This window comes from Fundulus heteroclitus, chromosome 18, assembly GCF_011125445.2.
Source record: "Fundulus heteroclitus isolate FHET01 chromosome 18, MU-UCD_Fhet_4.1, whole genome shotgun sequence".
In the NCBI taxonomy this organism is placed as follows: Eukaryota; Metazoa; Chordata; class Actinopteri; order Cyprinodontiformes; family Fundulidae; genus Fundulus; species Fundulus heteroclitus.
The window spans coordinates 9,334,886-9,387,970 of NC_046378.1; the positions used below are offsets into that span (position 1 = coordinate 9,334,886).

General features: G+C 40.1%; 1 protein-coding gene across 1 annotated transcript; it reads left to right on the forward strand.

The window, feature by feature from the left end:
* Positions 1-20,184: 20,184 nt before the first annotated feature.
* LOC105929159 (CMP-N-acetylneuraminate-beta-galactosamide-alpha-2,3-sialyltransferase 4) lies at positions 20,185-50,831 on the forward strand (the record flags this gene model as incomplete). Its single annotated transcript, XM_036150166.1, is given in 10 exon segments — positions 20,185-20,466; positions 38,879-38,944; positions 40,525-40,596; positions 41,445-41,526; positions 41,782-41,871; positions 44,065-44,162; positions 45,941-46,004; positions 46,647-46,742; positions 50,052-50,241; positions 50,705-50,831. Coding segments are annotated over 8 exon segments (769 nt in total), but the record flags the coding sequence as incomplete, so codon positions are not given.
* Between the last annotated feature and the right edge of the window lie 2,254 nt (positions 50,832-53,085).

Sequence of the window (53,085 nt, forward strand, 5' to 3'; positions counted from 1 at the left end):
TAGGCTAAGGAACCTGGTTGTTAGACTGCTAAATCACCATCTGTGTGATAGGAGGCATCCAAAGGATGTTGTGGGAGCAACGTTTACATTTGACAGGTTTAGTTCTTTGGACTCTTGGACTGGTTATCGGTTCTCCAACTTGGATTGTTACTGCGTGTGCAGGATTTCTGTTTGACAAAGTTTGTCTGTATATATTTGTTGGATTTATTGTAAATAGTTATTCTACTTTTATTATGTTTCACTTATAATATCTCATTGCCTATACAACATTATATTACTTATTATTACTGAAGTGTTATTTCTCCTTGTATACTGATGAGTCAGAGCACAGGCATGCAAAGGTTGCTGAATAAGATGTTTGGTGTTTAAACCTAACATTACATGGTCCTTCGAGCCGGATTTCAACATACCTAACGATCCCAGCAGGTAAGTGAGGTTCCAGCAAGTCTGTGGCCACAGCACTAAGACCCTTTCCGGGACTGGTCCCTCCCTTGCGGGCTGGGATCCGAAGGTTGAAGAATTCCAGGGACACAGAGAATTGTGAGTAGAATTTCGTTAAAAAGGAATGAGTGAACATTTCTGAGAAACACGATAAAACCCTGACAATCCTAGGCACTATCAGGTAGCAGATAAAAAAGGAAATCTAAACAGTTAAAGGCCGCAGGAGGACAGACTCCTCTAGTTTAAACTAACTAGTTAAATTCTGTGAAGGACGGCGGCGTCCTCTGTGTTAGATTAAAAGTAAGAGCTCAAAAGTGTGACTGTGTGTGTGTGAGGAAATACAAATACCATTAGGTATTTTATTTCATACCAAAACAGGCAAGAACAAATATGACGAGCTTTTGTGTATGCATGTAGGCAAGAAAACTCCACCTTGAAGGTTGAAGTGAGTTTTACCACAAACAGTTATTGATCGTTATCTTGTCTAAATAAACCCAGTGTTAGAACACAGCAGCTGTTGCAACCCACTGGGTCCAAACATTCACCAAAATGGGAAAGGGACAAAGTAAACAAAAACGCGAGCTGCTTGAAGAACTTACATGTAAACATTGGAAAGTTGTTGAGAAAGAAGATAAAGCAGCAATTGTGCCCTTATGTTATTGGATAAAAAAGTACAACTTCAATGGCAAACTATCCACTTCTGGCATAAACGAACTACAGGAAAAAATTAAGTATAAATCACTTTCTGCACAATCTTACTGTCTCCAGTGTGTTAAATCCAACCCCGATTCCTCTGAGTCAAATCTTTAGGTCTTCTGGTAATTAGCCCTTACTGTAAATAATTATTTCCTTATTGTACCATAATTTCAGTATCATAAATGCTACAATCTTGTGGCAAGCTAGCTAGGAGGATCATTTGGTTGTGTTTAATCGCTTTTGGTCAGATTATTTGATTCTGATTAAAATGGATGTGTTTTTGAAGTATGGTATTAAAATACCAAATGCTGTCTTGGTGGAAGGCATATCAGTCAGTCCCAGTAATGATGAGATTTTTTAGTTATTAAACCAGTATGGTAAGATCAATAGATCTGATAGCCATGATTTGTACCCAGTCTGGAGTTCAATGGGCAGTCATTGAACATCCATCTTTAGCTCTGCCTGGGGGACTGTGTGTCCAGAGTTGCCTGATCACTCTTCCTCGCCACTCACCACATAAAGTTCCTGTAGTCCTTAAAAATTAGTCTGGGCAAGATGTTTGGATTCCACCCTTGTCTGTTATTGCTGACATCTGTGAAACACCTACCATTTTGTCACAGCAAGCTGTTGGGTCAGCTGCCAAAGCCAACAAACAACTACCATTTTGTCACAGCAAGCTGTTGGGTCTGCTGCCAAAGCCAACAAGAAAACCACTCTGGAGTTTAACTTTGGTGATTCCCCTATTTCACCTGAATGGAAGGAGCGCATAACAACAAAATTTAACAACATGCCTGAAGTGTTTGCACATCACAAAATGGACTTCGGCTGTACAAACAAGGTGAAACATCACATTAAGCTCAAAGATGATACACCATTTAAACATCAAGCACGACCCATCCATCCACAAGACCTTGAAGCTGTTCGTCAACACCTGCGGGAACTGCTTGAAGCAGGGATTATAGGAGAGTCTGAATCACCATTCTCTGCCCCAATTGTAGTGGTCCGTAAGCAGAATGGCGATGTAAGCCTGTGCATTGACTATCGGAAGTTAAACCTACAAACTATCAAGGATGCATATGCCCTTCAAAACTTGGAAGAGTCCTTTTCGGCATTGACTGGATCCAAGTGGTTTACAGTGTTGGATTTGAAGTCTGGGTATTACCAGATGGAGATGAGCGAGGAGGATAAGCCAAAAACTGCATTTGTTACTCCACTTGGCTTTTGGGAGTGGAACCGGATACCACAAGTGTCTGGGAGACTTGCATCTTAATAAAGTTTTTGTTTTTATCAACAACCTTATTATCTTCTCTGCCTCTTTTGAGGAATACGAAAAAGGCTGCTACAAGTACTAAACAGACTGAAAGAGTTTGGCTGAAAATTATCACCTGAAAAATGTAAATTCTTCCAGACCAGTGTGAGGTATTTGGGTCACATTGTGTCTGAAAAGGGTGTAGAAACAGATCCAGAGAAGATATCCACATTAAAATCCTGGCCACTTCCCCAAAACCTCAAAGAGTTAAGATCTTTTCTGGGATTTGCTGGTTACCATAGACGGTTTATTAAGGATTATGCTAACCATGTCAAGCCGCTCAACCTCCTCACCCATGGCTATGCACCTGTTTGTAAGTCTACTAAGAGAACTCGTCCTTTATGTCAGTACCTTGATTCCAAACTTAGGTAAAAGGAACTATTAAACACATGTTCTTATGTGTTTAATAGTTCTGTGGTTTTAACATGAGAGTTTGAGATTTGGGCTTGTTTTTTTTTCTTTTAAGTTGGGCAGGTTTTATGCTGGCTGTGATTGGCTAGCATGTTGCCTTCAGTCGTTGATTTGATTGGTTGAATTGTATGATTGACACATCAAACATAGTACTAATTGAAAGATGGCCACTCCGAGGTTAAAAAACAAACATCCACTTTCAGTTCCATTGGGCACGCTGATGCCTCGCTTTTTTTATAACTAATCCAAACATTGAAAATGTTCGGATTAAAAGTATGCAATTAAGTTCGGAAATATAGTGAAGTAAAAGTAATCAAAAAATGTTATACTCAAGAAAAGTATAAAGTACTCCAAAATATACTTAAGTACAGTAGTGAAATATTTGTTCTTCGTTACTATTCTACACTGGTCCAGAGCTCCTGTTACTGGTGTGTATGGGCTTATGTCAAAAAGAAAAAGGGTGTCTGTAGTGCAATCATGACAAAGTGATACTGATACAGCTTGTGGTTTTGAGTTGTTTAACCCACATGCAGAATACACTCGAGAGACGCAGAGCAGTTTAAGATGTTTATTGTAACACAAGGTTTAACAGAATGTAATTGTGGTTAACCCACGACAAGCAGCGCTGGAGGAAGACGCGAGAACTGGCTCAAGCGATTTGCGGATAAGAGGCAGAGAGTTAGGTTTTACACAGAGAGCGGGGAAATATGAATAAAGGTTCTTAGGCTTACCGCCGAACACTGCGACCCAGCCGGGGGGGGTGGTTGGGGGGGTAGTGGGGTGGGTGGAGTGGAGAGACAGACCCAGTGAGTGATCTCTCGAGATGGCAGCAGGTGGCAGAGCGACCGGTGGACGGTCAGGTGGAATCCGTGAGGGGCCCGAGCAGCGGTGGCGTGAGAGGTGGTCCGGTCAAAGCTGGAGGAACCAGGGTAATCCAGTGAGAATCCTCAGCCCTGCTTGGTTAACACCAAGAGAGCGTTGGAGAGGCACGGGAAAACGTCTGGAGCAGGATCCAGAGGGAAGCGAGCCGGGCAGCTCGTCTTAAGACATAAGAGCACAAGGGGAGGCTTGGAACAGGGTCCAGAGTGAGAGGCGACCTGAGAGACAGGAGACAAGGATTAGCACAGGAAGAAGGTAAGCTTCACGAGACAGGGGCCACTGAGATGTACCAAACAAGGTTAACACTCTGGCGTCCTCCAGCTGTCTGAGCGCAGTTCTTATAGCGCAGCCACACGCTGCCGAACGAGCCACAGGTGTGTACCATGCCCACCTGTCAACTCCAGCCACCTGCGGAAAAAGGAGAGAGCAAAAAAGGCACCGCCGGCAGAAAACTGCACAGCGCTGGCTGCTGGGCCCTGACACATCTATTGTAAATGTATTTACTTTGGATGTTGTATATGTAACTTCTGACATAAATGGAATGTTTCGTGAAGGAAAGTTGGAAGTACATCATTATGCCCCCCCCCCCCTCACCCCCCCATCTATATTGTGTGAACGTTTTTGCTCCGCGGAGACTACACCAATCTCTTTGAGCCCATTGTTATTGATGATGACGATGAGATTGAAGATTTTACAGAAGACAAAAAGCAGGACCTGCCCCCAGAAGATCGCGTTAGTAATTTCAATATTTTGTGTTAAATTAACCAGTATCCTGGTCCTGCACGTAATTACATAATGCTAAGTGTGTTCAATCAACTGTTTTAAAATAAGTTTTTTTTTTCTAGAGAAACAATGTGCATACGATATTATTGCTGAACTGTTCAATATATGTCGTTCAATATAGGTTCAATATTGTTAGGATACTTTTCTGGGATGAACCCGGACACAGCACGCACACACAGAGTCAGTTCTTATGAGTGAGTTTTATTGAATGGTGTGAAAGATGGATGATGAGACCAGAGTCTTTCAACAGACGGAGGTGTAGGGTGTAGAAGCTGGCCGGCAGGAGGCGTGTGGAGAGACTGACCGGGAGGAACTCTGGAGCCGAACACTGGAGAGCAGAACATCTGAGCCGAGCACTGGAGAGCAGAACATCTGAGCCAAGTACTGGAGAGCAGAACGTCTGAGCCGTGCAGTGGAGAGCAGAACGTCTGAGCCATGCAGTGGAGAGCTGAACATCGGAGCCGTGCACTGGAAAGCTGAACGTCTGAGCCGTGCACCGGAGAGCTGAACGTCTGAGCCGTGTTCTGGAGAAAACAAACTGACGGAAAGTCTATGGGCTGACTGTAACAAAAACCAGGTTGAAAGGAGTCTTCAGGCTGACGGTAACAAAACGGAGCTGACAAGAATACTGGCAGAGAACTGAGCGGGAGTGAACGCTATGGACCGGCGACGGGAACAGAAAGAGGTGAGTCTTGTAAAGCGGTGGAAACAGGTGATGGCAGATCAGGGTTAATTGCTGCCAGACAGGTGACGGGGAGTTAAGGCTAATTAGTGTATGGAGCAGAGCGAGGGAGGGATGAGTGAATTGCACACTAAAGGCAGACAAAACCTAAACCATGACAGTACCCCCCCCTCAAGGCCGGACACCGGACGGCCCAGAACCTCCCACCCAGGGTGGGTGGAGGGGGTTCTAGGATGGTGGGCAAGAGTCGAACAACCTCAGAACACAAGGAAAACAAAAGCCTAGGAGAAACACAGGGAGTACTAAGGCTAGAGACCACGGGGAACCAAGGAGCTAAAGAACACGGCGGAACCAAGGAGCTAGAGAACACTGATGTGCCAAAGCACAACCAGGGCGCGGCACATCAGGGAAAGGCACGAACGCTTGACTGCGCCGGGGGAAAGAGCGAGCGCTTAACAGCGCCGGGGGAAAGAGCGAGAGCAACACAGCGCCAAAGGGAAGGGACGGGCGCAACACAGCGCCAAAGGGAAAGAACGGGCGCAACACAGTGCCAAAGGGAAAGAACGGGCGCAACACAGCGCCAAAGGGAAAGAACGGGCGCAACACAGCGCCAAAGGGAAAGAACGGGCGTACACAATGCCAAAGGGAAGGATCGGGCGTACACAACGCCAAAAGGGAAGGATTGGGCGTATGGAAACGCCAAAAGGGAAGGATCGGGCGTATGGAAACGCCAAAAGGGAAGGAACGGGCGTACACAACGCCAAGGAACGGGCGTAGGAAATGCCAAGGAACGGGCGTATGGAAACGCCAAGGAACGGGCGTATGGAAACGCCAAGGAACGGGCGTATGGAAACGCCAAGGGGAAGGAACGGGCGTATGGAAACGCCAAAGGGAAGGAATGGGCGTATGGAAACGCCAAAGGGAAGGAACGGGCGTATGGAAACGCCAAGGGGAAGGAACGGGCGTACTTAACGCCAAAGGGAAGGAACGGGCGTACTCAACGCCAAAGGGAAGGAACGGGCGTACTCAACGCCAAAGGGAAGGAACGGGCGTACTCAACGCCAAAGGGAAGGAACGGGCGTAGTCAACGCCAAAGGGAAGGAACGGGCGTAGTCAACGCCAAAGGGAAGGAACGGGCGTACGACAACGCCAGAGGGAAGAACAGGCATACGACAACGCCAGAGGGGAGAACAGGTGACGACAACGCCAGAGGGAAGAACAGGCGTACGACAACGCCAGAGGGAAGAACAGGCGTACGACAACGCCAGAGGGAAGAACAGGCGTACGACAACGCCAGAGGGAAGAACAGGCGTACGACAACGCCAGAGGGACACCCGCCGGGGCGTGAAGGAAAACACCGGGGCTTGGGGAAAAGAACGCCGGGGCGTGGGGAGAACACCGGGGCGCGAGGAAAGAGAACACCGGGACGGGAGGAAAAACGCCGGGGCGCAAGGAAGGAGATTGCCGGGGCGCAAAGGGAACGCCGGGGCACAAGGAAGAAGATTGCCGGGGCGCAAAGGGAACGCCGGGGCACAAGGGAAACAGGAATATCTAAAACACCAGGGAACAAGAACGGAGGGCGTACTAACACGCCGGGGAACCGAGAAAAGAGGGCGTCCTAACACGCCGGGGAACCACGAATCAGAGGGCGTCCTAACACGCCGGGGAACCACGAATCAGAGGGCGTCCTAACACGCCGGGGAACCGAGAATCAGAGAACGTCCTAACACGCCGGGGAACCGAGAATCAGAGGGCGTCCTAACACGCCGGGGAACCGAGAATCAGAGGGCGTCCTAACACGCCGGGAACCTAGAAACCCAAGACAGAAGGCGTTCTAACACGCCAGAGGACCAAGAAGTCTAAACGCCAGGGACTAGAGGGTGTTCTAACACGGCAGGGAACCGAGAACAGAAGGCGTCCTAATACGCCGGGGAACCGAGAACAAAGGGCGTCTAAACACGCCGGGGAACACTAAATCTAAACGCCAGGAAACCAAGACCTAAACACCAGGGAACTAGAGGGTGAGCTAGGCAGCAACAGGCCAAGCGCGCCAGAGGGCACAGACAGCGACTTAAGCACCGGAGGGCTCTGGCGGCGACCTGCGTGCACTGGGCAGTGACAGGTCGGTGCACCAGAGGGCTCAGCCGGCGACATGGGAGCGCCGGAGGGCTCTGGCGGCACCTAAACAAGGGAACAACAAGAACAAAGAGGGCTAGGGGGAACAGAACAGAGACACTAGGGCAAGACAGAACAAAACAACTACGGAAGGGAACTAAACTAACCTAAACAGGGCAAAAACATACAAAGAAAACAGGAGAAGGGTGTAGGGACCTAGAAAGCGCAGGGACCTTAGAGAGCGCAGGGACCTTTAAGAGCGCTGGACTCCATCCAACGCAGGAACCCATACAGCGCAGGAACCCAGATGGCGCAGGAACCCAGACACATAAATACTAAGGGGGAGGGGGGGAATAAAGACAAACAAAACTAAATTAAAAAAAACAAATACAGAACAAGACTAGAACTACAGGGCTAGGACAGAAACTACAGGGGCTAGACTGGGACTACAGGTGCTAGACGAAACTACAGGGCTACGAAACTAGAACTAGGACAGGAACTACAGGGTCTAAAACTGAAAAATCAAAACAGGAAGTCTAAGGTAAAAACTGCAACTCAAAAACAAAAACTCAGAAAACTAATCTAAAAAATAGAACCAAACTGGATAAACAAAAGCTAAATAAAACTCAAATACTCAAAAGCAACATAAATCCCAAAAAAATCCTAAGTAAACCAAAAACTAAGGTTGAGCCTAAACAAAAGAACAGAAGGTGGAAATAATTCTTCTAAAACAGTAAAAATATACAAAAAGACTAGAAACTAAAGCAGAACTAGAACACAACAAACCAAACCTAAGAACTCTAAGAAATCAAAGAAAACACTGAAGAACTAAGGAACGTTAGGTAACTCAAAACACAACACCAAAAAATAACTAAACAAAAACCAGAAGGCGCTGGGCAGCAAAGTCTGAATATGCTGGGCAGCAGCAAAAGTTAACGCTGGGCAGCGACGGCGAGGAGCGCCGTCTTTTAATTGCTGCGCAGCGTGGGAGGCGGACCTCGTGAAAGGCGATCCAGGAATCAGAGTCAGAGGCGGGGCGTCGCGGATGCGACCCCGGCAGACAAACCGGAAGCGTGACGTCGCAACTCCGCGACCATGCGAGACGAAACAGAGGCGAGGCGTCGCCGTACGGCGACCCAGACTAGATGAACCGGAGGCGAGGCAGATCCTACCAGCTTCTACACCAGGCTCTGTGCGTGCTCGGGTTCATCCCTGGGCCGGTCCATAATGTTAGGATACTTTTCTGGGATGAACCCGGACACAGCACGCACACACAGAGTCAGTTCTTATGAGTGAGTTTTATTGAATGGTGTGAAAGATGGATGATGAGACCAGAGTCTTTCAACAGACGGAGGTGTAGGGTGTAGAAGCTGGCCGGCAGGAGGCGTGTGGAGAGACTGACCGGGAGGAACTCTGGAGCCGAACACTGGAGAGCAGAACATCTGAGCCGAGCACTGGAGAGCAGAACATCTGAGCCGAGCACTGGAGAGCAGAGCATCAGAGCCGAGCACTGGAGAGCAAAACATCTGAGCCGAGTACTGGAGAGCAGAACGTCTGAGCCGTGCAGTGGAGAGCAGAACGTCTGAGCCGTGCAGTGGAGAGCTGAACATCGGAGCCGTGCACTGGAAAGCTGAACGTCTGAGCCGTGCACCGGAGAGCTGAACGTCTGAGCCGTGTTCTGGAGAAAACAAACTGACGGAAAGTCTATGGGCTGACTGTAACAAAAACCAGGTTGAAAGGAGTCTTCAGGCTGACGGTAACAAAACGGAGCTGACAAGAATACTGACAGAGAACTGAGCGGGAGTGAACGCTATGGACCGGCGACGGGAACAGAAAGAGGTGAGTCTTATAAAGCGGTGGAAACAGGTGATGGCAGATCAGGGTTAATTGCTGCCTGACAGGTGACGGGGAGTTAAGGCTAATTAGTGTATGGAGCAGAGCGAGGGAGGGATGAGTGAATTGCACACTAAAGGCAGACAAAACCTAAACCATGACAAATATATGTCGGACTGATGTGTGGGATGGAGCTGTTCGGGGCTTTCAGCGAAGCACATAGTCTGACAAGAATGACATGTTCATCAAATTTAACGATGATGCTGGCGGTTTGGAGGAAGGGTTGGATACAGGTGGCCCAAGGCACGAGTTTCTCACGCTTCTTATGGCCATTCTGAGAAATCACCCTATCTTTGATGGACCCCCCGAAAGCCGTTACACTGTGTGCAATTCAAGAGGTGAGTCATTTTTAGGTAAGTGAAGTGGTAGTACTTCTAAAATCAAAATTTGCAGAAACATCTGCTTATGTTTCTGTCACAAACAAGCTAAGATTTAATTACCCACAGTAATTCTGTGCTCTGTACAACAGCTGCCAGGGAAGATGAGTATTATTTTAGCAGGAAAGTTGATTGCTGTATTGATTGTACATAGCGGACCGGCACCACATTTTCTCGCAAAAAACCTGGTCAACTACATGCTCGGGAATCCAAGTTTCAGCGCCACTGTTGAAGATGTTAAAGATGAGGAGATAGGGAAAGTTCTAAAACAGGTAGGAGAGGACCTAGATTTAGGGAATAGATTTATTGTATGCCCACTGAAGATCATTTTCCCATTCAGATTAAGAATACGACATTATTATAACATAATAATAATTTCGTTTTCTCAAAGCTTGACAAATTCTGTCTTTTTGAAAGGGCCAATTTCAGCCTGTCTCAACAGATGTGAAATCACAAATGCACAAAATGTTTATACTATTTTTGTATTCATAACAATGAAGTTGTCATTGATAGTTCTGTACTTCTGATAATAAACTTCTTGTTTTATAGGTCCTGGAAGCTGAATCAGATGAATCTCTGCTAAATGTAATTTTGCAAAACAGCAGGATCTTTCAAACTGCTGGCTGCTTCAGAGATGTGAAGACTTCTGAGAAGAAAGCTTTTGTAGAGGCGTATCTCAGATGGTACATCCTTGACCACAGTGCCATTCAACGGTAATTGATAAACGGTGAGCTATTAATGGTTATAAATATTTAAAAACTATTCTAAAGTTCAATGCTCAAAACTTAAGATCAATGACATATTTCCAGTTGTTTACACCTGACACTGTAATTTACTATGAAAAACGAATTAGGTATAAAAAAATTGTGATCAAATTAGAGATATGAAATTACTTGATCAGATATCAAATTTAACCAGCTTCTTTCCTTAATTGTTTTTGTCTTCTGAAAAATTGTGTGAAATGTTGGAATATATTGAGCAATACTTGCCAAATTCTGAGTTTCACCACTTTTATCATCCACTCAGAATTTTATCTACAATAGGTATTGTCTTCTTTTGTCATCATAAATATAAAATTTGTTTTGAATCATTATTCACCATTATACAGATTAATCACAAGCATGGCACATGAATAATTTTTCAAAGTGATTTATAAAAATATACTGTTGGATGACACAATTTTGTTTTTTTGCACAGTGAAAACTTTTTTCACTGTGTAAACAATTTAAACTAAATAATTTTATTTTATTTAGTTTAAATTCCATATTGTGTTACTTTTAATGATTTTTGAGCTTTACGTTGTATATTTAGTTTTTTTCTCTTTTTTTTTTTACACAATGTGGTTCACATTTACACAGGACTTAGAATATTTCATATCTATGCTTATGTTTCTATCCTTAACAGATTCATAGATGGACTGGCAAATCTTGGTTTCTTCGCTGCACTGCAGCAGCATTCCAGTGTCCTGTCCCCAGTCCTATGTTTCTCTGCGAAGGCTGTGACTGCTTCAGACTTGGAGACCATGTTCAAACCAGATCTCAGCCCGGTAGGAAGCAATAGGCAGCAAAAGGAGGGCAAAAGAATCGTGTTCTGGGCAGATTATTTGCTTGATTGCGAAGGTTAGTGAGGACAGATTGTGTTTTATTCTAAAAAATGTTTTTTGTTAGTTTTTTTGGGAGGAAAGCAGAAATAAAAAGAAATCATTTGTGCAATGCATTATTAACTACATTGTTTATCATCTCTCAGAGAAAACAACTGGAGTATCTCTAGAGGAAGTCCTGATGTTTGCTACAGGTCTCACAGCAATTCCACCTGCGGGCATGATGCCATCCCCGCATCTTGAGTTTTTGAGTGATTCACCCAAAGCCTTAGAGAAGTTAGGGCAAAGCCTTGCCCTGACTTCTGAAAAGATTAGATAATATGATTTCCCTTCTAAAATTATAGTTTTGAAATTGCTATCAGCTTATGAAGTCAACAATCCCTTTGGGCAAACTCTGTTTTTTTGAGAATAGCGTATGTGCGGTTTAGGCTCACGGTCTGTGCAATTCAGGGGACACACTTCATCTTAAAGGGGACACACTCGGCTTTCTTTCAAGCCAAGTTTTCAATCTGACCAACTCAGAGGTCACCAGAGCTTGTTAAACCGAAATAACATGAACCCTTTTTGCCTAACCCGAGATACATTGTTTTAAGTGCAGTGGTATCCAGGGACATCAGGGACAGGAGTTAACTGAAATACTCTGAAAGACTAAGAAATCAGGAAATGTATACCAAATCTATACTAGCCCACCATGGAGTCATGTTTTGATGTGGTTATTGTGGGTGACATAATGGTAGCTTAATCTATAAAACTGCATATGGTATACATTTCTGGATTTCTTAGTCTGAGTATTTCAGTTGTCATTTCTTGTGTCCCTGATGTCCCTGGATACCACTGGACTAAAAACAATGTATCTCAGTTAGGCGAAAACAGTTCATGCTATTTTCGTTTCACATGCTCTGGTTGGTCAGATTCAAAACTTGGCTTAAAAGAAAGCCGAGTGTGTCCCCTTTTTAACATGATACAAAAAACTATATAATAGACATTACAAATGCCTGTATCGTGAGCCTAAACCAGACATACACCAGTCTCAAATAACAGAATTTGCCCAAAGGGATTGTTGACTTCATGAGCTGATAACTATGAATAAACTGTCACTTTAGAAGGGCTATCATATGAAAATATTATCTAAAAATAGATAATTTGATATGATGTTCTTACCAAATTACAGCAAGGCTTTGCCACCTAGACATAGCTATAAGTAATTTAAAACAAATATTTAAAATTTTGTTAAAGTTGTATTAAGAGTGTAATGTGTGGAAATTTCATCTAAGCTCAGACTGAATGCACACTTTGGTGTATAAAAAAAGTTTAATCCACTTGTTGCTGTTCTGAATAACAATAAGGTTTCATTTGAGCAAAGTGAACAGGAGACAAAATATTAAAAGATTTCATTCTGGCTGTTTTTGTTTACAGCCTCGCTATGTGTTTGAGCAATAAATACAGTTCCATAGCTGACTCCTAGTTATGTGACTGCTGTTGTCCATGTTGTTGCATGGCTTGCTGTAGATATTCCTCAATGTCTTTATCACCACAAAACTCTATCACCTGACTTGCTTCTGGGAAAACATCCAGATCGCTGTCCTCAACAGGAAATCCACAATCTCTTGAACCATATCTGCAAAGTCAGAATATAATTAATAATAGAATTATGACGGATATTTTCTATATTTAGTACAAGTAATTGGAATTGTCTGATTTTTTTTGCTGGCTATATGACTCAGTATAAGTAAGCAGTAATCAGTGACAGCTTATCCATCCATCCATCCATCCATCCATCCATCCATCCATCCATCCATCCATCCATCCATCCATCCATCCATCCATCCATCCATCCATCCATCCATCGTCTTCCGCTTATCTGGGGTCGGGTCGCGGGGTTAGCAGCTTCAGTAGGGAGGCCCAGACGTCCCTCTCCCCAGCCACTTGTGCCAGCTCCTTCGGGGGAATCACAGTGTATCACAAATGTGAGTACACCCCTCACATTTCTGCAGATCTTTAAGTATATCTTTTCATGGGATAACACCGACAAAATTAAACTTTGACACAATGAAAAGTAGTCTGAGTGCAGCTTACCTGTAAATGTATTCTTCCCGCAACTATGTACAGCCATTAATGTCTAAACTACTGGCAATTAAAGTGAGTACACCCCTAAGAGACTACACCCCTAAATGTTCAAATTGAGCACTGCTTGTCATTTTCCCTCCAAAATATTATTGTTATATATATTGTTATTGTTATGTGTAAGGTGTGCATAGGGAGCAGGTGTGTTAGATTTTGTAGTACAGCTCTCACACTTGAATACCTGCAGAAATGTGAGGGGCAGGGGCAGTTCTAGACAGGGGCCAACAGGGGCCAGTGCCCCTGTACTAAAGACATGATATTAAATTTCTTAGGATGATAAATGCTGACAAAGATACCATGACTGATTGGTCACTTGGACCAGTTGTATTTTTTACGTTTAGGGCTTTACTCTAACAATGATTTAAAAAATGAAAGTGCAGGTCTGCAACCTGCAGTTCCAGAGCCACAATTGACTCTATGCTTACTTAATAGATTAAACAATGAAATATTGACCTGTTTAGGTTTTTTCTCAATCATTTGTTCTGTGCCCCCATGAAAAAACACTGGTCCTCCTGATAATTTTGGTCTAGAACCACCACTGGTGAGGGATGAACTTACTTTTGTGATACACTGTACATTAACAGCTATAGGTTACTTGTACATAGATCATAGATGTCCTAACTTGTGCTAACAGCACTTCTGCATTATTGTGCAATGTTAAGTACTATTTCTATTTGTGAAGATGTCAATTTCCTGTGAGGCAAGAGATAGAGTTCGTTTGGAATCCCACCAGGACATGATGCAAGTCTGCTTGGTCAGATCCTGTGGTTATTCCAGAGATCTTTACATTCATCTAGGTCTTTTTGCAGAACTCTGGTGAAGCAGAATCAGAGCAAGCACTGGTGCTCATGGCTTCCGTTGAAGTTTCCGGAGTCTCTTAAATCTCCAAACAGGTCCATCCAAAACTGAGATCTGAAGATACATTGAATTAGAAACGGATCTGTTCTTTTTCATATTAAAATGATTAAAAGATTGTCTGTCCTTCTCCATGTCCATAACATTGAAAGCATGCTATAAATGTATGTCAAACAATGCCGCGTCCTACTTTTCCACGTACAAAATAAAACTTTGTATTGGATCTGTTACCAAACAATGAAAAATTCTAATTTGGAAACAAAATATTTGCTAAAGCCCTATGAAAATAAATGTTTGAGAAAAATTCAATATGGCATGTTAACTGGCAAAACGACAGCCATGTGACTGCCAACTCCATAGGCACTTCCTATGGAAGTGGCATGACAACAACAAACAAACCACAAGCTTAGAACTAGCTTTCACCTCATCCCTAATTTCTAAACAGTAAAAGTATGTTACATCTATTACTCCATTACGATTTTTAAGTACTCTACCCACCTCTGTGAAATACTAAAATTAATATCACAGATATGTATTGTAGTACTTAGAGCCGAACCAGCAAAAGTTGCTTAACTAACATATAGCTTAGGTGTACGTTACAAAAGTCAACAGAACCTTGTTTTTCACTCGAAGAGTGTGGACGTACGTACTTTATGTCCACACTCTTCGTACTTTTAGCTTTCGCTGTACTTCACATTTGAAAAACACAGATATGTACCCACCTTCCTCTTCTGAAAAAAGACCACCATGACTCGATGCGTTGATTCCCTGTGGATGATCCGTAACTGTGACTTTGTGACCCAGCATAATAATCCGTATGAGCATGGCGGAGGGTACACTGTATTGCTGCCACATTCCCGTTCTCTGTGCCGAGGTCTGTTGGTAGTCTCATTGGTATCACTCCAAGACTGTTGACACAGTTTATATAATGCTGGGCAATGACAGCATTGCCCAGCATTATATATTATATGAAAGGATTGTCAAACAAGCCACATCATTCTTCTCGAAAAACCATCAATGCATCCTGAGACGGAATCCAAGCCGAATGGCTTGAATTTGTTGTAGCCGTCTACATGCCATATGTAATTGGGCCCCATAGAGTGATACATGCGTCTTGTGAATCTCAGAGCGATGCCTTGAGGATTCAGCTGCCATAGCAGTCTCATTACAACATCACGTTTGACACGCAGGTTGTGTTTTTGTTTGAGAACTTGCCACATGATCCGATAGCCAATTAATTGCCCTGGTCCTCTCAGCTCGGTCATAATGGCACGCCTCTCTTCAGGAAGTAGTTGCCTCTTCTATGCAGCCCTGCTTCTTTCAAATAAGTCTTTAGTGAACGCATACTAACTGACACTCCGTGGTTGGTCCGGAGCATGTCCAGTATCACGTCATATGTATGTCCTGACTCAAAATACTCTTGAATAGTAGTAGAAAGGTTTGGATCACCAAGAATGTTCATGTTTTTAAAAAAACACAGGAAAGCCAGAATAACTTCCGGTTCAAAAGTAAAACAAGCTGTAGTCCAATCAGCGATATCTTAGGTCTCCTCCTGGGACATACCTCTTCCGTTTTGTTATTGTTGTAGTGCTTTCATTAATGTTGTAGCGCTTTTGTTGATGTTGTAGTGCTTTTGTAATTTGTAATTGTGCTTCTTTAAAGTTTGTTGTGCTTTTGTTAATGTTGTAGTGGTTTGCACCTCAGGGGCACCATACAACTCCCTCCAATTATTTAAATTTCCACATTCCCAGATCTACGGGAAGATGAGGAGGAATGGCAACCATCTTTAAGTCTGATTTATTAATTAGTCCCAGGCCAATTAATAACTACAATTCTTTTGAACACTTAACCCTTAGTTTCCCTCATCCAAACTGCAAATCAATAAAACCTCTTTTGTTTTGTATCGTCCACCAGGCCCTTACTTTCAGTTTTTAGATAATATCTCAGACTTCTTATCTGATTTGGTGTTAAACACTGACAAGGTTATTATAGTGGGGGATTCTAACATTCATGTTGACACTGAATGTGTTAACCTTAATGTAGCCTTTAAAACTATCCTAAATTTAATTGGTTTTGCTTAAACATGCAATAACTGGTGCATTCCTGCCATCATACTTTGGACCTTGTGCTGACATATGGCACTGATTACGAATAATTAACAGTATTTCCTTCAAACATCTCCAATGTGACCATTTTTAATAATGTTTGAGTTCAATTTAACTGTGTTCTCCACGCCCAAAAGAAGGTTTCATTATAGTAGATCTTTATCAGATAATGCCGTGTCAAACTTTAAAGAGTCTGTTTCCCTTATAATTTCCTCAGTACAGAAATACCCAGCAGCTTTTGTTGATAGTGACTTCTTCGTTGCGATTTGCATTAGACAACATAGCACTCTTCAATAGGAAGGTAATTGTTCACAGGAAGCTGGCTCCCTGGTTTAATCCAGAGCTGCTTTGTTTGAAGCACAATGTTAGGAAATTGGAGAGAAATGGCGCTCTACACATCAAGCGCTCTACCTAATCTGGTTTGGTCTACTGTTGTATAAAAAGGCCCTTCGCAGAGTTAGAGCAGCATATTGTTCATCATTAATGGAGATTAAAAACAATCCAAGGTTTCTCTTTAGTACAGTTGCCAAATTTACATAAAGTCAGAGCTCTGTTGATCCGTCCATTCCCTCAGCTCTCAACAGTAATAACTTTATGGGATTCTTCATAAATAAAATTGATTCTATTAAAAATAAAACCATTGGTATCCTCCCAAACATGATTACCTCGTCCTCAGTAAGTGAGGCAGCGTTGGATGAATCTTTAGAACCTGATCAGTATTTGAACTGTTTAGAAGCAGTAGAGCTTTCTGAGCTATCTAAAAGTTTAGCTTCATCTAAACCTTCTACCTGTATGTTAGACCCAATCCCAACCAAGTTGTTTAAGGAGATATTCACATTGATCAGTGGCCCAAACGTGATTAATCTATCCTTAGTAAATGGATATGTACCACAGGCTTTTAAAGTAGCTGTTATTAAACCTTTACTTAAGAAACCCCCTCTTGATCAAGATGAGTTAGTAAACTACAGACCTATATCTAATCTTCTTTTCTTATCTAAAATTCATGAGAAAGTAGTTGCTAATCAACTATGTGATTATTTATAAAGTAATGGCCTATTTGAAGAGTTTCAATTATCTAGATAGATAGATAGATAGATAGATAGATAGATAGATAGATAGATAGATAGATAGATAGATAGATAGATAGATAGATAGATAGATAGATATTCTTCTGACTGGTAAAATTATTAGACAGCATGGGATTAATTTCCACTGTTATGCTGATGACACTCAGCTATATGTATCCATAAATTCTGCAGATCATCTGCCATTACCCTCTAACATGGAAAGGATACCTGGATCAATCTGTGCTTTTGTGTCTCTCTGCTCTGTCTTCTCTAACTGAGCCTGGTTCTGCTGGAGGTTTTCCTTCCTGTTAAAGGGAAGTTTTTCTTTCCACTGTCGCTTCATGCAAGCTCAGTATGCGGGATTGCCGCAAAGTCATTGCCAATGCAGATGATTGTCCACTGTGGCACTAAACCCTTCCAGGAGGAGTGAATGCTGCTTGTCAAGGATCAATGCAATCTTCTGGGTTTCCTTAGACAGGAAACTTTTTGACCAATTTGTCTGTATGATTTGCTTTTAAGTTAATATTGTAAAGGGCCTTAAGATTACAAGTCTTGTGAATTTGTGCTATATAAATAAAATTGAATTCAATTGGAAATGAACAGTAATACAAAATTTATTTCTGTTTATTTCCAAAATAACTTAGCAATAGGAATATTTTGAAAATAGTTGAAGTAAGTAATAGGAGAAATTAAAACGTTGATAAAACAATTTTGCATCAAGAAGGCATTGTTTACGGTAGCTACTGTATTATCAGGTAATTTTTGTATAAGTTTTAATTTTAATTCTTGATATAGTTTTAACATATGTTCAATGTATGTATGTTTTGTGTTGTACTGGATACTTGAATTTCCTTTGGGATAAAGTGACTGTCTGTGTGACTGACTGACTGATTGACATTCCATATACTTCCACACAAGTTAACTGTGTTTGACCTGTCATTAGATTTTAGGTGGGATTGATACAAAGAAACAAATAAAGTACAATGAATAAGATACAACAATGGGGAGTGTATTAAAGAACAGAAGTCCTGTTTACACGACAACATTTTCGTGTGAAAACGGAACAGTTTGGTTGTGTTTGTACTGTTTAGTTAGATGACAACACTGAATGTTTTTTCTTGTGTGAATGGGCTTTGAGTGATCCTTTCACTGCTCTGTCCGTTCAGAGTTCAGTCTAAGCGCTGCCTTCTCCTGAGCTGTTTTAGCCTTTTTTTCACAGCTTGGTGAGCATCTGTAGCTCCTACCGCTCTTAGGTGCAGCAGAGTAAAGCCGATCTTTCCTGAACAGAGGATTGTTGCTGGAGGGCATGGCTGTCAGCTGTAGACCTCGCACTGGTCTGCAATCTCCTTACCTGGATGTTGGAGTAGTCCTTGGACTGGCTTCACCTGATGCTGAACTCGGCAGAGTCGCGCCCAAAACAATCTTCCTGAGTGTTTTTTTTTATTTTTCAACCTTCTGAGCTTTGTGTTCTTGTTAGTCTCCCTACCCTCTTCGAGCTCATCTTTCGTCTTCTATATGCCGGTAAGGTTGAAGTCCTGTTGTTGGTTTCCATGCTAACCCTGGACCACTTCTGCAAACTCCCCTAAAATAGATCTCTGCTAGAAATCCCGCCATGGTCGTCCACTGCAGCTCCTTTATCTCCAGATATTTCCTGACTGCCCACTTTTCAAGCCCTTCTCTTTAGTCCCCACATGGAACCCTAAACCTTCGCCTGCCCCGCTCATATAGGGATTCCTCTGTGGAACTCTCTCTCTCCCACCAGGATCCTCTGTTCCTCTCCGTCTCTTCTACCCACCCCTGCACAGGGCTACAGAACATCTCTACAGAAGCCACCTTAATCACACAATCTATCACTGTACTGCTTTGATTCTGCATGTGGGTCAAGAAAATCTCCAGAAACATGACAAAGATCTCGTCCTTGCTTTTTACATATGGTAGGATTTTCTTGAGGCCACAACCTTCAGTCTGCTTTTAAGCAGTTGTTTGAGGCCTTCGTTTCAAATCAGGAAAACATAAATTGCTTCATCTGGGGAGGGGAGAGTATCCGTTCTTGATCAAAAGCTACCCTGTAGAGTCTCCCCTCACAACAGTCCACTTTCTTTCAAGAAAAATATGTGACATTCAGGGTAGTGTGGACTTCGGAAGCTGCTGACAGCAGTTGTGAAATTATGCTTCGATGGCAATATTAAAGGGTTTAGTTAAAAAAACAAAAAAAAACATTACCAGTGTGTAAGAAAAAACAGATATATTGAGATGACATCTGTTGTGAATTTGGACATTATGAATAAACTGAGATGAATTCATAATCTGTGTCGAAATCTTTTTGAAGGTGCTCTGTTGTTGCTCTTTTGTTTCCTATTTCCTTCTAAATAGCTCGGTTCTGTGCGTCTTTTGACATCATCTTCAGAAATGCTGAATCAATGAAATAGCTATTTTTTCTCTTCTTCAAGCGGCCCTTTAAAAAACAAAAAACAATAGCGTTTTGTGAAACACTGCAGTGAAAAAAACAAAATACACCTCAATTCCCAGGAACGTTCTTACGTAATTTAAAAAAAGAAAAGAAAAAAAAATAGAAGGCTTTTATAGTATCCTGAAATCTTTGAACCCGCGACATAAAAACAAAACAAAAACAACGATGTATTATGTTAGGTGTTGCGCTTATTTCCATTTCTCTGGCGAGAAAACGGTTTCGATGATGTAATTAGAGGTTTTAATGACTAGCAGCAAAATTTCCAACCGTGCACGTTTTAGAAATGCCACATTTCTGGGGTGCGTATGCAGGTGCGCATGCGTCCTTCGGTCAGCGAGAAGAGGAACTCGCTCTTAAAGAGAGAGAGAGAGAGAGAGAGAGAGAGAGAGGGGAAGAGGTTTACAGTTAACCGGTATTTGCGGCCAGCGTCGTTCACATCAGAGACTCAGAGGGGAGTGGGCCAGCAAGAGGCTTGCGTGGATAAGCGTTTCCTCTCCGTGCCATCGCCGCATCACTGCTTCTGCCACACGCGCGGTCCCTTGTTGTTTTTTTTTGTTGTTGTTTTTTTTTTCCACCAAGGTGGACCGTGAACTTGGTCGCAACATCAGCCGCTGCGGATCGGCGTGGATTGGGTCGCATCTGTCCGGCAGCTTTTTCTGGTAAGTGGGGCCGATTTTGAAGCGCCCCGAGTCGGGCAGGGAGGAGCCCTCTCTTTCTGTCTCTCTCTGTGTGCTCGGGGAGTGCTGGATCTTGTAGTGAGCGATAAAGCAAAGATGATCTTCTACTGATCAGAACTTGAGAGTTGCATGTTTTGTGCCTCGCTGTGATAAACGGACTGCATGCGTGCTGGAATGAGCGGTGGAGTTTTGCACACTAAAATGACTTATCCTTGAACGCACCCACAAGGCATTCACGGCAACCTGATTTGTTCAAATTTCCTCTTTTTTTTTCAATAGACATTGAAATGTTTTTGTTCCCTCTTAATTGTTGCTACGCTGTGAACGTCATTTATATAATTGCCTGTCCGAACGAATCTACCTAGTATGTTCTTCTATATATGAGCAACTCAGCCAGGAATGTAATTTAAAAAAAAAAATCAGACTCTGTTCATATAGCTCCAGTTAATTAGGCATTAGCTCTCAGATGGAAATTCACAACAATGAGGCTCAATGTGTAAATATTGCTAAAATAAAACAAGTCTTCAGTGTCACCTGAGTAACATTTTCTTCCCCACCCGTTTTAACAAGAGGCAGGATGTGTGATTCAGGCTGCTTCCTTGTTCAAGGGCACCACTGCAATAACAGGCACTAAGAGGAGGAAGGACGCACGTGGCTTTTAGATGAAGTAGCTTTTTAAAATCCGATCCATTCCAAGGATGTCTAATTAGAAATGTAACTCAGACTGATGTCTCTCTGCTGTAAACCAGTCTTGCAATAATGGCCTCCTAAGTGATCTTATTCCTCCCCCCTCTACCGGGACTTGTGCCAACAATCTTTAAAGCCGAATATAAGTTGGATTGTTTATTTGACAGGAGGACAGCTCAACATGCCAATGTTACAAAGTTTGATACAAAATGTGAGTGAACCCTTGGTGGAAATGGGGTTATTGACATCTTGTGGACATAGGGTTACTGACATCCGCTGCCCCAGCAGAGCATGCCAAAACTCAGACTAGAAGATAACCCTGGTGGAAAAGTGGTTTTTGTCGGAGCTTGTTCCCTAAGGTATTTAGGAACCGATCCAAAGATTTACAACTCGATACCCATGCTCTGAAAAACTGATCAAATGTTGACACTGCAAAAATATATACCTTTTTTGAAGAAAGTTTTTTCTTTTTCTTTCTTTCTAATAATGTTCTGAAATGTATAGCAACAGTGTGACGGTATTTCCATTGAAATGAGCAGAAAGTTCAGCAAAAAACTAGAGACTTAAAAACGAGTGCAGCCAAACAACAGACAAGATGACGCTTGCTAGAAGTGTTAACATTGCCGAAAGTATGTACCTCAGGTTTAGTTGAACAAGTTATTGGAAAAACTGTTTTCTTGACGCAGTTGGAGATAATCCGGTCCATGCAAACGTCTTCAGCTACAGCCCAGGTTAGCGTTTTTTTTTTTTTTTTTGTTTTGTTTCTGGTAATTTAACATATTTTCTTCGGCTGTCTGATGGGATGATCGGGGTGGTTTATAAACTGTTTCTGGACAACTCCCCAGCTCTGCGTGCTGGATGTTCAAAAACATAAATATGAATACGATTACCTCACTTGTAATGTTAAGAAGTGAAACACGTATAATGTGCTCCTTCATGGTATATTTTTAGCCTTGCTAATTCCTTTTATTGGAAAAAAAAAACAGTAAATGTCTTACTGTTCTCTTTACCCCATCACCATTTTGTATCTTTTTGGTTGTTTCACCCGTAAAAGTTGTCTTCCTCTGGACATTTCATAACACAATTGCATCTATTTGTACCTGATTGAGCCATAGTGAGGCTATTAAGGCGGCACCATCTAACCATGGCTTAGAGTATTATCTCTGCTGGCATGCAACCATTCATTTTTGTGCCTTTTTTAATCTGATGCGTTTCTTTTGAAAAGCGTGGCATTTCAGACTGTTTGACATTTTTTGACTGATAAGAATTAGTCCTCATTGCTTTGTTTTCTTTAAAAAGGGGATGTTCATGTTGGTGGGGGCATTTGGAAAAGAAAGACTTTGTTTCTCAGACGTTGCGTTATTGCAACTTGCAGCAAAATCGGCTGAATCACATGATCTGCCCCGGGCGACAGTGACTCATTCCTGCCTGAATCAATTAATGTGGCTTGAAAAATCTGGCCTGAAAATGTTCATCTTAGGAATATGTAATGCTGTCCCGCTTTGCATTCCATTAGGCAGCCACTGGTGTTCGTGAGTCGCTCAGAGGGTTTTTAGACATTTCTTCAAAACAAATTACACTCATTTAATTGGATTGATTTATGCCCCGGAATCCGGCCGAATGATTTTAGCTTGAGACGAGGGCCGCTGATGTTGAAGAGCACAGTGTTATCAGTTCGTCTCCTTTGACCTTTACACTGAAGATTTCTAATAGTAATTACAGATATAGACAGATCAAAGCTCAATGGACACATTAGATCTATTGCACTCTCCAAAGATTGAGGAAGATGCAAATGATGAGATAGGAAAAACAAACACGACCTGCGATCGAACCTTCTTGACATACTTACAAGTCAACAGAGTTGACTTTTGGTTTGATTTACCAATACAATATCTTTATACATTTAGGTTTTGCAATAGCTAAGTAGCTCTTTGATTTTTTTTTTTTTTTTTTTTTTTTCAAAACGTATTGCTCAACCTTCTAAATCAAAACACACCTAGAACCAAATTTACCCTGCCTTTTTTTTGTTTGTTAGCAACCATTTGCAGAGCAGCCCACAAGAAGAGATAATGTCTGAGATAAATTGCATGCCAATGTGTTACAGTTGTGTTACAGCAAATCCCAAGGACGGTTATACTTTTCTGGGCATGTTTGAGTGTGCAGTGCTAAACCGCCAGAAAAAGAGTTAGCAAATTGTAACACTAACAACTTGTAAACTTGAGTGACTTTTCTCTCATGCAGATGCAACAAAGATCAGTTTAAGTTTCAAAGCAGTGACTGGAATTGACTTACTGAGTCTCTAAAAGTGTTTTTCCCAGTTTCAACAAGATACACTCACACAGAGTCACATTTTATTGGACTAGATAGCTGCCTCTGAGAGCCCCGCGTCTGCTTGCTGAGTCACTGTAAAGGGTTTGGATGTTTTATTAGTGTTTTTTCAAATTTCCACTTCTGATGCTTAAAATCAAAACTTCATGAGATCATGTTAATTGTTCAACATTTGAAATCCCTGAGCCTGGTGATAACTAGTCGGTTTTGATTTACTAGTACCCTATAAGATAAGGGTTTTCAAAACATGTTAAAAGCTAGTACATGTGACATATTAAATTTAAAACAATTACATCTTGAGTTGGGGAAAAATAATCCTGTTGCACTCAGAGAACATTACCTTGACCAGAAGGTAGCCATTTGTAAAGTCTTCCCTTAAAATGACAAAATACTTATTCAAATTTAGGATATCATATTAAAAGAAACACAAATCAATATTCTATTGTGCTTTAACAATATTTGGAAAACGAACTGAATTGAAAATAAATGTAAGAAAATATATAAAAATATAATTTTTTTTTTTTTTTTTTTTTCTTTTTTTTTTCTTCTTCTTCATATTTGACCTGCAGATCACCAGTCAGAGCAAAACAAGGGTAATTTGGACGGTTTTGATCTGTGACTGACTGGCTGTTAAATCTCTTGAAGAATAGCTTTTAGATTTAAAGTAATAAAATAAAAATAAAACTCAATCAAACCAGTCAAACATGTTTATTTAATATACACAATTAGAAGTTCCAATAAAACCAGATTCACCTTTGGTATTTAAAATATTTATATTCTGCTGGATATCAGGAAGAGCAGTGGTCTAAATTCTAAGACCTAGACTCTAGGTCCCAGAGTTTACTAGAACGATGTTTGTTTATTCAGCACACCCAGTTGACACAAAGTCTTCACCTTTCTGTAACTAGGTTCAAAGTATGCGATATTAAAGGATATATATATATATATATATATATATATATATATATATATATATATATATATATATATATATATATATATATATATATATATATATATATATATATATATATATATATATATATATATATATATATCGCGGTGCTCAAAATGTCAGGGGTGGTCACCAGATTAAGTGTATTTGACTGGATTAAAATCAGGGATTATAAATCCTCTAGGTATTTAGATTTCTATTCTGAAACAATGCACATGGGTTTTTTATTATTCTGTGTGTCTGTGGTTTAATGGTAGCAGCTGGCAGATGAAAAAAGGTTTTAGCAGAGAAGGTCTCTCACTGAAGGTCGTAATTTATGTTAATCCTAAGTGTTTTGCCAGAAGTTCGCTTCCTTTAGAGTCAGTCTAATAAATTACACAAAAATCTTGTCTGGATGGTATGTTCTGTATGGAAACTGAATGAGGGCCCCTCTGCCCTTGCTCAGTAACTGCTGGGACAGTTTCTCACAATAATTCATATTCCTGACATACAGTGCCTTGCAAGAATATTCACAACGCTTACATTTTTCAACTTCTCGCCACATTACTACCTCAAACTTTTTTTATTCGGACTGCAATTGACCAACACAAAGTAAGGCAGAACTCTCAAGTCAATGAAAAAGGCTATACAGCTTTAAAGAGAAAATGTGACGTGGCATTCGTTTGTTTTAAAAATGATTACCTCCAGAAGTCACCTAATAACTATAGGTATTTACCTCCCCTTTAATTGTTCTTCCATCTAGAAAATGGGAATAGTATGGCATACATGCAAACCTCCTAACACATGGTTGTAAACTTAAACTGATTGGTCAGGCAAGGATACCATTAGTTAGAGAAGCAGCCAAGATGCCTGTGGTAACTGGAGGAGCAGTAGTGATCCACAGCTCAGGTGCGAGACCATCTAAACTGAATAACTATTAGTGGTGAACTTGAAGAATCTCATCAGTTTGCTACTAGCCATGCAGGAGGCACAGCAGACCTCTGGAAATAGGTGCTGTTGTCAGATTAGATGAAAATGACTTCAGGGCCTACATATTGCGCATGGTGTGTAGCAGAACACAAATAACCTGGAACACATCATGGCCACTGTGAAAGATGGGGGTGAGAGCATCATACTGTGGGAATGGCATATTAACACCGGGAAGGCAAACTTGCAGAAATAATTGGAAGACGGGTGAAGCTAAACCCATCGCAATCCTTTCAGAAAATCAAAAGGCTGGGGCGTAGGTTCAACTTCCAGCTGGACAGAAAAAGGATGATTTTGATCAGTGGTGTCCAAATTCCACACTCAAGGGCCAGCGTCCTGCAAGTTTTAGAAGTTAATCTGTTTTTAACACACCTGGATCAAATCATATCTGCACAGCTAAGCGGCGTGCTAAGGAGGTAATTCAGTTATGTAAATTAGTAGTGTTTGATCCAAAACAAAAGACCTGTGTGGCACTGATGCTTGAGGACAGGTGCTGGAAACTCCTGCATATTCATGTTTTGAAATGACCTAGAGTCTTATGGAGGACCAAGTCTTCCAGATCTAAAAATAAATACAGAAATAAATAAATGCTCAATAAATAAATAAGCACACAATTAATTGCCACCAAATTAATAAATGTAGGTAGAAATTAAAAATCTACAGTGAGACATAAATGTATATATCTCTTTTAATTAGCTTATTCTTTTATTCGCCTTTGTAATAATTACCTTATTTATTTATTGTGTGTTATAATCTTCAACTTTATTTATTAATTACTTATATTTTTTAAGTATTTATTTTTGTGCATGTTATAATATTTTTGTCTGTTTTATTCTTCCTTTGTATTTTTTTTACCCTATATATTTCTGTGATGCTATTTATTTCTGCCTGTCGTTTTTACATTTCTGCCTGTCCTTTTTACATTTCTGTATGCATTTCTGCCTCATTATGCAAATGAGGAGGGGCTGTGTCTTAAGGGCTCAACTTCTTCCCATTGGTTGGTTAGCATTTTACTGCATCGGTCAAATCTACATGGCTTTTCCCCGCACTAAAGCTTAAGTAATGTCAAACTCAGTAGGCAGACGTTCAGTGTCCGACCTCTTAAGGGAAGCTGCTAATAGACTGGAAGAATTAGAACGCTGTACATTTGGGATTTGAATGTTTTTCTGAGGTTTCAGATTCGGTTTTTCCAGATCAGTAACTCATCGGCGGATGATTTCTTCTACAAAACAGACACCTCTCCGCAACCACCGCAAGGCAGACACTGAGCTACAACCATAGTTTCCTCAAAACGAGTCTCCCATCGCGCTGGGAGAATTACATTGGACCCTATGCAGAGCTCGCTTGATAAGAAAATACTGTAGTTGATTATAAAAGGCACAATATGAATTATCAGATTCACATCCAGGCAATAAAAAGCACTACATATTATCATTATTCTATCCATGTTGGTCTAATTTGTGAAGGAGGCGGAGTTTCATCAAGCCGATCCAACATTTCCCCCTCAGCTGCAACACTTGGGGTTCACGCTGCGTCTTTACGCATGATCCAGCACCGCAGTGAAGTTGGTTTGAATTTGGATATTGGACATTACAGCTCCGCGCAGTCAGCGGGATCTAGCTCATGGTTAATCCGGTTGAGGGACTCCGATTTCGGCCAGCGTCTCTCAGCTGCTCCCTCCTCCCACACGCGGTGGTGCAGTTAGAGACCGTCAAAAAACTTTTGAACCAAGCTCTCTTGAGAAATAAAAATCAATAAATGTATTATCTTGTGACCAGCTAAGATAAAGTAATATAAATTGATGCCAATAGATAAAAATCTGTAAGGCACACTTGTTTTATTAATTTTTAAGCTATTTTCAATTTTCAAGACAAAAATTTGGACTTTTCTTCAATAGCTTCCAGGTCATGTGACCCACTCACTCAAATTCTTTGTGAAATTGTTCTACTACTTCAGCCAACTATTGTCTTTGAATAAATCTTAAAAATTGAAAATAGCTTAAAATGGAATAAAAACAAGGGTGCCTTACAGATGTTATTTAGTGGCATGATTTTATATTAGTTTTGTCATAGGTGGTCACAAAATACGGAATTTATTGATTTTTGTTTCTCAAGAGTGCTTGATTCAAAGGTTTTTTTGGCGGTCCCTAAATGCACCACGCGTGTGGGAGGAGGGAGCAGCTGAGAGACGCTGGCCGAAATCGGAGCCCCTCAACCGGATCAACCATGAGCTAGACTTTTATAATCAACTACAGTATTTTCTTATCAAGCGAGCTCTGCATAGGGTCTAATGTAATTCACCCAGCGCGATGGGAGACTCGTTTTGAGGAAACTATGGTTGTAGCTCACTGTCTGCCTTGCTGTGGTTGCGGAGAGGTGTCTGTTTTGTAGAAGAAATCATCCGCCGATGACTGATCTGGAAAAACCGAATCTGAAACCTCAGAAAAACATTCAGATCCCAAATGTACAGCGTTCTAATTCTTCCAGTCTATTAGCAGCTTTCCTTAAGAGGTTGGACACTGAACGTCTGCCTGCTGAGTTTGACATTACTTAAGCTTTAGTGCGGGGAAAAGCCATGTAGATTTGACCGATGCAATAAAATGCTAACCAACCAATGGGAAGAAGTTGAGCCCTTAAGACACAGCCCCTCCTCATTTGCATAATGAGGCAGAAATGCATACAGAAATGTAAAAAGGACAGGCAGAAATGTAAAAACGACAGGCAGAAATAAATAGCATCACAGAAATATATAGGGTAAAAAAATACAAAGGAAGAATAAAACAGACAAAAATATTATAACATGCACAAAAATAAATACTTAAAAAATATAAGTAATTAATAAATAAAGTTGAAGATTATAACGCACAATAAATAAATAAGATAATTATTACAAAGGCGAATAAAAGAATAAGCTAATTAAAAGAGATATATACATTTATATCTCACTGTATAATTTAATTTCTACCTACATTTATTAATTTGGTGGCAATTAATTGTATGCTTATTTATTTATTGAGCATTTATTTATTTCTGTATTTATTTTTAGATATGGAAGACTTGGTCCTCCATAGAGTCTAGACTTAAAAGGAATCAAGAATCACTGACAGTACTCGACACGTGATGCTTTAATACACTCGCGGTACAATCTGAGTAAGCAATTTTGCAAAGAATAATAGGCAAACATTCTCTGTCTAAATGTGTAAAGCTGAGAGGACTTGCAGCTGCCTTAAGCCCCATTTACACCAAGTTACCCTTTTTTTTTTTTTTTTTTTTTTTTTTTTTTTTTTTTTTAACCGATCCATGCCGAGTTTCGGGCCGAGCTTGGATCAGTTAACCGTGCTGAGCTTGGTTCTTATGACCATTTGCACATCACGCTAGCATTTTAAGCTTAAGCAGATTTAATACATTTGTTATATTTGACTGATGAAATCACACACACACAAAATAACATAAGCAATACCTTTATTGTCCTACAATAGCGAAATTCAGGCCTGATAGTGGCAAAAACACAGACAGTTATACATTAGACTGGTAATGAATAGAGATGGGTACCTTTCACATTTGAGCCGATATGGTACTGGTACCTGGGAATCGATACAGGTACTTAACGGTACCTATTTTCTGTACTTTTGTGTGTTTTTATGTTGTAATAAATGTTAATTTATTAATGAAACCACATTTTTTTTTTATTTAACATTTATTTCTCAACATATGTTTGGATCTACGAATGAACCTTATTAAAATTTTTATGAATTTTAATACACTGCCTTAATCTACAGCCCATAAAACTAGATTTTACCAAAACAACAGTATCAGAGGCACACAGAGTGAACAAGGTGAATATGGGATTGAAGCTGTTTGTGACTAAAACAGTTTCAGAGAAGAATTTTTGTTTTATATAAAAATATAATTTTTCCCGCTTTTTAAATTAGGGTGGGATACATTTGCAACGAGGGAACCGAGAGGCTCTCCTCTCGTTGCTCTTACTACATGCAGGCTTGAAGACGAGACTGCAGCAGGTGCCTGTCTGTGAAACGGGGCTTGGAGAAGTGTGAAGATGCCCACAGCAGCACTCGCTGCTCTCGCAAGACAGTAACTCCAGGACAATCATTACTTTCATGGGAAGTCGCCAATAACAAGCAAGTCGCTAGATTTTTCGCTAGTCACTTTTTGGAAGAAAAAAAAAAATAAGGTCACTGGATAGGTCTGAAAAGTCACTGAATTGGCAGCAGTGACCAGGTGCTTCCTCAGATTAGAAGTATTCCTGCCGCTGGTCTTGCACTTTACCTCACAGATATTGCAGGGAGCGGAATCTGCAACGTTCCCTTTCACCTTGTTTGATAAGCAATTAATTAGCCTCGTCAAGTCTTATCCTTTTCTGAGAAATTGGGGAGGAAATTGCCTTAACCAATGAATTACTTGTAAGAAATATACCATGGAATGCCTTTGACAAGATTACTTCTACTCCACTATTTTGTGGTTGCTGCATGACTCATCTTTAATTACTACAGTGTGTGTCAGTTTTTTTTAAAGTGGTCTGTCTACATTGCTGTCTTGGTCTAGACTTGGATGTACAGAACTGATTTAAGTATGTCTTTTGTGAAGGGCTTCTCTGACTGGACTAAATATTTCTCTCTGTTAGTGTGGGAAATCTTCAGCAACAGTCTGCCATCGAGGGTCCCTTGCGGCTGTATAATGCTCACTCCGTTGTGAGTGGGGCAGTAGGGTGGGAAGGTGTGAACGAGACTCTGTGTGTGTGTGTGTGTGTGTGTGTGTGTGTGTGTGTGTGTGTGTGTGTTTTAAAAAACATTTTTTACTTGTCAGGTTTGGGTCCGAACCGCTCCCTCTCCCAAGAGGCCAGGCCCTACTTCGCAGGGCCTGGCCCCCTGGGGCTCGGTTGGGGCACCCGCCATGAACGGGGCGCCCCCGGGGCCTCGTGTCCCTGAGGCCCATGGCTGGTTCCACTTCAGCGTAGCTGGCTGCCGGCTTTGCGGCGGCTGGGGGATTTCCTTGGGGCCGTCTTTCCTCTTCCCTTGGTGGGTGGGCAGATTTCCTGTGTTGGCCTCTCTTGGGCACCCTTGCTTTGGGGGTCCATTTGGGCGTCTGGGGTTTTGGGCCCCCCTGTGCCTGCCTCGGTGCTCTGGGGGGACGGGTCTTTGGCTCTTCACAACCACTATTGAGCATTTTTCTTTTGGATAAACTTTACATACACAAGTACACTCTCACAAACACCTACAGGTGCTGGGTTCCAGGTACTTAGAGATTCACTTCTATACAGAAAGCCCATATTTTTTAAGTTCAGCTACTACATTATACATGTCAGATTAAATAATAATACATGTAAATCAGCAATGGTATCAAGGTGTTACTTTATTGTATCTGTTATACTACTGTATATCCGTTGGTTGTGCTGTTCTTTTTACATCTCTCTTTGCAGGTGATGAAGCAGACTGAAGACGTTTTATCATTCTCTCCCTTTTATCTCCTCTTTCTTTCACCTTTTCTCTATCTTCTTGTTCTTCCTTTCCTCTCCTACTTTCCCGTAGTAGTGTCCACATAATTTGAAATACTCCCTGCATGAATCATAATAAAACTATGTACATGCATAAATCAAGCGGAACACTATGGCAAAAGCAGAACTGCTTCACTTGTGAAAGTAAAATCTGTTGAGCTATTTTTGGCATTAAGACAACAATTCTTATTGCCACATTGCTAGACAGGACACTGGGGGGAAAAAAACAATAATGCCCCTCCTTGTTCCGGTCTGGTTTCCTTCAAACGCTATCCTTGAACACTGGATCACAAGCACTCAGCTATTGTGCTGCTGTGCTCCTGTTATCATTTCCGGGGTTGATGTGGCTTTATGTTCAGGACAGTGAGATAATTACAACTGGAATCAATTGTTAGTACTTTAGAGAGGACTTTAAAAAAACAGATGAGGATTAAAAAAATTACATGGCTTAATTCGGAAACTGTTATCACTATTTACATTAAGTTAATTATATTATTAAGGAACTATTACATATTATGCTTATAAAATTCCACATTTGTGAACTACATATTATTTCACAATTGTGTTTTTTAATTTTCTTATTTCAATAATTTAAGGGATTGTCCATCTATTGTCCATACTCTCTTGTCCTTGCGTGATTTTGAGGGACTGGCACCTATCTCCACCTGTCATTGGGTGATAGGCAGGGTACACTGTGGACAGGTTGCCAGCTCTTTAAAGGGCATAAGGGATATTTCTGATTCATTTGAAGTGGGATTCTGTGGAGTTGTAATTGGCAGTTGGGAATTTCATCAGCAGGTGATGAAGTATCGCAGTTTACAGAAACAGCTCATTGGAGACTTCAGCAAAGTACTTGTTAAATATGCCCGACTAGGCCAGAAACTAAATTTAACGTACGATTTTAAAATGTCTTGAACCTCAAAAGTTTTATGCCTTTCTTTTATATTTTATTTTATCCTTTCTGTTACAATGTAATTAAATTTTAGCCCAAACTTACTAATATATATATATATATATATATATATATATATATATATATATATATATATATATATATATATATATATATATATATATATATATATATATATATATATATATATATATATAAAATACATCGTACTGGATAATAGGAATGTATTTATAAACATTTACATTGCATATCTTTGGTATCAGGCAGAGGTGGGACCAAGTCATTACTTCCTAAGTCCCAAGTACCGTATTTCTCGGACTAGTAAATCACACCAGACTATAACTCACATTTATTTAGAAATGAATTTCACACAGTCTAAGACTAAAAACTGACATTTAATCTGGTAAGGCAACTTAATCAGTTTACACAGGTTCATCCAAAATTGGCTGAATAAGAGAAAGACTGGTAGATGTCAGCTAATCTGCACGGGATGTCTCCCCTCACCACAGAGAACTTCAATAAGCTTCAAAACAAAATAGCTGTTATAGAAATAAAAATCCACCGACTTGAATTGAATGTGAAGGTAAATGCCGAATATGGGAATTACATGACTCTTCCCATGATTCCAGTGGTGACAGCCACTTTAGCGACTCAGCCAACAAACAGATCACGGATGGAAATGTGAATAGCCCCACCTGTAGCCCTGACTGGAACTCTCTAGGCACGAGGCCAACAGATTAAGGAAGAATTCCTTACCTAGATAAGGAGGGCTGGCTGACATTGCAAAGAAGTTTCCACACTACCCCCGGGAAAAAGACCGCAGTAGCGGTCTTGTCTAGCAACAATGATATGAGTGAACCAGCTGGAAATGTTGGAATTCCACTAAAAAACAGATATCTTTCACTTCAGCATGACACCCAGGAATCATTGTTCTAAACCAGGGGTGTCAAACTAATTTTGGTTGAGGGGCCGCATTCAGCTTAATCTGATCTCAAGAGGGCCACACGAGTTAACTCATCGCAAGAATAAATAGAACTAATAAATGTGGACTTGTTGATTTTTATATTAAGTTAATTTCACTTTTACACAATATATTATGAATAACCTCAGCGTTTTTAAGAAAAGTATGTGCAATTTCAACAATACTTTTACTCAGTTAAACATTTACTTGTGCATTATGCATAAGAACTGATCACAGTGATTATACAATGTTGAAAAACATTTATTCACATTTTTTGGAACTTAAAAACACTGTCCTGCATGACAAAATACATCAAACAGATAAAAATTAAGAAATGATTTGAATTTTTCCACACCTGAAGCTTAATCTGCTAATTAAAACACAGCACCCCTCGTGGACAATATAGGAACGGCATATTTTCAATTAAACAAAGTACATGTTTTTTTAATAATTGTTTTATCATTATTTTCCTTTTTATCTTGTCCACTTGTGAAAGTCAAATCTGATGAGCTCTTTGTGGCACATTGCCAGACAGGACACTGAAAAAAAAAAAATATATATATATTTTTTTATGATGATAATGCATTTAGCCACAGGGCCGGACTAAATTGTTCGGCGGGCCGCATCCGGCCCGCGGGGCGTATGTTTGACACCCCTGTTCTAAACGGTCTATTGAATAACTTCTATTCCAAAGTTTCAGACATCATTAACTGCATTGCTCTAATTAAAATGAAGGTAGTTTTTTTTTTTTTTTTCTGGGAGGAAGAAATCTCTGTGGAGACATGCTCCACCAGTTAGAAGTGAAAAATGGAAAAAATGTTGAAAGACTACCCGGTTCACCATAACATTTATAAAAAGAGACTGTACATATACAATGCAACAGAAAAATGCAAGTGAATCTTTCTTCTGTGAGATCATCAGCAAAACTATTAACAATGCTGGGGGCTTATTTGCCATGGTAACGATTAAATTCAATTTTTCAGTTCAATTTTATCTATCTCAGAGAATAGACTTTAAAATCCTTCTGTTAGTCTATAAATCCCTAAATGGCTTAGCACCTAAATACATCACAGACTTGTTATCAGTGTATAAACCATCCAGACCACTAAGGTCTTCTGGCTCCAGTCTACTCGGCATACCTAGAACCAGAACCAAACACGGAGAAGCAGCATTTAGTTCCTATGCTCCACTTATCTGGAACAAACTTCCAGTAAATTGTAAAGGTGCGGAAAGCCTGAGTTCCTTTAAATCAATATTAAAACACATTTGTTTAGGATTGCTTTCAACTGTTCTAGTTAACTGAATCACCACTTTTTTGTTCTATTTTCTATCTACATTTTATTCCTACTTGCTTTTATTCTGTTTTGATTTGCTATATTTTAATCATGTAAAGCACTTTGCATTGTCCCTGTACTGAATTGTGCTATATAAATAAATTTGCCTTGCCTTGCCTTGCCTATATAGCACTAATTCATGAAACATGTCATCTCAAGGCACTTTACAAAGACAAATTCAGATTGGTCAAAAATGTCCTATATAAGGGAACCAGCTGATTGCATCAAAGTCCCAACAAGCAGCATTCACTCCTGGAGAAGCGTAGAGCCACAGGGAGAGTCGTCTGCATTGTCCATAGCTTTGCAGCAATCCCTCATACAGAGCAAGCATGAGGCGACAAACCCTCTTTGACTGAGACATTGGAACCCCACTTTACCAGGGCCTGTAACAAATTTGCAAACTTCTTTTCTGAGAAAATCCAAAAAGATTAGAAGGGCAGTCTGTACATCCATATCAAGTATAACCAACTTGAACTTACTTTAAAATAATGTCCCAATTCTGCAAAATAATCTACAAAAGTTTAGAGGAAATCATACACCAACTAAGCTCCTCCTCCTGCTGCCTCTGTTGTTCTACCCACCGCTTTCTTTAAAAAAAGTTTTGCTGGTCATAACATCTGATTTGACTCGCATAATAAACATGTCCCTTCTGTCAGGTTTTTTTTCCCACAGGTCCTAAAAATAGCAAGTATGAAACCATTACTGAGAAAAAACCCCCAATTTGGACAAAGTACTACTGTAGAACTACAGGCCCATCTTAAACCTCCCCTTTATCAGTGAGATTATTGAATAAATTGTGTTTCCACCTTCTTAACAATGACCAGCCTCTTTGACATTTTCTAGTCAAGTTTCTGTGCTCACCACTGTACACAGACTGCCCTTGTGAAGATGTTCAGTGACATCCGTGTAAATGCAGACTGTGGAAGAACCACAGAGCCGGTTGTATTGGAGCTGGGTGCAGCATTCAGTACTGTCAATCCCTCCATTCTATTACAGCGCCTGCAAAACTGGGTCAACATTTGTGGTACAGCAGCGGACTGGTTTAAATCCTACTTAAAGGACAGGGACCTTTTTGTGTCAGTAGCTAACATTACATCAGAGACCTCAAAAATCACATGTGGGGTTCCCCAAGGGTCCATCCTGGGTTCCCTCCTGTTCAGCATCTACATGCTCCTTTTAGGTCAGATCATAAAAAAAACACCAGTTACCATAACTATGCAGATGACACAGCTCTAAATCACCATGTCTCCAGATGACTAGGAACCCATTCAAGCACTGAGTAATAGTTTAGAAGAAATCAGTGCATAGATGTGCCAAAATGTTATACAGTAAAAACAAAACTGAAGTAAAAAATTTTTTGTTGGCACACAGCTTCAGTTGCTTCAGCTAATAACCACTGATCAGGCCCAAAATCTGGGTGTAAGAATAAGAAAGTAGAGCACATCACCTAAGTTCTGAAGTCCCTACATTGGCTCCCTGTATCTTTTAGAATAGACTTTAAAATACTTCTGTTAGTCTATAAATCAGTGAATGGCTTAGCAGCAACATACACTATAGACTTGTCAGTGTATCAACCCTCTAGACCACTCGGGTCTTCTACTCTGCATCCCCAGAACCAGACATGGAGAATTAACATTCAGTTCTTATGCTCTACGTATCTGGAACATACTCAGAGAAGACTGTAAAAGTGCATAAACTCGGAGTTCCTTGAAATCAAGGTTAAAAACCTATTTCTTTAGAGCTGCCTTTGAATGTTAATGTTGAAGTTTGTAGACCAACGCATCTTACATCATTAAATGCTGCTACTGTTCTACTGCAGTGTGCTTTCCTCTGTATGTTTACTTTTCTTATGTTCTGTTCATGTACAGCACTTTGAATTGTCTTGTTACTGAAATGTGCTCTACAAATAAACTTGCCTTGCCTTACACGCTCTTGAAATCCTGGATTTCAAGAGCGTGTAAGGGTGGTCAGACATGCTTTGTTGATGCATTTCTTTTTGTTCGTCTCTGTCCTTTTGGGCAATGGTTACTAACCCTGGTTTTCAAGTATCCCTAACTTGCATGTTTTAGATGTGTCTCTGTTCCAGCTCACCTGACCGAACTGATCTCGTGACCTCCTCTGCATGCGGTCAAGTGCTGCAGAAGCCTCCTAATCATCCATTCACTTAAGTCAGAATGTGTGGCAGCAAGGAGGAGACATCTAAAACATGCAGGACAGGGCTACTTGAGGGCAATGATTCGAACCCACTGCTTTTGGGGACCTGTTTGTCACAATGCTACAGAGTCCTACTAACTGACAGTATATGTTGCAGTGATTGGAGACATTTTAATATGACTCCGTTTTTAAAAATCTTCTAACAGAAATGGCTGCATAGATTATGCATAGATTAAACGTGGGGAGGTAGGGGTATATGGCACAGCAGCATTCAGCAACACATATAATGTGTGTCTGCGATTTGCTCTATATTTAGCTGAACTCTTTGTTGTAACCTTCATGCTGGTTAGCAAAATGCACTGAGCAAGCAATGTTGTTGTGCTCTATCTTTTAACATGTAATTATCTGCATCATATTTAGCTAAATTACATATTAAAGATGGGTCAGATAAAGACGGAAGATCATCTGGTGGCTTTGTTTTGTTTACACCTGCAGGTTGTGCTTTTCTTTGGATTATGTCATTACATCACCCTAGTTCCCTTACAGTTCATGGTTGCTATGGGTCTCATTACTCGCTGAGGTGGATCATAGGCTTAATATTCCTGTGACAACTTCGTCCCCCACTATCTTGTTTGATGCCCATCTGCTGATGAGTGAGGTGTAGAGGCTGCATTTGGAAAGTATGAAATGAAATCAGGCTTTCCAGACAGTTTAGCAGTATCTTTCGAAGGGTCATTAAAGTAACACATGAATGAAAGGGACTTAACTACTTTTGATCTCTGCACAGTCTTAATATAACAAAATCCAAGCTATAAGATAAGATATACTTTATTGATCTCACAATGGAGAAATTGACTTGTCACATCGGCTCAATATTAAAAAGAAGGTGCCAAAAGGAGGAAAAGGCGCATGAGGTATATACAGTGCGTCCACATATATACTGTGGATCGAGAGAGAAAAAAATAAAGCAGAGATTTGAGATGACTTGTGTACATTTAGGTGACTTATGTACATATGGATTTGGTGTTAAAGCATTAAAGTGGTACCAGGTAAGAACAACATTGAGGTTGTTGAAGTCTCTTATTTAGCAGGATTATTGCACTGGGTATTAAATAGTAATTGCACATTAGTTATTGCACAAGTTATTGCGGTTATAGTGCATCATTGTAAAGTCTGATAGCAGCAGGGATGAATGACCTGCGGTAGCGCTCCTTTTTACGAACAGAGTGTATAAGTCTGTCACTAACGGAGCCGCTCAGCTCCTCTACAGTCTGGTGCAGGGGGTGGAAGGTCTTGTCCATGATGGATGTAAGCTTGGACAGCACCCTCCTCCACCAAGTCCAGAGTGCAGCCCAGGACAGAACTTTCAAATATTTCTAATAAGCATTCCATATATGGAGTCTGTCTATTTCTATATCTTTTGACTGTCAACTTTTTGTGCAGCAGCAACCACCGTTTCATAGACACTTTCCTGAGAGGTGGACTGCTGTCCTTCACTGTGAGTCTCCCATTTAAGAACTGTCCACAACTTCACAATTGTGTTCGGGTCCGGATAGGGAGCTGGTTGCATCTTAGGTTTTTTTAACCTTTAACACCTTTAGTGGCTAGCTATGCAGAGGAGTAGTTGGATAAATGTGATGGAGCATTGTCCTGCATACAAATTGTTTTCTTTTAAAAAGATGCAGACTTCTTCCTGTACTACTGCTTGAATAAAGTGTCTTCTAAAACTGCCCATACGCTTGGGAGTTGATTTTGAGCTCACCTTCAACCCAAAAAGGCTTATTCAGCCACCTTTTAATAATACCAGCCCATACCAGTACCCCACATTACCTTTGCTGGCATCTCATTTCAAGGGGAGCTCAGTTCCAGGTTGCTGATCCAGCCACTGGCCCATTCATCTGGTCCATCAAGAGTCACTCTAATTTAATTGTTCTATCTATCAAAACCTTAAATAAACCTTAAATATTTTTAAATATGTCTAGATGCTTCAGCTTATGTTTCTTGTGCAGTTTTGTCAGGTTTCAGCCTTCCTTACCTCGGCCATGTGACTTAACACTGGATATCCTAGTAGATACTCCGGGTAGGTTGCAGTTGTGGAATATACCAGAACTGGAATATAATGAGTTCCTGGTAGCTCCACCATGATTATTATTTCATATTTGGCAGTTAATTTGTGTCTTTCATCTCAACACGTGTTACGATCCTGTTGACTATTTGATCATGGCCTAATATCTGAACTATTTCAACAGTGCTGCTGCATCTCTTTGAGAAACATTTCGGCAATTTCTGACCTTTCACAGTCAGTAAAATGTCTTTTTTTGACCCATTTTGCTTAAAGAAAAGAAGCTGCATTATAAATATCCACACCTTGATATAGGGTGTTGCCCCCCCCCCCCCCCCCTCTTCTCCCCCCCAGAAAGATAGCATTCAAGTTCATCCAGCTTGGACTTTGAAAATATGCCTAAAAATGATATTGTGACAATAGTCACTTGCATAATATTTGAGGACACGGTGCAGATGGTTGCTCAATTACAGGGACACACGTGAATGTGTCAGATGTTGAATTGATTGTTTTATTTTTGCAGGGAGAAGCTTAAACCTGTTCAATCTATCATCAAGGAAATGGTCTTCTGAGATGAAACAGGAAAAAGGTAAGTTATACTTAATTTTTGGTAAAATAGCACATTTGTTGTGTGTTATAAACAAACTATATTTTATGTTTTTAGACAAGAATCATATCGTGCGTGACGTACAAGTTTTACTGATCTGTTACCTTTATATTAATATACAATTAAGATTTTATTGCAATGTATTGCTAGGATCACTTTAATTGCTATTTGGATTTAAATAAATGCTCAATTTTAGTTTTTGTTCTAGTTTTAATTTACATTGGCAGATGTTAGAAGGGCAAAAGCGTTGGATCATCAGTGTGATACTTTTTGTATCATTTTGTAAATCCACAATTTCTGCTAAGAAAGTCCACATATACTGTATCATCAAATTCTATGAATTTTGGCTTGTAGCTACTAATTCATAACTATAAAGCAATCTAGTTCCTGTCCATGCTGCGTGTTGATAAGGACATAGCATAAAAAAAGAAAGTTGACTGTCCTATCCTTATCCATTGGAGTTGTGCCAATTTATAAGCAATACCTAGGAAAACATACTCCACTTAACCCCATATCCTGCTCATGATAAAAACCACACACACACACACACACACACACACACACACACACAGAGTGACATCAAGAGGCCTCACCCTCTTTCTGGTGAAAGCACTGTGATTATATTTCAGATGTTACACGATATGTGGAAGCTGTTGAAAGTTCATAGATTTTATTACATTTTGTAATCTGGAGTGTTCCTGTGGTTGTTTCAATAGAGCTTGTGACTTCAACTGCTTCACTGTTACCGTAGCTGGAATGAGCATGGCTTTGTGCAGGATTTACACCAGTATTGCATTACTCCTGTTGCAGTATAGCTTGCACACTGACACGTATCCCAGAAAATAAAGTGATTGCAGAATTGATTTGCAGCAAAGAAGCAGTTGAGAGGCAACCCTTTAAAAAAAATATCTGGATAACATGCACATTGTGCAAGACATGAGGGAGTGAAACGTTCTTTCAGCAGATGCATGATGGAGTCTCAATAGCAAAGCTGAGACCAGCTGATGGAGTGTATGACTTAATTCAGGGTCCACTTTGTCCCTCATGCCTACATCATTCTGTTAAAGTAATATTTTACTGTTTAGGCACGGGTTGTGCAGAGTAGTAACAAGCAGTCAATGTCTTACTGCAGCAAATAACAATGAGCAAGTTTAGAAAAGTAGAAAATAACGTTTATTATTGCTAAGAACAAGGTCAACATAATAGGATATTACTGTCGTTTGAAACAGCTCTAAGTCAAAACCTTCCTCAGAGTTGACCGAATGCTCTGGTGTATTGGTATGTTTGTTTGGTTAGTTGGATATGTTTTATCCAAATACATTGATTAAACTAATTAACCCTTATCTGCTGAATTTCTGTCTTAACTTTTCCTCTTTATCGTTTCCTTGTCTTAACTTGTTAAACGTACTCATCTAACTTCATCTGTCTATAGGTCAGGTGGCATGTGTGAATGTTTTTGTAATCAGTAAGATGTTTTGTGTGTTTTTTTTTTTTTATTTTATCATATTGTCTTTCCGAAAGCATAGCATTCCAGTAAAGTATTTTCATTTTGTCTTCCTAAGAGTAAGAACATGCTCTGTGGAGACATGAGCGACGAAAGGAGGATGTGAAGATGCACCAGACCACTGTTAAAAGTAAGATTTTCTCATAAAACTCTTTACTTGGGAGTACACCAGATGTGGATGTTTGTATGATATGGTGTGAATCCTCATAATGTGACCAATACGAATCTTTCTGCATTTTTCAGCAATGTGTTCTAATGCTAAGCTGGCGGAACAACTACTCGGGTTCTTGCACTGCATCAGTTAATGTAGTAGTAGTTTTCTAGACCTTTTTATCTTGTTTATTAGTCTGGCTATCTGCTCAAAGAGACCATACACTTAGTTGCTTAGCATCCCTGCTGCCTATAGCCTGTTACCTTGGTTATAATGATGGGGGTCGCTCCTTTAGTTTTCATCCCATGACTGTGTTTATAAAAACTTTAAATAATTCCAAACGGCTAAATGTCTTTTTGCTGTAATCGTGGCAAGCGTGTAATTGGCTGAAACCCAATTTCCCTTTCAACAAGCTGATCAATTTTAAATGTTTGTATTATTTTACAGGCGTTGCCCATTAGATCTTCACTCTAATTTTGTTTGTTAAGCATGTATTCATTTTTTTTTTTACTTTGGCCAGAATTCAAACAGATGCCACAACGGAAAAGGCTCCATGCCTGAAACTAATGGGCGAATACTCTCATATGAACCTAGAAATGTGTCCCTAAATAGCAGCTGATACTAGTAGTACAGTAATCTCATCGTGGTTTCTTTTTTCACTTCTTATATTGGCACACAACGTAAACCTACTCAGATGAGATGGTAAAGGCATCTTTTATAGATCTTTCTTTTGGTCTAAATCTGTGACAGAAAATATATTACATACACATTCCGATCTATTATTTTAATTGTTTACTGTTTTTTTGTTGTTGTTGTTGTCACTTCAGCATGGTGCCTTAGGCTTCTCCCAGTCCTCCTCTTCTTCATCTCCTTTGTCACGTACTACTGCTCCTACACCACACTTTGGAGGTAAATCAACCCACTTTGAATTCATACATGCTGCCCATTTCCAGTAAAAACTGTCATCTCAAGAGGCCCATGCCGAGTCATTTCAGGTTAAAAAAAAACTGCCTACAGTTTGATCATCCAGCAGTTTTTGGCTAAAATAAAACCCTCATATGTGTCCTCTGGTGCATTTTTTTTAATGGTCTGGAAAGAATTACTGACAAGGATTACTTTCTTCAGTAGTTTTCTAATGCCAGTGGCGGTATTTGTGTTTTTCAGCTATGGCGGGCCCAGTAAGCCTATGAACAGTAGCAAGTCTCTGTGTGGAGGCTGGCTAACTCAGAAGAAGTGGGAGAGCCTTAACTTTAAGTGAGTAATGGCATGTCTGAGTTTTCTTTTTTTTTTCTTTTTTTTTTCCCCCTCCACATACACGACGATATGGCAGGCGAATTTAAGGAGAGCAGCATGCTGGTGTTTTTATTTGAATTCAAGGTGCCAGGTTCTTTCAATCTGGAATGTTTAATAAGGGGGAGCAGAACACAACACCCATAAAAATTGTTTCCACCTAGACAGTCTATATATTAACTTAAATTTTCTCAAGTCAAATGTATTCATGTTGAAATTTTGAGAGTGAATTAGCAGGAGAAACTGTTGTTTCCTGTTTCTTGATACATTTTTTTTTTACCAACTATTGCTTAATGTCCTCAATGTCTATTCTCATTCACTCATATTTTCTTTATCAAGTTATTTAGCTTTATTATCAGCTTATCAGCAAGTTATTCAGGCATTGTTTGCTTTTTAAAATAAAGATATGGTCACCATCTGTGGTTTGACCCAACATTTCTCAGGATCAATTCAATTTATATAGCGCCAATTCATGAAACATGTCATCTCAAGGCACTTTACAAAGTCAATGTTTATTTCTTTGGCCTGGTGGAGTGCTCCACTGCTCTCCTACTGAAAACGGTTCAAACTGATAATCCCTGCAAAGGCATCCAATTAGTTTGAGATTAACAGCTCACTGTTTCTGAGTTTTTACACTCATAAGAATGTTTTCCTGGCAATCACCGTGACATTTCACTAATTACAACCCTCCTACGGAGGTTCGTCCGGATCTCCTGCAGAGAGCCCGCTCACTTATGAGGGCATTAATGTCTGAGAGACTCACTGTTGAAGACATAAACCGCTGCAGTCTGATCCCAGTGTGCGCAGAAAAGAGCTTATTTCCAATATTGTAACCTGCCAGATTTATTTCACTCCCCAGGTCCTGTGGATATGTTTTTCTTTTTCCCTCTCCTCGGCAGGGAGTGCCAGCAAAGGGTTTTAATGAGGGAAGCTGTTGTTAAAAGACATCATGTAAATGGCTGATCTTCTCTTAATGAGTCGGGTTAACGGGCATAATGGCTAACAGAACATTTGTGCAGGTTTAGGTATCTGTCAAGTACATGGTTAAGGTAGTTTTTTGTGAGCTCAGTGCTTTGGTTAAAGCTTCTCAGTGTAGTTGTAGATTCATTGCAAACTGAAAATGTTCATATGAATAATTTCCAAATAACTATGAACTCTGCAAAAGCACATGAGCAGACCGCATTTGTAGCTCTGGACATTTTTGATTTGAGCTGTGTTAAAGGAAAAGTCCGGTCATATTCAGAATTCAAACTTGTGAAAGTACTTTAAATATAAAAGTATTACATACTGTTCAATAAATGATATATATATTTTTTAAATTATGAGTAATTTTCATTTGAATGTGCTTTACTGGCACTTTAATGACGTCATGGTGCGGTATCGCCTGTTGAGCAAGACCCAATGCTCTATCTGGTGTTTGTCACAACGCGCTATTATCCAAGATGGCGGCGACCAGTGCAGTATGCGGTGCAGAGAGTAACGGATCAAATAGCGACAGCGATGGGAGTTCCGTGGATTTATGTTGGCTACATATGAAGTGTTTTGACGTTTTTTTCTCTGGTCATAAGTTCGATGGCAAATCCTCCCACGTCAAGTTGGCAATCCAACGACAAACTCCTGGTGGATCATGAATGGGAAAGGTGAAATAAGTAATGTTTTTTTTTTTCACTTTTACCCGATGTATTGCAACATACCAACTGCCATGCATGTGGGCTTTGTCACTTTAACAATAGCTCTCGCGAAGTCGTCTCGAAATCCTGAATAATTGTTGTTGATCGCAGATGTGTATAATAGTTCCTATTGAATTTGCTTGAAAAGCGCGGAGAATGGCCCTCGGCTTACCGCACCGCGACGCCACTTCCAGAAGACGTCACGCCACTCCCAGACTCGGTGATCGCGACGAAAATTTATATTTTTTATTTTATTTACTGATTAACGCTAAATTCATTAAATCACCACAAACGTATTAGTTTTAGGTAAGGATAATGATCCATTGATTCTTCCTTGCTGACCGGACTTTTCCTTCAATATGCCAACATTAGCTGAAACAAATGATCCATCTGACTAGCTGGTACCCTTTTTAACAAATCCATAGCAATCTGATGTGTCATTAACGGTGGTTTTATGTTTTAATTCTTTTCTACACTCCTCATGCAGCATCAGCAGACAAATGCAGCTTTTTCTGAAACTGGAGGATTTCTTCTGGCGGGAGCATCTCTCCAACCTGCCATTACCTTATGGCATTAAAGGCAGTGGTATGTAGACTCTGCACTGCTCTGCTTTCCTCTGGTCTATCTCCCCAGGTTCTCGGAACCTCTCGTATCTTCCTCATCACGATGATGTTTTTAAATGTTTCTCATTAGATGTTGCTTAAACCCATTTGGCTGAATTTAAGGTGTTGTGGTGTTCAGGTGTTGTTACACATGAACCTCTCCCATACCACAGGCCCTCTGTTACTCTTTTGTAGTTTTTGGCTCATGCATTGGAAATCTGCCATGTGGAAAGTTAAAACATGGTTAGGGGCAGAATACAGGCTAAGACTATTTATGTAGTTGGGAGGACAGTAAGAAAGTCAATATATAAAAGTAAAGGAAGCAATTGAGCCATCACTGATTTTTAGCTTCGATACTGCTCTAGATGGACATAGTTTTGGTCCACAGTTCTGCTTTTTTTTCTTCTTTTTAAAAAGAAAAAATATATAATTATTTTTTTCTGGGTTTTCACGGCACTAGTGAGTTGTTTTTCTCAAAGTAGGCTGACAGGGGGTTTGTGGTGGCTGACATGTTGTAAAGGACCTCACAACAACACACTTCCTTATGTCCTGATAAACTATTTATGTCCTATTTTTAATTTGTTTTTTAAGAACAGTATTTGTTTCTTATGAGCTATGATTGCTGTGACACATAGCCATACAGTTATACCTAAAATAAACGGCAAAAAACCTGGAAGTGTCCTTTTTATCACCAGTTTTGCCACTATCATTATAGTCCCATGATATATCATAACTTTTTAAGCCCCCCCTCCCCACCGCCCAATCTGAAGTTGTGTTCTTCTTGACATCACTCTGGTATAAAAAAAAGAGCTGCAAGAGGAAAACCTAATATATAATTGCTACAATCTCTCAGGTCCTTTGTCAGGTATTTACTGGTTTTCTACTATTTCTTTAGACAATGTTTCAGATATTGCTCATTTATTATAGATTTTTAAAGAGAAGAAATCTAAAGAAACACTTTCATATACATTCCAATAGAATGTAAATTAGTTGTAAGCTGACCACAGTAACAGAATACAAGAAAGTTTGTCTCCTTGGAAACATTCAAAAATGAGGTGTTTCCAACCTTTAGAACATGGAAATGAGTAAATATTATATTTCTAAAATATTCCACGTGTGGAAAAAAAACGCATGTTTGAGTGCACTGCTGTCCAGTATCAGCCCTGGAATTTGGTCTCTCTTGTTTTATGTGCCCTCTTGTTTTGCCCTGACAATTCATCAAACTCCTTTTCCCTTTCCCTTCTTCCTCTGTGATCCTCTTTTTTGTTTTTATGAACAGCCAAAAACGATCTAATCCACTGCAATGCTCGAGTAACATTGTTTAACATTATCTTACCACTGTGCTTAGATACATATAATGTGCTATAAGGACGTTTTAAGTTGAATTATGATTGTTTTGGTCTGATTTGGACCTAATTTGGTGCTCCTAAAGGCCAGTACTGGGTATGTAAATGATTTGCTTTGCAAGGAGCTGGTATGTGAAACAGGCACTATAGGACACACGTGGTGGCATCATCAATGGAGCGTTGCAGCAGTCTGTTGTTGGAGCGTCTGACGTGTGTGGCTTGTCTGACCAATGCTCACTGACGTCCATAACTGTCTAACAATGTATGTGCAAATGCTTTTAAGAGCTGTTTAAGTACAAGTAGAACTGATCTGTGGTGAATAACAAAACAAATACACTCATCAGCACTCTGTTAATTGAGAATTCTAAAGCTATATATGTTTTTAATAGTGTAACTTTTCCTACTTCCTTCTCAGAGCTTTTCTTACTCAAGATTCTTGCTGTTTCTTCCAACTACGATGTGCCAGCCACCATTGAAAAGTAAGTAATAAGGCAGCATGCCAAAAAAAAATGCTAATGTTCATCATCTAGTTGTTGTTTCCAGCACTCATTTGGACATTTTCAATAATAAAATGTATGTATATTATTTTATTAGTCAAATCCCATAATGTAGATACTTGCCAGATTCTGAAATACAGTCCAGTTCTTAAGAAGTGATCATCCAAAGATACATTTTTGACTATACATTTCATACTATAAACTCATTTAACATTTCCCAGCACAGTAAATACAACACAGCTGCACCCGGACAATCAGATATTGTATCCTTAAATTTAACATACATGCCTAAAACCTTTGATTGCTGCCTGTTCTGCTGACAATGTGTTTTCTCTCCATGTTTTATATATATATATATTTTTTTATAGAACTTAGTGTGTGCTTTTTTTTTTTTTGCTACGTGCTTTGTTGAATGAGTTACTAGACACCTTGAATTTCCCTCTGGGATCAATAAAGTGTCTACCTATTAAAATCAATTATTTGTTAAAGTTTTACTGCATGATAGATTTATTTCTTACAATTGCACATTGTTTCCAATTGTACAGGCTCTTTAAAAATACAGGAAAGCTCATAACCACGGGATTTTCCCCTTTAAATGTGTAAATGTAGTGTTTATCTCCTCAGGCTTGAGTGCAGAACCTGTGCAGTCATAGGCAATGGATTTGTCATTAAAAACAGCTCCTTAGGAAGCGTCATCAATAAATACGACGTTGTCATCAGGTAAGCTAGAATTTATCAAATGTTTCCCCTTTTTTTTGTAATTATTTATGTTCTAGATTCCTCCTAGACACATAACACTTTGACTGATTGCTTATTCTGACGGTTATTTGAGAAATCTGATTTAAAAAAAACTTGGCACAGCAACCGGAACCTAGAAAAGAACGAGCATGGACATTGGCGTAACGGGAGCGGGTCACAAAGATTGGCATGTGGGACATGTATAAGATGATCTGAATTCTCAAACGATTTTCATTCTGCAGTGAAGGCGCTCCGCTTTGTTGTTTCCAATAGTGCTGAACTGCAGCCAGATGCTTTTTCGCATGTCCCTCATAGCTATTTTACAGGACAACCTAGCAAACTCACCATCTACTCACAGCTGCACCCCTCTCTGTTTTCACAAAACGGTATGATCCTGATGTGATTGGCCGCATGGCCGCCATATTGACCAATGGAATGGTGGGGGCTGTTCACAGTCCTCACAGCTAATCTTGAAGCTCGGTCTCAGTTAGATGGCCAGCTGCACGGCCTATTTTTCTGTTAAGTTTAAAGTGACCCTACACCTTTAAATAGTTTGCGCTTCTTTTTGGCTGTCCCTGTCTCGTTCTTGGCATCCATGCATCAGCAGGGCAGACTGTCGTTAGCGGCAACCACCCGGGAAGAACACAGTGTGCTGAATCAATAAACGGGCAGATAATTTTGCGTCCATTAATTTAATGAATCCAATGAATCGTGAAAGCCCTAAATGATTCCAAAGTACCATTTACATTTAAAAACAAAGGTGCAAACATGTATTGGACTGTAAAAAGGTTGCTGTTTTGCCAGTAACTCAGACATACTTTAACCTTGTTTTTTTTTTTTTTTTTATCATTCTTGCTTTTGAAATCCTCTGCATATTTGCTCTGTTGTTCTATGCACATTTTTTTATAACAATCTGCTGCTGAACCGGTCATCAGAATTTATCTTGTGATTAAAGCTGTTTAACAAGTTGACTGAGCCATTACATTTTTAGAAAATTTCTTTTTATGCAAATCTTGTGTAAATTATGTGTAAAATATGTTGTCCATCACTCCGCCTGTGGAAAAAGGTCATATTCAAAGTGTTTGATGGATTTCACGTGGGGTGTAGCTGTGACAGTGGTGTTGCTATAAAGAAATTAATTGAAATGATGTGACCTCATAGTTTAGACTTGAAAATGAAGAGCAATTTAATTTTGGCTCACTAAAGAAAGACAGAAGTTAGACTGGCAGTTGTATAATGATAGACTGCAATAATGTAATAATGACAGCCTCCCTTCTAAGAAGCTGGTCATTCAAATCTAAGATTAAAAACAAAAGATTTAGCTAACTTTAAAGCAAAGGCACTTTTCAAATCTGACTTTACAGCGTTGGAATGAACACGTGCATTCTGAGCCTTTAAACAGGCCGATTTTGGCCTCTCCACAAGGCATTTTTCTTCCCTCAATAGCCCCCTCTTACTCCCCCCTCACATCTTCCCTTTTCTTCTAAGAAGCTAATGGTTTCCCTGCCAAGTGGACTAAAGTTATTGACACGCAGAACCCAGTGCATGCCTGAGAGTTTGACGTCATCAGACTGGCTCAGTGTAGAAATACAGCTAGAGTTTTTTTTAAAAGCCTGTTGAGATTTAAGCTTCCAAAGAGCAAACTAATCATTCAGCCAAACAATTTCTCCGTATATGGCACGGGGTTGGCTGATTGGTAGGAAACTGAACAGTGCTCAATTCAAAGGTTCTTGTGGCAAGAACTAGTAGAATTGGTCTTTTTAAAAGAAATGCCAACACCAAATCATGAACTGAAGTGCACACTGAAACAGGGTACCTTTAAAACATTTTCAACAAGAAGTTGGCTAACCAAAGCGTTTGGTCTTTAAGAACCACATTGAAGTTTTCTTTTTTTCTTTTTCTTTTTGTGACAGTTTCATTACCGAAAACCTGTAAGAATGAAAAAAATAATTGATCTTTGCTTCTGTTCATATATCCATAATTTTTATTCCACATTTGTGAGATTGGCTGGCAGAAGTAACATGTCTAGGATTGAAACCTAAACACTCCTCTCTAACAAATACTATCAGGCTTCTGATGGGAAGTTCCAAAGGTGGTCTCAGGTCTTAAGATTTACACAAAAAGTGACTCCAGCTAGTTTCTAGATCTGTCCTGGGTTATTCTGTTCACTACAGTTTCTTTTCTCCAAAAAGACATTTAAAAAGGCATCCATATGTATCCTAATGTCAAATACCCATACCAACTTAAGTGGCACCCTTTGAAGCAGAGAAGCAGCAGCTTGGAGGAAGATAATTTTAGCTTCTTAAATTTTGACTTTTTTTGATTCATAACTTCCGACCCTTGTTGACTATTGGAATGTAAACTAAGATTTTCACCGTTTGATTCCTGCAGAACGACAGATTGAAACATTACTGAAAGCAAACCTTCGGTTAATTTATCAATCTCTCATTTCTACTTGCCTTTCCATATGAGTAAGATACCAGAATACCCATACTTCTGCCACAGAGGTAGAGACAGGCTTCTAACTTGAGGGGATCATCCTGCTTTGGTTTTGTCCCCCCCCCCCCCCCCCCCCCCCCCCCCACACCCCACCCCATTGAGATCCGTGGCTGCAGATTTTGTTGACTCTCATTCTGACTATTTTTACTGTAAAATGCTCCAGTTTCTGTTAAAGGTCATGGCTTAAAGGGGTCAACTGAGCCACATCATCATCACTAACCAAAGACTGAACCGTGAGGTTCTAAGTCCACGGCTTCAAAAACAGAGAAGCAGTCACTCTACTTCTGTTAAAAATTACCCGATTCATCAATACAGGCTGACCTTTGACAGTGGATGTTTTGAAGAGAGAGGAGATAAAAGAGATCTTCCCAACAAGCGGGTAAAATTGAGGAGGAGTTGGGAGGTGGCAGTTTGCGGTTTCCTGATGTGTATTTCTGGATATGAAGTTTTGAATAGCTTTCGCTGCTTACCAGTCTCGTCTGTTACAGGGAAACCTGGACAGTTAATGTGCATGCACGCTGTTGCTTGTAATATTTCGTTGAAAGTTAAAACACGGCACGTGAGTAGTTCTTCAAGAGAAGTGACCTAGTGTGGCAAAAGGTTTTTAGCTTTGCATCGAAAGTTAAAAATATGGATGTTTACTGAGACGGAAGGACGACCGCATTCAAAAGTAGAACAAAGCTGCAAAAAGCAAAACCAGTAAATAAACTAAAAACAAAAGTGTGCTTTAGACAAATAAAATTCCTGATTTAAAGTTCTTGATCCAACTCCTGAATTTTTCCATGCTTTTAGGTTGAATGACGCTCCGGTAAGAGGCTTTGAAGAAGATGTTGGGAACAAGACCACCATGAGGTTCTTCTACCCTGAGTCCGCCTCCTATAACCCCGCGCTGCAGAACGAGCCGGACACACTCATGGTCCTGGTGCCTTTCAAGCAGCAAGACCTCCGCTGGCTTAAAGAGATCGTCTATAATGAGAAGAGGGTAAGGGGATGTGTGTGTGAGCACACTCACATCTCGGCTCTGTCTCCCTTTCTTCTCTGTCTCAAACACACACATTCCCTCTTAGGTTTTGTTTCCAGCTTCTTCCAGTCATCCGTGTCTGGAACAAGCACTTAATAGGGTAAACTTGGGCAAAGCCACTGCCATTCAGCGTTAACTGTTCTTTCCATCGCAGACATCTTTTTTTTTTTCTCTCTGTTGCTCCCGGCATCTCCGGCCTCCCACCACTAATAGTTGCAGGGTCATTACCCGTTAATTTGCACAGCGATTCAGTGGCCTGCAGACGTGAGGGAGTCAATTGCTTCTCAGTTTGCCTAAATTAGCTGCATCTTCCAAGCGAGGAGATTTCTGTTGTTAATGTCTTTCTATAGATTTTGCTTTCATACGGTCCTGATTTTTTTTTTATCTCTCTGTCTCTCTGTCTCGGTTTATGTTTGCCTCTAAGGTCAGGAAAGGCTTCTGGAAACCTCCGCCACAAATCTGGTTGGGGGATGTAAGTAAAATCCGAGTGCTGGATCCCCATTTTCTGCACCAGACGGCAGATAAACTTCTCAGGCTTTTTCCCCAAAAGGGAAAACAGGTGAGGTGTTACTTTTGTCTCAATGTCTAGAGAATTATGATACTGCTGTTTTCATAGAAATGATGAGTTTAAAAGCAAAACCTTTAGTTTAAAGGCAATACAACAGGGTTCTCACCAGCGCGTTTCAGCGTAATGGACCTAGAAAAGTCGTTAAAGCTATTGTATGTGCATCAGCGCAGCTATAAACCTTGCGTACAACATAAGCTAGCGCTAGCTGGTATTAGCTTGACGAACAGCCCCCTTCGATCTGCACTACGCAGCGAAACGATACTCCAGTGCACGCACCCCCGCCGCCAGACATCCACCGTTACGGTGAAAAAAAATCCTGCTGAGGGCGGTGTACAAGTTTATCTTACTCAGACATACAGTTTTGGTTTTGTCATTTCACTGCACCGAAAACACTCTAAATGTTTTCATCCTTGCCCGAAATTTTTATAATTGTTTTTCAAAAGTGACACTAAATACACAAAAATGGAAATACTTAATAATCTTATAATTGTACATTTAGACAGGTTTTGTACATTTCTGTTCCTGGAAACTGTTTAAGCTACACAGTAATTAAACGGTTTAATTACTGTGTATCCGTCAAAATACATTTTAAATCCAGCTATGTATGCAAATGGTGGTTTGAGGAAATCTTTATTTGCACAATTTACTGCAGAGACAAGTTTGCAAATAGCCTTTTTTTCCTTAAATGTTTGTCTTAATTAATGTCAAACTTTTATTGATGATTAAAAAGTAGCGTGATCCCCCCCTCCCCCCAAAAAAAGAAAGACAAAAAAACAGAACAAAAAGCTTTCACTTCTCTCAAACAAGTTGATCAATAATTCCGTTATTGAAATCAGATGTGATATTTCTATAACTACATCAGTTGCTCAGCACTAATTTTTAGGGAATTTAATCTGGACCTTCCAAGGAAGCAATTACTTATGGCCATTACTTAATTATTAACTGGGTAAAGGGACTCATTAAGTTTAAAAATCTATTTTCCAAGAGGGGACTGTTGAGATGGCAGCAGAGTTGCAATGAAAGAACTAAACAAAATGCGTTCATCCATAACCTTAACACGTCTGAACAAATCTGGGAACCAGGTATTAGAGCAGGGGTGTCAAACTCATTTTGGTTTAGGGGCCGCATACAGCTTAATCTGATCTCAAGAGGGCCACACGAGTAAACTCATTGCAAGATTAAATAGAACTAATAAATGTGGACTTGTTGATTTTTATATTAAGTTAATTTCACTTTTACACAATATATTATGAATAACCTCAGCGTTTTTAAGAAAACTATGTGCAATTTCAACAATACTTTTACTCAGTTAAACATTTACTTGTGCATTATGCATAAGAACTGATCACAGTGATTATACAATGTTGAAAAACATTTTTCACATTTTTTGGAACTTAAAAACACTGTCCTGCATGACAAAATACATCAAACAGATAAAAATTAAGAAATGATTTGAATTTTTTCCACACCTGAAGCTTAAATCTGCTAATTAAAACACAGCGCCCCTCGTGGACAATATAGGAACTGCATATTTCAATTAACAAAGTACATGTTTTTTTCAATAATTGTTTTATCATTCTCTTCCTTTTATCTTGTCCACTTGTGAAAGTCAAATCTGATTAACTCTTTGTGGCATCTTATTGCCACATTGCCAGACAGGACACTGAAAAAAAAAAAACTATTTTTTTTTTTTTTTATAATGATAATGCATTTAGCCACAGGGCCGGACTAAATTGTTCGGCGGGCCGGATCCGGCCCGCCGAACGTATGTTTGACAACCCCTGTATTAGAGGGTACCAACTCAAAACCAGTTACCAGATGTTAAATGTCTCTTTTTGCAGTCTGTGCCTTGAATTCACCAGCTCTATCAGCTTTGAGTCTTTTTGGAATTAGTCCCAGACAGAGGGGCGGCATATTTAAAAAGATGTCTTACCCTGTTCAGGTCTGACTCTGGGAACAGTCAGGTGATAAAAAGCCTGAGAGCACAGTCATGTGAAGGTTGTGTGTTGTGGCTCGGCTGCATCCTAAACTCCAGGTTTTCCCACAACAACTTCTCTTTCTCTCACTATGTTTGTTCTTTTGGTGTTTTTTCTTCTTTCTGCCTGCTCATCACTGTTTCCCACATGAATGTTAAGAAGGTTGGATGAATTGTCGACTGAATAGCTTCAGTTCCTCCAGTAATTTGTCTTGTTCTCTGTGTAAACATCCTATTTAAAGACACGTTACTTAAAGTTTGG